Source organism: Sitodiplosis mosellana, unplaced genomic scaffold, assembly GCF_009176505.1.
Source record: "Sitodiplosis mosellana isolate CC-2019 unplaced genomic scaffold, AAFC_SMos_1.0 Smas_scaffold_6167, whole genome shotgun sequence".
Lineage (NCBI taxonomy): Eukaryota > Metazoa > Arthropoda > Insecta > Diptera > Cecidomyiidae > Sitodiplosis > Sitodiplosis mosellana.
In genome coordinates, this window is record NW_022601408.1 from 2185004 (window position 1) to 2257092 (window position 72089).

General features: G+C 35.6%; 3 protein-coding genes across 43 annotated transcripts in view; 2 read left to right on the forward strand and 1 right to left on the reverse strand.

The window, feature by feature from the left end:
• Positions 1–21389: 21389 nt before the first annotated feature.
• On the forward strand, positions 21390–56468 carry LOC129575769 (putative uncharacterized protein DDB_G0277255). 29 transcript variants are annotated; one of them, XM_055459792.1, is made up of 18 exons: positions 23436–23961; positions 36344–36624; positions 40964–41174; positions 41275–41469; positions 41582–41957; positions 42332–42769; positions 42896–43133; positions 43216–43363; positions 43431–43844; positions 43940–44378; positions 50276–50537; positions 50785–50808; positions 50956–51132; positions 51998–52150; positions 52225–52262; positions 53127–53142; positions 54997–55006; positions 55154–55292. In XM_055459792.1, exons 2-17 carry the CDS (start codon positions 36466–36468, stop codon positions 55003–55005), a joined length of 3297 nt encoding a protein of 1098 aa, XP_055315767.1. In that variant the 5' UTR covers positions 23436–23961; positions 36344–36465; the 3' UTR covers position 55006; positions 55154–55292. The 29 variants fall into 29 exon arrangements, with proteins under 29 accessions (XP_055315748.1, XP_055315771.1, XP_055315750.1 ...); XM_055459773.1 differs by lacking the exons at positions 53127–53142; positions 54997–55006 and adding an exon at positions 21390–21668 and having other exon boundaries at positions 23658–23961; positions 55154–56468; XM_055459772.1 differs by lacking the exons at positions 53127–53142; positions 54997–55006 and having other exon boundaries at positions 23436–23518; positions 23658–23961; positions 55154–56468.
• Positions 56469–65860: 9392 nt separating this feature from the next.
• Positions 65861–68072, forward strand: LOC129575791 (islet cell autoantigen 1). 2 transcript variants are annotated; one of them, XM_055459853.1, is made up of 4 exons: positions 65861–66057; positions 66131–66759; positions 66835–67086; positions 67153–68072. In XM_055459853.1, the coding sequence occupies exons 2-4, from the start codon at positions 66178–66180 to the stop codon at positions 67648–67650; spliced, it is 1332 nt and encodes a 443-aa protein (XP_055315828.1). In that variant the 5' UTR covers positions 65861–66057; positions 66131–66177; the 3' UTR covers positions 67651–68072. The 2 variants fall into 2 exon arrangements, with proteins under 2 accessions (XP_055315828.1, XP_055315827.1); XM_055459852.1 differs by having other exon boundaries at positions 65861–66037.
• Positions 68073–68388: 316 nt separating this feature from the next.
• LOC129575789 (potassium/sodium hyperpolarization-activated cyclic nucleotide-gated channel 2) overlaps positions 68389–72089 on the reverse strand; it is a 50465-nt gene continuing 46764 nt past the window's right edge. For all 12 annotated transcript variants that reach the window (XM_055459840.1, XM_055459839.1, XM_055459843.1 and 9 more), the window contains 8 exons: positions 70622–70771; positions 70382–70458; positions 70063–70204; positions 69713–69882; positions 69429–69612; positions 69090–69277; positions 68816–68941; positions 68389–68726 (listed from right to left, as the gene is read on the reverse strand). In XM_055459840.1, the coding sequence (XP_055315815.1) occupies positions 68597–68726; positions 68816–68941; positions 69090–69277; positions 69429–69612; positions 69713–69882; positions 70063–70204; positions 70382–70458; positions 70622–70771 (1167 nt within the window). In that variant the 3' untranslated portion in view covers positions 68389–68596. The remainder of the gene's footprint in view (positions 68727–68815; positions 68942–69089; positions 69278–69428; positions 69613–69712; positions 69883–70062; positions 70205–70381; positions 70459–70621; positions 70772–72089) is intronic.

The following is a 72089-nucleotide window of genomic DNA, read 5'->3' on the forward strand; positions in this document are numbered from 1 at the left end:
TATTTTCCAATGGATTGAAATAATAAAATAAAAGTTTGTTGTAAGAAGTTTTTTTCCCGGGGCTGTGCTTATCTTTGTGTGGCAAACGCACGTTTCACGACAGTTTGGTGGCCGTCTTTGCAGTTTTTTTTTTTTTTCATTTTCTTCTTCGTCTTCGTCTTTCCAATTTCGAAAAGATACAATTTCTCGTCACCTGTTATCTCTCGTAATGGTATTTAATATGTTGATGGGGTACCTCTTTTGTTCGGTTTGCTCAATATGTTTGTTCGCTCAAAACCACGCTCTCCAGATATTTTTTTTTTATTCCATCGTTGCATTCATTCAGTCATCCGTTCCGTTTGTCATCGTTGTACGTGTGTTATTTTTAATTTAATATTTCCCCGTTTTTATGGCTGACTAAAAGTTTATTTTTTCTTTTCATTGTAAAATAAACACACAAACCGTGTATATGATGTGCATATATATTGGGCCCCTTGTTCAATTTCGTTCGGTTACGTGTGTCTCGTTTTCGCTGGCTGTCTTTGGAGCTTGAAACATCACATTATGCTCTTTGAATGTCAAACATATAGAGATGTGTATGCATTTGTATCTGATGCGAACACACTGTTCCACCATTTTCTGCAAAATATTTGTATTTAATTTTCCGGTTGTGTGGTTTTTTTTTTTTTGGTTGCAGTTGATCGTTTCAGCAGGAAATCGTTTTCTATTGAAATACTGACGCATCGAATTTTTCCCCGTTGTTCCTCTTGTCATCGGGGATGAAAATATTTAAAACAAGCAATGCAATGACACTAGGAAAAAAATCGGAATAAGAGTGAGTGCATTCGAAAGGGAGAACAAAAGAAAAAAAAATGGATGAATCCTGTTCATATTTATTCAGAAATGTTGAGCATGTGTGTACGTACATTGCCTGGACGGTTGTGTTCGATGGATGTAAACATCTGTAGCCCATTCGAAAATCGCCTGGGATATCACGCGAAACTGATATCCCTCAACTCTTCCTCTGTTTCTCTATTTTTTTTTTTTCATTCATAAAATGCTGATGCATTAAGCATCGCTGTTGCGAGCAGCAGTTCCAATGCAAAGTGCATCAATAAAAACAAATCATTTCGAGGAAAATTCATAAGCACATAAAAAAGTAAATCTCGATGCACATTAGGGAAAGAGTGCGGAATGGATCAAAATGCTTTTAAATTCTTTCCATTAGGTTTCAAAACGTAGCCTTTACCGACTCCAGTAAAAATATGAAATTGCAATTGATTTAGTCTTTATTCCACCGAGATTTGGCTGGAAAATTGCCGAAATTCTAAAATAAAGAAGAAGATAAAAGCGCTCACACACATTTCTTCTAGCTCAAAAGTATAGGGCTATCAAAAACTTTGAACATCTTTTTAAACTTGAGTGTTAAATGGTCTAGAACTCAATTTGTTGATCGTTTCGAATGTTTATACGGCCGCCGCCGCTTCGCACATCGGTCGGGAGTTGTTAAAAGTTGAAATGAACATTAAATCCATTGAAGTCACTTTTATTCTTTACTTACTTACTTCCTTTTTGCTATTGGTAAATACAATTATTCTTATTTCTATTCAAGTTAAATTACTGTTTCATGACCATATTACTGAGAGTCTGATGTTTGTTATCACATAAGAGTCATCTGTGCTCTTGAACAGTTTACCAGTCCATATATGTACATTTTTAGGACCAAATTCATGCTGTTTATGTCAGTTTTACAATGTGAAATTAATGATTTCTTCGTTTTCATCTTAATTGGTATGATGTGATTTTATGTATTAGTTTTGTTTATCTTATCGTATGTTAGTTTGGTTAGTTTGTTTGGTATTGTTGTATATGCGTGCTGATTCATTATATCTCATGTGAAAAGTGGATGCTTGAATAAATGATGTATTACACGGGCACCTCTCTCTACAAATTTACCGGCATTAAAAATGTTGTAGGTAGTAGCATTACGTTAACAAAAATTTCCTGTAATGTTATAACAATTGTAATAGCTATTACCGGTAATGCCAAATGACTGGCATTACAATTGTAATAGCTATTACTTGACCCGTCTGTTACAATATTAACATGTTACCTAACATTAACGGTAAGAAAATACTGGAAGTGGGTTTTGGTGGATCCTCAGATCTGATAAACTCTGTTCACAAAAAGTGACCATCGAGACGTAAATAAAATATTCGAATGTTAAAAGGTGAATGTAATGAAATGTCGCATATGAAATGTACCCTCAAGATGTGTTTTTTGAAAACATATAACAACAAAATCTTCTAATGCTTAAGAGTGCATTCAATGGCTTCCATATGAACACACACACACACACATATATACGAACGTTTGATGGGAAACGTGCGATATTTATCTCTATAGATTGCATGGTAAGTTCTGAAGGGTAACGTTATAGCACATTTTAGTTAGTTTGCCAACAAAGAATGTGTTATAATTGATAAGGCTTTTGATTATGACAAACAGATATTTGAAGAATAAATTCGAGATTGTCATGAAGATACAAAATTGTCAATTAACTGTGAAGAGTCAGGTAAAAGGCGGCTTGAATAAATCTGATTGCATCTCAATGATGGCATTCAACGCTTCCAAACAACATTCTTTTGGTCCGGCTACCTACAATAATGTTTAAGAATCGATCGAAGTGCTGCGATAGCATTTAGTCTGACATAAAAATGTCGTTTGTATTGGGTATGCTTCTGGCTTTGCCCAACTGAACTTAAGCATCGTTCTGACAATCTGACTTTTTAGTACATAAAGTAGTGAAATCCATATTCATTCACATCAGCCCCTCACACATACGTATACATACATAGACGTGAAGAAATGCGATGCAACAGTGACGATGGCGTTTGCTTCATAAAAATGCATTTTCAATTTTCGTTTTCAACAGAATAGTCGGTGATTCCTTTGCGTTGAACAGCAGGATGGCAAACTGAAGATGCCGGAGGAGTAGGAGGCTAGAAGAATGAAAGCACGAGAACGTTGACGACACAATGGAAAAATATAAATTTTTCATACGAATATTCTATTGAATATGCTTCTGGCAACTATTTTTCATTTCACTTTCTCCATCTCTTCTTTCCATTACGTGCAGATGCAGAATGCACATCCAAACAACATTCGCCCGGATAACGAATGAAGAGTACACTAGATGCACTCTAAGCTCGTTTCAACTCATATGTATGCGGTAGATTGTGTGGCGGGCACACAATAAACAACATCAACAAAATTGCCGAATGATGATTATTTACACACAACACAAAATAAAAATGCGGATAAAAAATGATGTTGCATGGTGTACGCATATATGTCTGCATCAGATCCCGTTTCGTTCGCTTATTCACTTGTTCTCTTTCTCTTTCTCTCTCTCTCTCTCTCTCTCACTCATTCCCTCACATTCAGTTTCGTTGAGATGATGCGAACGACTTAAAATGGAAATCTCGCCACTTTTCTGCCATTCTGCTTCAGAGTCATTCGAGTTGGGTCCGTTTATTGGAATAAACGATGCACTTCATGAAATCGCTGGAACACTCTTGCATTTAATGCCATTTCCGTTGAAAGTCGACTCCATGTCGCTCTACCTCTTCCCCTCTGTCCCTATCACTTCGATACGTATGCCATGCAGATTCGGGATGTGTTTGTAATGTATGCAAAGCTTACATACAAGAAATAGTCAACTGTATGTTATGAAAAACGGCGGATATGCTTGCTGACTATAGCAAACAGCGGAAATGCAATGAAACGATAACTGATTCATTCATTCAGATTGTGTCTTTCCATGTCCAACTCTCAACTCTCATCTGTTTTCTCTCTCTCTCTCTCTCTCTCTCTCTATCTCTCTCACTCTCTCTCTTGTTTGGTTGAATGACAAAAATGTTTATATCCGATTCGCATGCATTAAAATTCAACTAATTATTTACTTGATGTGTTCAGGCATGAAACCAGTTTTCTTTTCTTTTTTGCTTTTCAACGTGAACAAAAAAAAAATCAATGTGCAATCATGATGATTCGATGGGACATTTGAAAGCCCATAAGTATAATGGTGTACTTCAGAGCCAAACAAAAAATGTACACATTTTTGACAGCGTCTATTTTTGCTACTATATTTCGAAATGTTGCATAGTTAACTCACTTACTTCTTTGCAAACAGACTCCTTTTTTTCTTCATGTAAAAAAGCACACTCTATATAAATAGTCATAACAAATAAAACATCGAAAATGAAAAACATCGAACGGATGTCAGAGACAAAATGTTCAACTAAATAGTAACATAAAATATAAAAATGAAATATCAAACAATTTGTTTATTTCAAACTGAGCACTAGTTCAACTTTACAGATATATTTTTTCATCAATTTCAAGCAAGCATTCAAAGTATCACTTTATAAATTTTATATGACTTTTACTCTGTAAACAAACTTAACATGACTTTCAGTATTTTTACAACAAACACTTTAAATATTATTTTAAAGGAATGCAAGAAATGGAAAGACGGGAAAAAATAAACGAATCACATGTTTCATACACCAATTCCAGAATATAAGTGGATAAACGGTTAACAAAATGGGCACAATTGAATACAAAAAAGGAGTGGTATGGAGCTAATTAAAGTATAGGTAAGTGAACAATTAAAAAGAAATGTTAATGAGACGGAAAACATGGGGTGCAGCAATAGTAGCAGCAAATAGGAATCGTACACAGGTTCAGTCTGCTTTCGAATGTGTCGTATAAAATCTCAACGGGATTTTAACACGTTTGTAATTTTCACAGCACAAATTACTGATGCAATTTGCGGATATCGCTTGAAAACCAATGCTATGTAATCAAGTGTTAAGAGAATTGCCAGAATGCGATTCGCCGGTTTGCATCACGGAAAATCACTTTACAATCATACTGTAACTTTATATACCCTCAGCAATTCAATTCTCTCGTGTGTCTACACCAAATATTTTGAACCTTTTACGTTTAATTACGGATGTCAATAATTGACAATTGAATCCGCAAATAAAGCGTCCATTGAAGTTCTTAAATCATTCATTTCCATTAGCATTTTTATGTTGTGATTTCAATTCTAAAATTACTATCATTTGTATCCATCTCTTTTTCGTTTCGAAACATCAAATTATATTTTCATTGCGTTCAATTTGAATAGCACACAAATTATATTGATGAAAGAAAAATGAGTTAAGAAAAAACGCAATGCCATTTTTATTTTTGTTTCTTTTAATTTCTTCGCTCTTCACAATGAAGTTGAATTATTACAGATTTTCCTAATGAAATGGGGTAATTCCCTTTATCTATCACATTTATTGAACATGCTTTGATATCCTCTTAGTTTGCTCCGATTACTCTCGTCATAGTCACTACAAAGCGGCTCTACTTCTGTTTAGTTTGGATAAATGTAGGAATAAAAAAACAAGATTCGACCCTCGAACAATATCATTCACAACATTCTGTGCTATCACTTTCCTACAAAGTGAATTAGTTAAGCTTCTTTTCTTTCGCCAGTCCTTTTACTATTTTCCTAGAATTTTTCTATCTGTACCAAGATAAAGAGGAAAATAAGTTTTCTGTTGTTGTTGTTGTTGTGCTTTGAGCTACTGAAATTTATATTGGAAATTAAGATTCTAACCCCTTTTTGGCCATCACTGCCTGCGCCTCAATGAATTTCCAGAGAAAAGGAGAATGAATTTAACATCAATGGATATCGACACTATTCAAGGATAAACCCAGAATAGGACGTTAAAGAGCACCATCGAACCGAAAGATTGTAAAATCAAAAAAATATCGAAAGTGGATCCATAACAGACCGCACAATGGAAATATACTTCAAATGGTACGTATGCGACACACAGGTAGCAGGGCAAAAAATCGAATTTGAGCTTTGTGGAAAATTGATAGTCACATTGTGAATTCCAAGACCGGAAAATTATTTCTACTTAGAATTTTCGTATCGTACGCATGTGGTTTTTCACCGTGTGCACTACCGCGCGTTTGTTGTATCGGATAAAAGAAGAATAGGAAGAAAAAAAGAAAAATAGTCACCATTGTTTCCAATTCAAGATTAAATCAACACATTTGCATTATAATGGGGATCACATTATGCGTTTACAAACAAGCTTTTATGTTGAACAAATTAGGAAATACATAGGCAGCGGATACGCGGAATAAATCGAGTTTTATGTATATTCGCGGCAGATAGGGCATGGACGATTGCATGTGCACAATACCGCAATATTGAAATGAAGTACAACTCGGAAAACAAAACATGTGATGCGACAACACAAGTTTTATACATCGTTAGGCTATCATGAACATCAGCACTCAAAGAACATTTATTACCAACATCAATCATAGAACGATCGTTCGAAGTAAACTTTGGCATTAACACTGATCCAACAAAATGATCTGAAACTGGTCCGAAATAGGGAAAAAAACACCATTATATGAGGCTGTGAGAATGAAAATGGCAATACAGGAATAAACATTCTGAAACGCATCAAGAAAAAAAAAATCGCAAAAATGAATCATGAGTTCTGAATATGCAAAAGTGAAACATGAATTTACATGGGCAGCATAGGAGGTTCATGGTTCACTTTTACGTATTCAGAACTCATGATTCACTTTTGCGAATTTTTTTTTCTTGATGCGCTTCAGAATGTTTATTCCTGTATTTCCATTTTCATTCTCACAGTCTCATATGTGAACAAAATGTTTCTCTTGTTTGCCGAGTAAGGGCATTTGTGATATATTTTTTCTTTCTATAACATATTTAGTTTGTCAGTTTCATCTTCAACTAAAAAAAACGTTTCAACATATTTTTATCACAAAAATCTAGTATGAACACTGTAGCAGTCAAAAATCATTTAATGATATTTTATTTTAAGTTTTCTTAAATTCTGATACAAAATACGTATGCTGTTAATTTACGCTAACGTTTTCGGAAACCGTGTTTCCATCATCAGGCGAGTTGAAAAACTGAACAAAATACAAAAATCTTGTCAAATTGCTACTTAATTTTTCAATTTGAAAGATACCTAAAAACAATTGACAACTAAATCAATGCTAATCATATCAGAATACACGCGTTCAGTATTTCCCGTTAAAAATGTCATCGGTCGTTAATGTTTTCGAAAATTTGTGTAGAGCCGTTTCGACCTGCTTAGTTTTGTAAATGTACAAATTTTCATATGCATCCAAAAATCTGGGGCTATTGACCTCTTTTAATAAACGGAAACCCGGAAAATCATGTCCATTTTGTAAGATATGATCGGCTGGTGTTAATTTGCCGTATGTTCGTTGATGGTATGGTTTGTAATCAATTTGGTACCGATATGTCGATGATACTTTTGTAATCATCGATAAAGATAAAGTTGACGATTTCCTCATTTATTTAAACAGAATAAATCCAAGAATACATTCACAAAAGAACATGGGCAAGAAAATTCATTGCCATTTTTGGATTTAAATGTCACTAGGGTGAATGACACACTAGATTTCGACATTTACCGCAAAAACACAAACACTGCTCGATGTATTCCATCAACATCATACCATTCACAACAAACGAAATTTTCATCATTTAATTCGTTTTGTTATCGTGCAGTAAAGGCTCTCCGAAATTTGTGCCTGAAACGTCAAAGCAATTGACATTTCAATGCTTTTAAGTCAGTAGAACGTCAATGCTGCTAATTACATTGATGTTTTAGGCAAAAGTAACATAGGCGATTTCAGAGAGCCTTTGCCTTTGAGTGATATAAATTATCAAAAGGAGGTTGATAAATTGTATGAAATAGCCGAGTCGGCTAAGCCGACGTGAATGGCTTCAGTGGAAAAATTGTCAACACACAAAGTTGAAAAAACATAAAGAAAAGAAAGAATTGAATGATTTAACAACTTTGGGAAATTCAATCAATAACGATTTATTCGATGATGATTATTATTACTCAGGGAGAATTTTCGTAGATGTCGAATTCTGCGCAATCATTCAATTATTTTGTCGCCAAATAGCACCAGTTACAAATTAAAAACCCACGTGAGTATTTTGAAAGACAAGGTTGATGATCTGAATAAATCTGGAATTTATGCAGCTTTGTGCACTGTTTGTAACGAGGCATATGTTGGACAGTGTAGTAGGCCGGTTTGTAAGCGTTACGATGAACATTACAAACCATACCATCAACGAACATACGGCAAATCCAGCCGATCATATGTTACAAAATGGACATGATTTTGCGGGTTTCCGTTTATTAAAAGAGGTCAATAGCCCCAGATTTTTGGATGCATATGAAAATTTTGTACATTTACAAAACTAAGCGCAATAACATGAACATGAACATCCAAAGAGCGCAGGTCGAAACGGCTCTAAACAAATTTTCGAAAACATTAACGACCGATGACATTTTGAACGGGAAATACTAAACGCATGTCTGATATGATTAGCATTGATTTAGTTGTCAATTGTTTTTAGGTATCTTTCAAATTGAATAATTAAGTAGCAATTTGACAAGATTTTTGTATTTTGTTCAGTTTTTCAACTCGCCTGATGATGGAAACACGGTTTCCGAAAATGTTAGCGTAAATTAACAGCATACGTATTTTGTATCAGAATTTAAGAAAAGTTAAAATAAAATATAATTAAATGATATTAATCGTTCAAGTTTTAGTTCGTTAGAAAAAAATTCGTTTCAAATGACCGACTTATTTTCCTTCCTGACAGTCATAACTATCTAATGGTATGCATACCATATATAAATGATTTTTTAGGTATTTTCAAACTCATTGTTGCTTTTGTACTTGATGAAACCATATTAAATGTATACTAACCCAAGAGAAACGACCAATATGTTTATACGCTGTCTATCCGCCGAAAATACACTACAATATATATTCACGCTTATTGGACGCCCAATTGAATATATATTCTAGTGTATATTCGGTGTATTCTTCAGCGTGAAACATATTGAATCAATGAATGCATTCATGGCCATCAGAGGGCGCCTGAATATGTTTCAATATATTTCACGCTGAAGAATACGCCTAAAATACACTAGAATATATATTGAATTCGGCGTCCAATAAGCGTGAATATATATTGTATTGTATTTTCGGCGGATAGACAGCGTATAAACATATTGGCCATTTCTCTTGGGAAATACATTTTGTTTTGGTTTTGTATAAACGATAAACAATTGGCGAGTTTAACGCGTTCATCGATTCATTGGCCAGTACACAGGTCAATGCAATATTAGCATTGTGGGAAATGAACAGAGTTGTAACACGAATGAAAAAATATATGTGTGTATATTAAAGGGTTTTATATTTATTAGGTGTGGTATGCAATTGATGCGATTTTGTTTTTGTTTCGTGGTTGCAACGATCATAGTGAATTGCTGATTGTGGTTATTGCAACTCGAATGGAAAAACCTGAAAAAAGATCCTGTGGTGATAGTACGTGTTCAGAAGCTTAACACATAAACAGAGGGAGCAGAGACAGAGAGAGAGAGAGAGAGAGAGACCGGGAACTAATTGCTTCCATTCAATATTTTCAATGCGGTAAACGTAATGAGAGCAAAACACAACTCAGTGATTGACTTGTAAATGAAATGGATTCAATTCCGTTCATTTGTGTGACGAGTGCACCAAGTTTGACAATACGTCGAGGAACACCAACGCTCAAGATTTTTCTACGAATCGAAAAGTTCAAGTGGAAAGAGCATTCACATTGCATTGTTTTCGGTGCAATATCGAAAAGTGGATGCGGAACATTTGTGAACAATAATTATGAAGGTGCTAAAATTAAGGTTATTAAACATGTACATCGTCCAAGTCGAGTAATCGAACAACATAATCACAAATAAACATGAATCCAACGCTGTGCAATTCGGCTCTTGTTGTTTCCTCTTTTATTCACTAACTTTTCGATGCATTTCAGCGGAAAATGAACCTCGGTCGAACAACGTATCTATTAAATGGCAAATAATTCTCTCCATGTGTGTGTGTGTGTGTGTGTGTGAGAGAGAGAGTATATGTCGCCGTTGCTGAACTCTCCTTCAAAAACTCATTCTTATCGTCCCATGGTTCAAGAAATGCTTGTGTGACTTACATCTTGGATTACAAGAATCACCGAATGCAAGGCAAAATGTGTTGTTGTGTGCGGCTACCATTAGCTATGAATGCAGTCTCCAGCGAGATAGTTTTCCTTTTTGCGTGCACCGTCATGGTCGGCATGTGCAATGGAACATTTCTGTGTGTGCGACGAGATACACTGCGAATATGAGAAAAGTAAAACTTTTCATCTCGTCTTACAAACGCCATTTTTTATTTTTATCCATTGCATTGCACGTTGTTGTCCTTTTTCCGTGTGCCTGCTGATTCATCTCGACTCTATCAGCTGGCACATTGGCACTGTGCACAATCTGTTCAGCTCTGTGTGTAAGTGTAAAACACCGAGTGCGGTGACGAGCGGAAAAGAGACGAAATATACAAGAGGATGGTACTTGACAAACTTTGGCGTTGGTTTTCCTTTTCCATGTTAAAATGGCATGAAATTTAATATGATTAAGGAAGTGTAATAAACTTTTAATACAATTATGTGCGATGGAGTTCCCTTTACTTTGACGAGATGCGATGCGATGCCATGTGAATTATCTATGTGTGCAATGTGAAACAGAAAAATAAAGAAAAAGAAATTCGGATGGAGGCGACACGAAAAAGACGAGAAAAACTACTGCCTGGCAAATAGATGCGGATGATACGTTTGGTTTCGAATGGATTCGTTATTGCATTTGGCTTCGTAAAAATTCGATTCTTCTCTGTTCGTTCCTCTCAATCTCACTCTCGCTCTCTCTCTCTTCCGCTGTCCTCCTCTTTTCCGCTTTGTTTCTCTCCTTCGTTCGTTCATCTAAGCAAACATCGCCACGTATTTTACATATGAATCGCATTATGCAGACATTTAATAGAATTTATGTGGATATGGATGAGAAATGCGTTTGTGCGAAAATGCCATGTTTGACTTGGGCACAGTTTCTACGCAAATATTAAAGTTTCGCACAAAATGGGCATGAAACAAAAGACACACAAATTGTAAATTCCATATGAATGAATGGCAAATGGTCGTATTGCTACTTGTTAATGATGTAAATTCAAAGTAAACTATTTAAATGACGAATTTTCGAGTAAACTGAGAAAGACAACGACATTTTCGCAATGCATATTATGGGTTTGCGATTGGGAACGCTATGCTGTAACTTTATACAACTCTGGCTCACTCACTCGACAGCCGTGCTGAAGAGTGGAAAACCTTTTCTACAGCAGTATTTCTCCGATTTTTATTTCATATCGTATTCAACAATCAACAAAAACAAAAGGGTCGTCATAAATGCATAAAGTTGAAAAGCTGTTTATTTGAGGTTTTGCATTTCCAATGATGATATTTCAACAATTTTACCATTTACGGTTGATGAACGTCTTATGCTTCGAAGTTTCGACTGATTTTTTCTCATATTCTCATTTTTATTTAACTTTTTTTCTAGATGTGCGGTTTCACTAAATTATGTAGCGTAAAAATGGGAAACGACTTCGCTTTGACGAACGAATTTGATCAAAGCAAGTATTTGAAATATAAATAAAGAGTAGCAGAGATGATTGAGTTCAGCCAATTGATTTGCGCATATTTGTGTTAATAACATCTTCATTACAAAACCTAAGGGTAGACTATAGAACGAAAATCACTAATGATGATCACTGTTTGATGATTTTTCTGACTATTTTTTTTTTTTATATCGAGAGATAAAAGAGTGAAACCGAAATTCATAACAAACAACAAGATAAAATTCACACTAACATTGTTGTCATCCTTCTTTTTTGTTATCTCCCTCTCAATTGCTCCATTTCCATGGGAAATAATTCCGAGTGCGTTGTCAAAGAGATGGAGTACATTATCAACGATAAATTTTTACATCATTCATAATTCAGCACTTTTCGCACGTTGCATTTCATGCTCGATGTTGAATAAACACAAAAAAGCAACACAAAACCTTCAACAAGCGCACACGAAAAAGATAAATTGATTCATCAAATAATATAGAGCCAGAGAGGCAGGAAAGGCGGCCGGGATGCGGACGAGTGAAACAAAATTTGAATAAATGAATAATAAATGAAATAATCAAATACCAGTTCTATAAATGCATAATTGATCGAAATTAAAGTTTTTAATGTTGTATTAATTACATCAACACAAGTTTTCAAAACAGTTTAGCGGGCATTGAATATTTATATTACAATACATGCATGTATACTTACATGCATGCATGCATGAATGTGATGGTAATGCTAAAATGTGCATGTGTTTTTCCCGCGTTTTTGTTTCATTTCATCCTTTTTAACCTTCGCCAGTGAAATTTGTAATGTGATTTGACTTTTCAACATTTCATAACACAACACAACAAATTTCGACAAATGTGCTTTTATTCACTGGTGTTTCGGAGGGGAGTGTGGTGGCAAATCACGGCAACTATGAGCTGCATGGCCATTTCAATGGTCTGACAAGAGGAAAAAGATGTGACAAAAGTCATTGGAATAAAAACAAGTTTTTCAAATTAATTACCTATTTTGTATCCGCTTGGGGATGCCTCATATACAAGCATTTAAACACACAACTATTTGGAATTTATATGAATATCTTGCATGCTTTTGACACTCGGATGGAATTTCGCACATTTGGGTCATTGAATACCCGACAGCGGCGGCACAAACAAGAACAGCGTACAAATTATTTGAAAAAAATAAAACCTCGGTGCAATTTCGAACAATTTTTTTTGTGTTACTTACGAAAGAAAAAAAATCGCTTGGGAACTAATCGACAAAAAAAAAACACACACACACACACACACGACCACACACATAGGGAGAATAAAATTGTGAACATGCACAATTTTCCTATGGTAGATAGTTCATGTGTTATCTTTGGAGATGCGGAAAATGAGCCAAGCCGTAAAGCAAGCAAAAATGTCGAAAATTTCATGGCAGGTTTCAGTGTGTGTTTTTTTTCTCCTCTATTCCTCCTACCATTGTGTGTTAGAAAAATCCCATCAGCAGCATGGTTGTGATATTTACGATTGAATTTTCGTATTCCAGCAGCAAAACACAGTAGCGACGAAATCAAAAGTATGAAAAGACATGCGAACAAAGTTATAGCGATATCAACTGGATCGAAAATAATACTTGGAACTGATATATGTATGTGCATATTTAAGCCATTCCATTTGAACTATATTACTAACACAATTCCCAAAATGTTGCCAAACAATTTCATTTTTGTCATGGCGCACAAAATTCACAAAACACACCGCAAATTTTACCTATCTTCGCCTGTGTACTAGTGACAGGAGCAACACCACATCGCACGGTGAAATTAGTGACGAGGAGGGAAAATATTGAAACTTTCAACCACAGAATTTCTTGCAAAAACCTGACATGATTATGCATGTATGAAGCGTATCTGATCACAAAGTTTTGGTTGTTTATTAATCGTATATGCATGATGAGCTTGCGCAAATGTTTTTGAGGATTCTTTTTTCTTGATTGTTCATCACAATCGATTAAAATATGTATATTGCTTTTTTCCATAATTGAACACATATTGTATAAAAAATAGATCCACTGCATTTAGTTGGTGTCGTTCAAAGCTCGCTATCAAGCATTGAATGACATTTCAAATGTTGGTTAATGATTTGATTAACATTTGTCAATGAACAATTCATAATTAATGCAGGGAACCTGAAAAAAGGTAGGACACATTTGCACAGGGAAAGCCGCGGCTATGAAATCCATACTGATGACAACATTCGACCTGCCTGGTCATACACACAACATACGTTGCGCTGTCTATATATACACACAATACATACACGCTAGCATAAGATTTAAACGGTTTGCGCTAATGGCTACTTGATTGGCCATGCATACGCTTATGTGATTGAAATCTTCAACTATCACCACAATCGTCGTGTCAGTAGAGCTTGTCTTATGTTTTCTACATTGGAGATACGTGTTATTGTTGTTGTAGCTTCATTGCCGTGGGGAAAGCTAGAAAATTATCGGAGAACTGCACTATGCTACGAAACGGTCAATTATGTTGTCATTTTAGAATCACATGGAGCAATCTAGTTGCGCAAGCGAGAAAAAAAATGTACGAAAAACAATTGAGTGGTATACAAATGAATGAATGAATGAATAATGGAGAGAAAAAAAAACCACGAAACAAATATATCAAAAGCCTTGCCGAAATGGAACTGGCAAACAAAAACGACTATATCGTTTGTTTAATGGAATGTGTGATGTACGTACTGCACACGAGGTCGTCGTTGACAAATGATGGCACGAATTCAGATTAAATAAAGATGATGTATGTGCTCATTCTTGGTTCATGAACTCGAGTTCGTTGCGCACAACCCAGTGACTATCTATATCAATGGCTCCGTACAAACAAACAACGAGGCAACGTAATAATTCGACATAGATAAAGAATCAAGATAAAGAAAAATAACTTCGCTCATGAAAGGTAAAAAGAAACGAGAGATAGAGAGAGAGAGAGAGAGAGAGAAACAAAATGAAATAGGAACACTTAGATTTGGTTTCTTTCATCGTACAAACTACACACATTTGACTTTGGCTCGCCGTTCAACACGAAACTAATTTTTCTTCCATTCTCGAAAAAGAATGGAAAATGCCTTATGTTATCCTTGGCTTTAGCGAACTTGTGTTTTTTCTTCTTGTTGTAATGCACTTCTCACACCATTTTGTCAATAGCGGAAAGGCAGAGTGAACGATAAAGAAAGAGAAAGAGATAGTGGAAGGGGATAGAGTGAGTGAGAAAAAAAGAAAGAGAAAGTGTGTACTGTAATGTACGAGCATATGCTGTGTGTGGCTCGATTTAGCACATCGTTCTATTCACATAAAAGCCAAACGCTGGAACACATTTTGTATTCGCTGCTTTTTTTTGCTGTTGTTCTTGTTGCTATAAATACTTTGGCTGCCTTCTGTCTCTCAATCCTATTATTCCGTGTTCTTTTCCACTTATGGATGAAGAAAGTTCACAGGATCTGCGATCGCCGAATACAAACAGATTCTCTGTTGTTCACGCTCAACTTTTCTATGCATAAAATCATACTGTTGCGCGCACACACACGCTACTGACGTCAAGTGTATGGAGCAAAGTAGTGAAAGAATCAAGATACTCATAAACAGCATCATCTTTACTTCTATAATACAAGACTAATAAACAGCTTTCGCAATATAATAGCGCAAAGACATATTAAACAAGATGCGCACTCACATATACCGGGCACACCACACAGCAACTGATTCTTTTTGCCGTCACGACACACACACACACACACACTTATATCCGTCCATATATTTGTTTGTTTTAAGCGAAAACAATCTGATAATAATATTTTTCTCTTGTGTCGTTGTTGTTCCTGTTTTCTTTTTCGTACTTGTTCGAATTCGATTCACGTCTTGTACCATGATTCTTCTTGTTGATCATAGCTTTTCTCATCTAGTATACCAATGCCGATTTTGTGTCTTTATGTTGCTTGCAACAGTATATAGAGACGTTATATGTGCGTATGTTGAATACATTCAACGTTTTCAGTTCGTATCATTTTATAGCCGTAGAAATTTTTTTCTTTGTGAGATAGATTTTGGTTTTTGAAGCACCTCGATTCTTTTCTCATCTTCATCGCCTTCATCGTTTAATGCTCGTCTTTCCGCATAACATATTAGTTAAACGAATACGTTTTTTTTTTTTGCCAGAGCATTCAGCGTCATTTCTATTTCGATGAGCCTTTTTATTTGCGCTACTCTTATTGTTAGTACTAGTTTTAAATATCACAGTTTGCGGCCAAATTTTGCATCTTACGTCAATATTTCAATAACAAATCAAGCGACAATATATTCGATGAAAGTAGCAAACACTTGAAACTCCTCTTTTTAACGTTCAAATGCAAGATAATATAGACTTCTATTGCGTATATGATTATTATTCGAATAGTATTGTGAAGATTAGAAGAATACGTAGCCTAGCAACAACAACGCCACAGGTAAAACACGGCATACTGTATTGCAAATCAGGTATCAACTTGTGTCGAAAAAAAAGAAACATGGAAGAAAACCATGAGCGCATCAAATCGTTTCATACGAAACGTGTAGCAAAAAGTGTGGCAAAGATGTATAAAACACCGACGCATCACATTTAAAACGAATGAAATGAAAATAAAAGAGTGGCACGAGTGGAGCGAAAATTCGATGACGATAATCAAGAAATTTCTTTCCACACTTCTTTTGCAAAGGAAAAATAAAATAAAACGCAGAGCACATGCTTCACACTGTCATTGGGAGAATATACAAGTTTCCACGTGAGTGACTGCGAAAAATGCATAAACTGAAACTACAGACTCTCATCAAAAATGTACTCCAGAACGAAAACAAAAAGATTCTTTTTCTAAGCTGTATATACTTTCTTCATGGTAAAATCATTCTTTTGGCATATGTTATATTTTTTTTTTGACGATCCCAATACCCAAGCATCATAACAACCATCAGCAGAAAGGTGTGAGAGAACACACACATGGAGACGTCTTGACAAAAAAGTATCGAACAAAATGGTAAAGATATACTCATTTGTTCGATATCATGACGCGATGACGCTCAGCGATGTGATGAAAACGAGCATGGCAAAAAGAAACTACAGCACCACCGAGAGATGGATATTGTTCATCGAACTCAACAACCGAAATCCCGGTGTGTATATGCTCCAGAAGCCTGTATATTTTTGTTATCCGTATCAATCTAAGTAGACAAGTACGTAGTTCAATGGCTTTAATCTTGGTTGGCTAGAAGGTCCGCTGTTGTTTCACTTCTTTTTGAGACGCAAGGAATTTTCAATCGGTTCGTGGCTTGTTTATAATCTTCAGACAGTGTTTAAATGATGTTGTCGTTACGTTTCTTCCAGTTAATTTACTTACACATTGTAAAAGCCATAAAAATATCACCGAATGATAGAGCTATTGCGGCATACAGCACATGGGAACGTTACGTAGAACAAAAGAAATCTTTGAAATAGTTGAGGCGAAATTGCTTCACTCGCTTGTGTTTTAATACTTCGAGTTGGCTTTGAATTTTTTTTGACGGTTCGCGTGTTTCTATGCTTGTGTATGCGACAGTTAAATCTCTCCCTCTGTCTCTCTTTTCGATCGAAAATCTGACGGTGTCTGTAGAACGAGAATGAGTAATTTAAAAATGAAATGAGATGCGACGCTAGTTTTCATCTTGTTTTTATATTAAAACCTATTCAATATGCCGTTTATGATTTTGTAACAGATTTTCATTAGCGGTTTTGTCATCACAAACAAATTGCTTTGCTTCCAAACCGAAATAAAAACACACGCAACCAAAACAATTTGAATAGCCACAGTTTTTACAGGGGCGGAGTCTTGAAACTCAAACACTCATATCACTAAATTCACTTCGTTGGACATTTAAAATTCAATTATTGCGGATTTCTCTACGATTTTTTTTTTCTTGCCTTTCATTACACATTTTTTTTTATCGCTATGTCAACGTCGTCGTTGTTGATGGTTCCATTTTGGTATACTTATTTTTCTCTCTCTAGCCTGACATCGGAATCGATCGCATTTCTGTCGTTCCACCCATTTGCAATAATGATATCAAGTTTAATTAACGATTGGTTGTTTATTTACCGGTACATAATAAGATAACGTTAGTAAACTCTCAAGGAGAACACGCAATACACACAACTCACAATGTAGTTTTAAAATGAATCTCAAACCAACACCGACAACCGACACAGTTCAAATCGGCTGCAGTATAAATGGTTTAAATTGAACATGCTTCATGTACGAAAAAGTGGCTTCGCCCGCATGGAACGAGATTTCACCAATTTGGCTGAACTGTTAGCTGAAAAAGAAGAAAATGACGACGAAGCTGAAGCATTCTGAGATGCAATTCCCTGGAACAAGAGGTAAAGAACGCCATGGAAAAAAAAAAGAATACACAGAGAGAAAACGGAAGAGAGGGTGATGTGCTTGCTGGTGCAAGTTCAAACAAGGTACTTACATCCGACTCAAAATTACATTTTCAATAAGACTTTTTGAGATTTTAATTAATATTGTACTTTTAAAAGACCAATATTTAAGCAGAAAAGACTTTTGATTGGAAGAATTTGCTAAAGCCGAAAACTCTATCTATCTCTCCCGAATGCTGGGTGTGCGTGGCGGTGGTGGTTTGTAAATTGCGAAAAACATTGACTGCATGGCAAAGACTTGAAATTGAATAAACATAAACACAAGACAACAAATATCGAAACAAAATGCTTTCACAGTCAAACAGTTGAAAAATTACCAAGTGGAATAATGAATAAATGAGAAAACTCGAATGTTAGAAAGTCGTTGATTTACCGTTGCATCTTCCGTTCTCAATTCTACTTTCTCCCAATTACTAACAACAAGCTATCGACCGACCGACCGACCGACCGCCCCGCTCAATGCTACCTAACTGAATGCGAAAATTAAATGCAAACACACAACTTTGATTAAGACACTTTTGGAAAATTCTAAAACGCAACACTGAGAACCGAAATGCCGTTAATGCGTTTGCGTGCGCACTTGCCAATGGAATAGCATGACTCGAACCATGAATTAAGTGAATGATTGCCTTTAATTTGAGGAAATTCATAAATAATCTTCACTTTGAACCACTCCACGAATGTTCTTAGTCGAATGAATATTCTCAAATGTATTTCAACATCAACAACGAAACATGGAAGAAGCAAAGAAAAGACGCCAACTATTCAAAATAGTTGTGTGTGTGTGTGAGAGAGAGAGAGAGAGAATGATATAGAGAAAAAGAAACATAGCAAGTTTGTTGATCCGAACATGCAAAATGTGCAATGACAGAGTCACAATCAGCGTCGAAGTGTTGACCGAATTTCGGTTCGAAAATTAGCACTCGAATGAAAATTATGACAAATTTATTAAAATCTTAAGCAATAAACTTTGACATCGTTTAGTCCGTTTCATCTTCTTCGTTCACCGCATCGCACTCAACAGTGTTGCATTTTTCCCACTTATGCGCCATATTCTTATCACAAATAGTTTTTTTTCTCCGAGCTTTTAGCTGAAATGTGCAAACAAGAAGAATGTTGACGTTTATTTGTTTGGCATTCAGATGCGCGATGTTTGTTTTGGCAAATCGTTCCGATAGAAGATAACAGAAAATGCAAATTATGATATTAAATATCAAACTGAATAATGATTCGTTGAATGGAACGGGCATAATTGACTTTCTCCTGAATTCATTAATTTATTTGAATGCAGCAACAATAACCAGAACAACAATGCGACCGAATCGATGTCGGCCAAAGTGAAAGTATGCGGAGAAAAATCGAGAAGTTTGGAAACAATTTATGGAGCAACACGCAAAATAGATCTCGTGCACAAAACACAGAACACAAAATAATACAATAATTTATCAAGTTTTGATGAGCACAACCGAATCAATGGACAGATTCACATACACCATAACAGTTGGAGCGAGTGAAAGAAAGAAAGAAAGAGAGAGAGAGAGAGAGAGAGAGAGAGAGCAGACAAGAGAAGCATTTGGTTTGGTTTGGTTTGCGACCGAAAACGGTACCCAAACACCAACAATAAACGTCCGGATATCTATTATTATATATTTAATTTGCATACAACAGTTGTGAACACTAAATTGCTATAGCCAGACTCCCCCGTTATTGCAACGTTCGGTGCGGTCAGAACGAACGAGTGAGTAAGCGAATGGATGAGTGACTGCCAGTGAATCGGTAACGATAAGAAAATGTGCTAAGAATGTGAATGCCAGCAGAAAGTATTTTTAATTTGATGCTCTCATTGTGGCTGGTGCTAATGAAACATATATATACCAAGACAAAGAGGCTCAATGCAAGATAAGAGTTTGGTCGACGACCCACACTCGCACTTACACACATACACACACATGCAACAAACTGCGTGCAAATCACTTCGAAACGAGCGATGTGAAAAGTTTTAAGTCTACATCGACCACAAACGAAGATGCGCTTGAAACCCATTCACATTTATTTCGAATGTTGTTACTATTGGTGCTGCTGCCACTACAATTTAATTGTAAATCACGCATGCAATCTTAACGTCAACATTCACTTCACTGATAAAATCACATAATAATTCTTTGTGAGACTTTTTTTTCCCCCTTTACATGCTCTATCTCCCAGTCGGTGAATCGGAATTTCGAGAGTGCTTACGATAAATGCGATGCAAAATTACAATGCAAATGTGAATATTCGTCATTTTTGTTTCAATTGGAAAATGTATATAACAATGTAAAAGTGGAAAAACGCACACGAAACAAATGATACAAGTTATGCAAATCCAAACCAAAACAAATGAGAGAATGAGCAGAAAAAAACCGTTGCATTTAAAAACAAAGAAATCTCATCCAAATTGAAACAACTTTGTTGCAAGTTGCAAATAATAATTACTCGAATTTGTGTTCGTCTACCATCATACTATAACCATTCTTTGGCCGTTTCATGCAGTAAAACTACATCGTTTTGGCGCCGTAATTATAACACTGATCGCGGAAAATGTGCGAAAACTTGACAGAAAACTTGAAGTTTCAGCCAAAGATAAAAAGAATGAAAGAAAGAAAATAATGAAACAGAATATCGAAAGAAGATCTAAACTGTGTACATCAACCGAAAACATCCAATGGCAATTATCAATTTGCATAACAAGTGTTTCATTGGCATTTCATTCCATCCATATGTTCACGATGCAAATCGTCTTTGTCTTCTGTCGCACTCTACCATTTTTCTTTGTGTTTTTTTTTTTCACTCAGACATTTAATGCAGCCACCGTATTATTGAAATTTTTGGAAAACTACAGGATTTTCGCTGAATGAATGTTAGATTGTGTGCGATGCATGTATAGATTTGACACACAATGCATTGGCATTACAATGATGCTCGGAGTGCATTTTGATAACTGTGTAAGTAAAATGCATTTCGAAAGAACTTCCACTCTCGGCATTTGCATAATTTTCTCTCTGTTATATTCGTCCGTTTCCAAAATCATTCGAATACACTGGCGCTATCACATCTTCACTGAATAGAAAGCGTACGTTGCACGCAATCCGAAACCTATCGAAATGTTTTTTTCTTCTATTGCACATTCGCTGTACGGTGCTGCGTCTGTGTATGAATTGGCTTGAACAAAATTCGTTCATCGGTCGCTCACACGTTTCGCTGTGCAAGCATTAAGTTTGAGTTGGCCTTGTGCAGTGCGTGAATGTGCATTGCTGGCAATTAATCAATGTATAATTTTTTCGTGGGTCTGAAGCTTATATTTCGATAGCGAAATTTTCGACAAGTAATGTCGCGACGGGCGTCTTTCAACCTTTTGATGTGAATAAATGTAGCGCATATGAACTAGAAAGATCATGCGATACACCAGCCAAGAATCATCATAAAGTACTTAGACATGGTCGTCGGGTTTATTTTTTTGCCCGTGTGAGTGGTTCATCAATTGCACGCGATAAAATCGGTACGCATTTGCATTTGCGATGATTTGGTACGTGGCCATGCGTGGGAGCCACCGATCTAAAATGGTTTTTATGTGTGTGTGTGGTGCGAGTGAAATCAACAATTCTAAGCTGAGTGTGGCTCGTATTTGTTCACAATTTGTTGGTGAATTCGTTCACAAAATAACCATTTATAATGGCATGCCATTTCTTCTTTCTTCCATTGCCGAACTAGTGAGTGTGCGTGAGAGAGAGAGAGAGAGAGAGAGAGAGAGCGTGCAGAAGCCGCCGTCGCCAAATGTAAAAAACAACGAAGTGAAAGAGACGCAAGGCGCGTACAAATAAAAACAATATTATTGAAGGTATGCAGTAAGCTATTTCGTCGTATGAAGTAGTCAGTGATTTCACATTTGTAATATAAAGCAGTTATTCGAAATGATTCGGATGGAATTGCTTAAAGGACCACTGATGCGAATGTGCAGCGCATAAATATTTCAACTGTTTCACCCATTTTCACAGCGACGGCGACGACGACGACGACAACGCTGTTCGGTTTTTTTTTTCTTTTGCTTTTTTCGTTCGCTGCCAAAGAATCAAATCAAATCACATTACATATGCTTTTATGTACCTATTTCGTGTGATTTCATGGTGCGCATTTCTCTCTCAGAGAGAGAGAGAGCAAGAGAGAGAGAGAAAGAGAGAGAGAGAGAGAGAGAGAGAGAAATAGAAATTAAATGCACCTTTTGCATGTTTCAGTCGTTGTGATATTTTTGATGTTCCCATGGCCATGCCATAACAACCGGTGGCAAAAGTATGTACAAGTACATGCCTCATGCTTATTACATATTATTCACCGGCATTAAATTCTTCTATCGAACCTGTGTAATTGGTTTCGTATACGAGAACCAAGTGAAAACAATAAAAACACCAAACGGCGACGAATCGCTGTGTGTTATATCATCACAGCGTTTGCGGCAAAGTGAGTTGAAGACCGAAAATAAAAGAGAGAGAAGAAGAGCGAAAGAGCGACAAATACACACACACACCGCATAAACAAAAGAGTGGCGAAGAAAAGAAACATACGCGTATGCGAAGTGTTCTGAGACAGAGTAGAGAAGAACACAGCATAAACTATGCACGAATTTTACACACAGTTCAGCGCGCTTCATTCTATTGTGCATCATTCGGTACTTTTCCTTCTTCTTTTTTTCTCATCTCATCATCAATATTACAATCCATTTCGCTTCTTGTACTCATCACCAGATAAAATAGATCGGATGTATTGCCCTTGTCGTTTTCGTTTGTGTGCTCCGCTCCGTTTCGAGCTCCGCACAGCACCGCACCATTCCGTTCGCTCAAATCGTTCTCTTTCATCTCTGTTTCGCCTGTACTCACATCGCCTATTTATCATTTTATTATTTATTTCGCTGTTGTTACTCTCTGACAAGAATAAAATAATATCTCATAAAATGGTATTGACACACACTCTCTTTCTATCTATCGCAATACACAAATCTACTATTCTTCATACACACATCTTAAGCAGGTACACATAAACGCTAATAGACGACAAGCAAATTCTTTTGCTTTCGTTTCAGTGTTTTGTGGCCGTTGACGTTCGCCGTATATTTCACTACACTCCCTCTCTCCCTCTCTCCCTCTCTCCCTCTCTCTTGCGCTCGTCTCTCATTCTCTTCTTCTCTGGCTGTGTTTTGTTGTGCGGGACCATTGTTTTGTTGTTGCAGCGCCTGATTCTGCGAAGGCAACAACGTGAAAGATTTCACAGTGTCAGTATTATCGTGGTTTTCTGGTGTGAGAGATGCAAAACTATTCCGCACATTAATTGGCGTTTATTTTGATTTCCTTCGATTCGGTTTCTTTGCACTTTTTATTTCTGAAATTTTAATTTCGTTTTTTTTCTTTTTTTTTTAAATCGGTTTGGTTTTGGCCGATGAATTTAAGTGAAAATTGCTTCTTCTTCTTATTTTTTTTTTTTTCAATGTGGTGACAAGTGATTTTGAAGCAGCAGTTTCTATTTCGAGTGTGCCACCGGTTGATTGAATGACATTTCGTAAATGCATATTGACACATGAATCATTATTTGCGGCATTTCATTAACAATTGATTCCATGAACTAGAAGTGGCAAATATTTCGACAACAAAAGATTCTGGGTTCTTTCATGCCAGACACAAAAAGTGAATTGGAAAAAACAACAACAGCCGAATGTGCGTGTGTGTTTGTTGTTATTGACAATTTGAAAGTCAATTCTGGACGCATGTACTGGAATATAGAGGAGCATCATAGGCGATAGAACGGTAAGTAAATCGAAACGGATAAAATTCGTTTTTATTAATTCGCGGCCGGTGTGGACAACGTCATTATTATGTCAAATGACATTTTCAAAATGCATTATGAAAATGATTATTGAAATTTTTTTGGTCGATGCCAATAATGTGAATGGTAATTAGAAGTCAAATATCGAAAGGAAGAGAAAACAAAATGGTGAAAATGACCGCACCAGTTGGAAAAAATGAATTCAAATGAATAGCATGTGCATTCTGCAATGTACTTAGTGTTCAATTCGGCTGAACAATGCGAGTAATGGAAATGATATAGTATTTCCGTTAGTTATCGAATGCAAACGAGCAGATGAAAAAAAGAACAGCCACACAGCATTTTTTGAGCAGTATAATAATATGTGGTTGTGCTCACACATTACCTTCAGAACTATACTCCCGGCAGCAACGATGGTGGCGGCGTTGTCGGCGATACATAATGAAAGAGTTTTTTTTTTGTTCAATGGTCGGTGATGTAGGATCATTGCTTTATGTTTATTTGCGTACAGAAAGCAAGAGTACTTTGAATTACTGTATTGCAGAGGGATAAATTCTAGGCATCAGGCGACATGCACACCACGTTAATTGGAGCCCAAAGTTGGGAAAAATGTTCACATTATCAGATTCATGTGCTATTTTCCGTATCCATTCATTACATGCACGATACTCCAATAAAAATCTAAATTTATGGCTTTATTTGCAGCCTGTGAGTTACATGCACTCTCTCATTTCGAAATATGTTCGCCTCGATTTCGAATGCCGATTATACTTTTGGATGTATATGTATAGTACTTCTTATTTTCTCCCGCTCTCTCTGTCCCTCTCTCTCATGCTGACTTTTTACTTGATTTATTGAAGATTTATTCGTGTACGGAGCCGAACCGTATCATAATGAACGAAAGCCAAACACACACACACACACACAGCACCGATAATTTTGATGAATTTTTGCTAGGCGAATCTAAGACTCTTGAGCCAACTGTTGCTGTTTTTTGCCATTTTTTTTTTTTTTTGCTTTTCACCCGAAAGAGAAAGAGATGTTTGCTTTTGTTTAAATAAAAATCACGATCGGTACAGCTGTTTGTATTTGCATTCACCTGTTGTGAATCGTGTTTCATGTTCTACTTGCTGACGAATTCATTAGGGAGAATCCAAAATAAAGAGAAAAAAAAATGTACCGAAATAAATACAAACCAGAAAACTAACACTGAATGTAATCCGTGGAAAGAAAGCAATAACACCCATGCAGAGGAATCACAGTGAATAACGCGGCAATATTATTCACTTTAATTTGAACTTGGCTGTATGGCATATTCATTTTGTAAATTGGTTGAGAAAATAAAATGGCAACAACCACCGCAGCAACAGAAACAGCACAACGCCAAAACAGCGCGCATCCAGTTTGGCTACGAGCAGTAACACGAATAGAAGCAGAAATAGACAATTATATGAAACAAACCAAGCGATCGAAAAGCCAAGAACCAATTCAACACATTTTGTGTGCTGTGCTGGTGCCGTTGTTGTTGCAAACGAGTTTTTGAATGAACCTGTACATTGTTGACACGACCATGCATTTTTCCTATGTGCTTTGTGTAATGTGCAGTTACGAATCCATCCATCCAGCCATGCATTCCAGCATCTCTCTGAATCACATAATCATTGAGGAAAAAAAAAAACAAAACAACAACAACAATAATAATAAAAAAAAAGAACATGGCAACAAGAATAACAAAAAAAATCATTGTGCCGCATTCAACGTGCACTAAAAGTCAATTTATTTTAGATGTAAACAGTATTGTTTTTCACATTTTGTTTCAACCAATATTTCCTTGTGCACTAAACTACAAATCCGTCTATAGATTGGATAGAGCAATACCATTCACACTATCTAATATGGTTGGTATGCATGTTTGTTTATGTATATATACAAATATCTATAGTATGTATCTGGAGTATGTATATCTCCCAGATATGCCGCATTGAACATAAACTCCATAATAATTCGGACCGATATTTTGAATGCAGCTAACGGAATCGTACAGCAATAAGTAAATTGCCTTTTTTTGTTATCCCGGCGCACACAAAAAGAACCAACTCACACAAAGAGAAGGAAGCGAACAGCTTGGGAGAAAAAGATCGGATTTTGTTATCACTATTTCTTGTGCATACGAATAAAAGTAGCATCGACAAGAGAAAAAAAGAAGTCGGTTTTTCTTTCTCTCTCTTTCGCTCGCCCTCTTTATCTGCCATGGCTCCGAATGCATGCAGAATCAATGAGTAAATCTCTTCTAATGCCTTCATTGGGGAATTAATAGCGTTCGCTTTGTTATTGGCTCCAGTGTCTTCTGCTGCACAGGAAACAGACATTCAATCCAAGCGCAATAAGGCACATATCGAAGAGCAAAACCGTTAAATAGTTGAATTCATTCCAAACGATAGGCCATTAAAGTGAGCAAAGAATGGATTATGCTGCGATTTCGTTTCATTGGGCACGAATTGAAAATTAAATGGCCTCGTCATTTTATGTTTGCTATTGAACTGACCGATAAATGCTTCGACATCGGTATTGATTGGATTCACGATTGGCGAACGAGATGGAATGGCATCGGCGTCAGTATCAATATATCGGCATGATGTGTCTCAATTCAATGGTTTGCGGCAAAAAATATCATCGCTACATTCCATAATTAAAGAGCAATCAGAGCAGCATTTTGAAAGATCGATTTGCATGCATTATTTATTACGGATAATTCAATGCCAATCGTAGCACATCCCACAGACATTGGGCACCAAAATGGTCATTTGCCATTCGCTTCGCTTCAATTTGTATGGCTAATGTTTTTTTCCTCTTCGTTGTTTGTATCAATTTTCTATGGTGATGCAAGATAAAAAAACAGAAACCTCTCGATAAAAATCGGAACTAATGTCTCCAAACCATTCGAAAATAACACAAATCGTGTCAAAAAAAAAATAGTGAATATCATTATGAATTTTACTAATGTAAACAGAACGCATGTGGAACTTTCTAAAAAAAAAAAACGAAATAAGACTCAATCACGGTCGAGCCCATATATTCATACAATGTCTCACAACGGCGCTGAAAAATGGTCAAAATCATAAGCCCATTGTTTTCACTTACACTTTTTCAACTGACCACAATCACACACATACGACCAATCTGACGGTTTGAACCTTTCAATTTGTGCGCGCTTTGACCAATCGAATCGGTTTAATTATTTTAACTCGCATAGAATATATTCCGACCGAATAAATCGGCTTTGATTAAGCTGACATTCGAACGGTTCCGGCATCTATTATAAATGATGTTGTTGTTTGTCTTTTTGTGTTGCGGTGTTTGAAGAAAGAAAAAAAATTCGAATGCATATAATTCATCGTTTTGGTATGACCTTCTCCCTCTTCTTCGCAGCACGATTGAAAATTTCGAGCTCGTAAACTCTGTTGCGCTCTCATTGCGAAAGGAAATAAAAAACATGGTGGTTATTTCAACGAATGCCCACAGAATCGACGCACAGCAATGTTTTTGTCTTTCGATTTTGATGAGCGAATGTAACTGTTTGACCGAACATTAATGCAAAGGCTGACAAAAATCATAACTGTTTATCAATTCGATTAACGAATTTGGTCCATAAGCGAAAACTTTATCGGCATGATTTCAACATAACAAATCTTCGTACGAAATGAATCTCTCTGTCTAGCGCCATTTGCGTTCAATCAAAAATAAAATCAAACTTACGAACCGAAAACAAACGACGTTAAAGATTCCGCATATTTATTGTCTGTTTATCGGGCTGTGTTTGGTCTCTTCAATCTGCATACGCAAATAGTAATTACAATTTGCAAGTATTTATATCAGCCAAAGAAACAAAGTTGCGCAAGATTTCCAAGCATTTCCGCTTTTTCAAAATAATAATACCAAACATAAACAGAAAAACTTGTACTTTTGCCTAAATCAATAAATTAGCAATTAAGCGAATGATGATGATTTCGGCAAGTGAGCGGCACTCGGGTTTTGACTTTGGCATTGGCTCAAACACAAACTTATACTAATGCATAAAAGTTGCAAACGCTTTTTCAGCTTTCCCGCAATTGGTCCAGTTTGTGCTATGAAAAGACAACGTCCACGTTATCATCGCGTGCCAAATTCGCGGGTTTAAACCGCAAATTGTTTCAATTCGGGACGAAGTTTATTCGTATAATCAGAAATAATGTAATTCTCTTTCTTCTTCTTCTTCATTTTCTTCAAAAGAAGAATATTGCATTCCATAAATTCGCTTGATTTGTGAAAACGGTAATTTATTTTCCAGTACTTGTTCAGTTGTTTAGAGCCCGTTCTTAATTAATCTCAATGTTATTTAGCGAAGCCAAGCGTCTAGACTGTGGTAGCACTTGTAAGTGTTCGATGGCCGCTCCTATCCCGTTGAGCCAACATTGATTTGGAAAATTCGGATTCGGAGCAGCAAGTTATTCGAATATTTCCAAATGAAACTTTCTAATCAACATCTTTTATTCTCCCTCTTTTAAAGAATCTCTAAAGTTTTCAGTACAACGAAACGTCTCATGTTTACTTGAATTTATATAACAATGCGAATTTATCAAAAAAAAAAAAATTGGCTGTTGTTTGAAATTCACTTAAATTTTTTCGCGACTCCCGTTCCGATGCAATTCGTTCATACAGACTTTGTTACAAATTCTCGGACGAAAGCAATATGCTTCAAGATTTTAGAATTAATTCAACGTGAAATAGACAATCATAGTGAAATGGTGGACGGTTTAGAAATAACGGCTGAAATATACGTTCTGGCAAAATGATGCCAAGCTCAATGGATTTGACATAATATTAAATTATTTCGTGACGACAGTTCGTATTTGCTCATAGCTAAATGTTCAGAATGCCCAATGAACTGAACGTTTTGCAATTCAGAATTCAATTTTTTTCCCTTTTTCTCCTCTGTGCCTTTACGCAGACCATTTTCTTTCTCTCTCTCTCTCTCTCACTCTCCAAATGTCATTTTTGCAATCGTGAGGTTATTTCAAATTCTAAGGTCATTTTTGTGTAAATTATTTTAGAAAATTCAAGTGGCATCGAGTTATTTCTACTACTTTCATCTAAACAATGGAATAATTAATTGTTGCGCGTTGAATTAATCATAATTTATGACGGCTTAAGCGAACAGAGCACATTGGCGTATTATCATAAAGAAGATAAGGCTGACAATGTGCTTAGATGAGAGCAAATGGACATTTATTAAATTCAGTTTCCGTTGCCTTGTCCTCATTTTCGAAATGCGTGCTCCATAAAAAAAAACACGATTGGACAACATGGCTCATTGTTTGCTGTTTTTCTACGCATAATTTCCTCTGTGTGTGTATATTTACCGATACTATTGGGTGGGTTGGGTACCCTATTTTATGGGCCAGACTTTTGTCTCCTTTTCATAATTGGACGAGAGCTTTTACAAGGGCGCGCTTTGAAAATTGTCGCTGTTGTATAATGCCCACTTTTACGGCCATTTGCGAATACGGGGAAACAATCTTGATGATTCTTACCTTTTTCATCGTTCATTTTGTGAAAGATCGCTCCCCCATTCATTCCCGTTCGTATTCATCTGCATAAACAATTAGATGAAGTTGTTGAATTTGCCCTCGCTAGAATCCATTGTTAAAATATTTTTCAAGTGAATTGATTATTGTCACGTTCGCATTCATCGCAACAAAATAACCAATTTCGAGTGGCTATTTTCCAAAAGATAGATCCAGTGTGTGTGTGTGTGTGTGTGTGTATATATAAAAGAGAGTAAGGAGTCTCAACAATAAAAGGTCATTGCAATTAATAAAAGAGAACAAATTGAGCTCTGATAGCCACTCGAATTTCTTTATTCATATTTTCCTCTCTCGAATTGATTTTCTTTCTTTAATTTTCCACAGCAATTTGAATGTCTTCATTAAATTAACGTTCTTTTTTTCTCGGTCGGATCCTCTGACTGTTCGCCCGCCAAACAAAAGCTCATAATCGATAAATACCTTTTCGTATATAATTGCCTCAAATTGTCGACGCACTTGAGAATCTGATTCAAAAATATATTTAACAATTTTGGACAGAAGAAGAAAATGGAAAAACGAAATATACACAAATTTTCTCTCTTTCATAATTCAAAGTTGAAAAATAAACGAAACTGACAATGCGTCAAGCATCAGGCACTAAGGCAATTATTCATCATGAGTCATAGCCATGTCTCAAATGTCCTCTCTTACTCTCTTCCCTTTGTATGTGTAATTGTGAGCGATGAACCAGTTCTGGCTGCGTTTAACATTAAAGATAAACTCTCATTGACGGAGTTTCTAATTAACTCAACAACAAACGATAGAAATGTGACGAAAATAATATAAATTATATCACAAAAATGTGCCTCGATTTTTATGAAGCTCATTTGCTGCTTCATTGTAGATGAATGGAATTTCGTTCTATGCCGTAAGCCGTATTCTAACGTGTCCTTTGAATCAATTTCATAACGCACGCTATGTGTCTCTCTCTTTCTCTATAAGTTTGGTGTTGTTGTTGTTGTTTTTTTCTCGTCAACCCTAAGCGCACATCCATAACTCTGTCATTTGTCCACCGTGACAGAGATGAAATGTTCCAATGTTCGCTAAAGTTGATGCAACACCAACAATAACATCAAAAAAATATGTACGAAAAAAAATAAATAAATATATGGCGAAAAGATAAATTAATGATGATGAATATGTTATTCCAGAAAGAATATGTTACCCATATGGGTATCCGGTGAGTGTGTGTGTGTATGTGTGTGTGTGTGTGTGTGTGTGTGTGTGTGTGTGTGTCTGGGAAAAAGTGTGTAATGATTAGACGGCGAATGTATAATGTGTGTACATTTTCATTTCTCAACCACGATATTTCGCCATCAATTTCAGTTTTAATTATTAATTATGACATATTTAATATTTGTTTGACGTGTTTTCACCAATGACAGATTGATTATTATTCAGAATAAAAGGAGAGAGAAAATATAAACACGACGAACAAATGAATTTACGCATACTTAACCGGCGAAAATCCCTTCGAAAAATGCACCAACATCACGTTAAAAATCACAATGCTCAGCAAATTCATCTCATCAGCCATCAGCCATCAGCAAGCAGCAACACAATTACTCGACACTGTTTTTGCCACCATAATTATTCATTTCAAAAACAGAAATACTCGTCCAAATTACAATTTCCTACTTTTTGTTTTACGAAGCCATAACACGAATCTATAACAGTGATGTTATGCAGAGTTCATCATCATTCGATGCAAGAGTTTTAATTAAATTCCAAGTGATATAGAATTCAGAAATTCGGACCGAAGCCAAATAGAGTGAAACTAATAAATAGATCTTCTCTATTACTGCCAAAGACTACTCAACACAAACAAGTCGAATAATCGATGGAATCGAATGAAACAATTTACTTGAAATATTTTTAGGATGTTTAATTGATTGACTGTCCCTCGCTCTCTCTCTCTCTCTCTCTCTCTCTCTCTCTCTCTCACTCTCTCTCTCTTCCTCTACCTATTGACATTTCGACCGAATTTATGCACCGAAACGCAAATACCATGAATTGCTTTTAGGTACACACTTTCAGTGACCAGTTTAATTGAAACCATTCAATTACAGGATTGTGAAGGAAAATGGGAATATTTTTTTTAAAATTCATCATGACATTTCCTCTTCATCCATGTTCATACAATTTTTTTTTTTTTTCAATTGAAAATTCAGCGAAGCATTCATACACCTGAAATGGCCGAGAAAATCAATTTTCGATTTAGATTCCTATGAAAGTCATGACTGTAGTTCAAATGATGTTTCATAAATAAATGTTGGTTGGATTTTCTCTATGATGGTTAACAGATGCCTTCAATTTTCGTCTCGATCATTTACAGATTTACATTTTGCCGTAACACTTTAATATTGTAACGAAGAGCCAAAGTAATGCTATTACAATTGTAATGCCAAAATTTAGCATTACCGGTAATGTGTAACAGTTGTAATAGCTATTACTTGACCCGTCCGTTACAATATTAACATGTTACCTAACATTAACGGTAATATAATTCTGGAAGTGGGTTTTGGTGGATCCTCAGGATCGTTCAAAACTGCTCCCGGTTCTGGATGTGAGTTTTGGTGGATCTTCAGGATGGATCAGACTGGGTTTGACAATGCCCTGGTCCATCCTGAGGATCCACCAAAACCCACTTCCAGAATTTTCTTACCGTTAATGTTAGGTAACATGTTAATATTGTAACAGACGGGTCAAGTAATAGCTATTTTAATTGTAATTCCAAAATTTAGCATTACCGATAATGTGTTACAATTGTAATGCCAGTCATTTGGCATTACCGGTAATAGCTATTACAATTGTAATAACATTACAGGACATTTTTGTTAACGTAATGCTACTACCTACTACATTTTTAATGCCGGTAAATCTGTACGATCATTTGTATTGAATGCAACACAAAATCGATTGGTTGTCATTTATGAAATGAGCCACATTCGGGCTAATGAATGGAAATGCCAATTATGGAGCGCAACGAATACTATATCTTATTGCAAATCTAAAATGTTATGCTCATACATTTTATTTGTTCTGTCGCACTCCCTCGTTGGCTAAAAGTTTTCCATTGTACGCTTGGTTAACCGTGATTACGAGGCGACGTTGAGAACGGAATAATAAATGTATGCACATTGTGGAATGTACCGATGTGCATATTATTTTTTTCACTTCACACTGTGTGAGCGTACCCTGTGTGTGCTCTTGTTCCTTGTGTGTTCAGTTCAAGCGATATCGATAACATATATATCGTCATGCGGTACGGCAAACAATGGTAAAGTTAGCATATTTGCAAGTCTCCGAATGTGCTCAGTCGCGTGCGTGGGCGCGCTTATGCTTTCTCACTCTGTCATTCGCTCGCCTGCTCTCGCACACACACACACACAAACACCGGAAAAACGGTTAAAACCAATAAACTGGTTATCGGTATTATGGTAATTCAATTAATTTCGTTTCGAGTGTGCGTCTCTGATCGAAGGGAATGAGAAATGTGAAAACGTTTGTTCGATTACACGCTGAGCAGCACAGGAAAACGGAATGAGTAAGCGAATGAGATGGAGGAGGAGAAGGAGAAGTAGATTGAAATGCTAGCATATATCGCGTAACTTGGCTTATAAAAACCCATTCAGAATGAAATAACAAATGAAAACAATGCGAAGCATGCACTCGAAATATCTCCACTTCGGGCAATCAGTTAATCGGTTTTGCTGGGATGTTGTTATGCTCATGTTAATTTTGTTGTTGGTTTTTTTATATTGTTGTTGTTGTATTGCAACAGCAATAAATTGAAGTTCGAGAAAAGTTTTCGATGCTTAGTCGTTGCGTTCACATGTGATGGCCAAATTAGAACAAACATCGTTCCACGGCAGCTTCATCATGATGTTCTAATAATTCATGCAAGTTTCTACAACGTTTTTGCTCTTTTTTCCCTTCTTTTTCTGCACTAGACGAAATCGAAGAAAAAAAAAACAGAGGAGCATCGAAAATCTGCATTTCCTTTGGTATATTCGCTGAGCACAATTTTCAAGAATCCGTTTGTTCATGAAAGATAAGCACGGTGATGTTGATTAGTCATGTCGGTAGAATAGATACGATTTGCTCTCGCTCTCTCTCTCTCTCTCTCTCTCTCTCTCTCTATCTATCTATTTACCCATCTCACTTTCTCTGTTTTACTGGGCGACTGATTGAACATTATTGAATTAATTACAGGCACACGATGCGAATGAATAATCTTCAACGAGTTTTCACATAATTTAAAATGCCATCCGAAACCTTGATTGCAAATTTGATACTCTACAAATATTGGAATAAATATACGCTCGAATGCCTAGCTCTGTGCAAATCGTAGCCAATGCCTGGGATTATTATTGAATGCAAACCAGAGGTTGGTTGCAGATAAATTTATTTATATAAATTTCAAATATCAAATAAATTTATCCGATATTTTTCATGCGTTGTGTTGTTCTGAGTCAGAACTTCTGACGCATTCGTAGTACATAAACGAAACATCGGCTGTTGTATTTGCAGCCAGCTATTCATCGCAGGAATGAGATTTTTGTTTTGTTAATTTACCGATATTTGTGAACAAGTCTGCCACTGTGTCACTACATAGTATATATATAGTCCATAAGAAATGTGCAGAGACAAAATGTTCGCCATTTAGTTTTACATTGCCAATACATTAGTTATGGAGATTTTTGTATTTTTTGTTGTTTGTAAACAAATCTACATATCTTTTTGCATTGTCTCTACACACTTCTTATGGACTATATATACTATGTAGTGACACAGTGGCAGAATTGTTGACAAATAACGGTAAATGAACAAGACGGAAATCTCATTCCAGCAATAAATAGCTGGCAAATGCGTTAGAACAACACGACGCATGAAAAATATCGGATAAATTTATTTGATATTTGAAATTTATATAAATAAATTTATGTGCAACCAACCTCTGATGCAAACAGTAAAATATGGATTATAATTTCTCTCATTTTTCTTGCTGTTGCTGCTGTTCTCTTTGCCATCTAATCCAAACTAATTATAATGGTAAGCGGCAGAGAAACAGATCAATACCATGCACTAAAATGCCATATCAACACACATCTATTCCAAATGTGGTGAACGAAGCGAGCATACACAACGACAAACGGCAATACTTTTTTTTTCTCTCCTGATTTAATTGATTTCATCTTACCAACGAATCATATTTATATTCATCCCAAGAACTAATTAAATCATGTTCGATCTTCAGTCTTTTTGTTTTCTCGGATATTTCTTCTGCTGAATGAGCAAGCATTTTCGCTTGTTCTCGATTTGGATGCCATGAAAGTAATTTCAGTAAAAAAAAAACGATGATATTTTCCAGATATAGTTACAAATGGTTTACTTTCCATTTCTGATTGAACCAATTGAATATGTGGTGGAATTGACTTCATTCCAATCTCGAAATATCAAATTTATCCGAAATGGAAATATCAAAATCAAACGTTTCATTTCCGGTCGATTCGAGTTTTTAAACAATTTAATCACCAATACAAAAGAAGCTCGATGTTCGAAATTTATGTGCATTTGCATCACGAAAATTTATTTGTAATTTCCCATCGATAAATTTCAATTACAATGATCATAAAATTTAGCACCGCCCGTTTCAAGTCATAACCATAAATAAATCCGTGTTTTGTAATGAAAACTCCAACCAATTTTATGACATAGAAATTAATCTCGACTTTAAATTCCGCCCAAATTATGTCCGTCATGCCGTCAACGAACATACTGAGCCAGTCGAGCTACATATCTCTCAGTCAGTAATATTAATTACACGGTGTACATTCTCTCCCTCGCTATAATTGAAACTTGATTGGACCCATGAGTCAAAGTGTTTCATAAATTTTTACTTTGTTACCCATCGATGCGACAGTTTCGTTGATCTTGTTGTTGTTCCTGTTTTGATTTTTTTTTTTTTTTTTTTTTGGAAACGTAATTGAATTCTGTGTATGCAGCTTACAAATATATTTGATTATCCATCTTTAAGCTTAAATCAAGCCATTTTTATCCATTTCTTTAATATAATCATAGTCTCATTTAAAAAAAATCAAATTTAATTAGTCACTTCAATGCTTGCGTTCGGTGCTTTTTCTTTTGGTTCATGACACATAAATGAAAAAAAAAAAAATTTTTAACATCAACCGGGCGCATACTGAAACACGATGAAAACATTTTTATATTTAATAAACGAAGAAACACGTTTTGCATAATGCTTTAATTCTGCATTATTCAACGATAAAATTGATGCTGTTAAATGAAATTGTAACCGATGGGATTTTCGTGGAATTAAAAGTTCGACGTTATTATTTTTTATTACGAAGCTGCTATATGGGTCGGGTAATGGGAAGGGAGGTGGTAATGTATGTATGTGAAGCCCCCAATGAACTGATATTATGTCTACAATGTTGTTTACTGTCGGAATTGAATGCGGTAATTTGTTTGACCACAGTTGCAAAATAATCTCCGGAAAGGAAGAGTGTATGTAGTATATATTTGCCTTATCAACCGTCCCCTTCCTTCAAAATAACACAAGAATAACATAAATACATCTCGCAACAATGGAAAAATGAAGGAACATAGGAAAGCTAAAAGTTTACTAATTAAAAAAATTAATCTCTCGCAATATAATTGCGGTTTTCTGTCGTAATTGGTAATTTTTCTTTCATGTTTTGTTTTATTTCTACAGACATCAATTGGTTTTTCAGATGTGAGAAACGTACCCGTTCAACACACACATACTCACACTGCCATCAAAGACATATAACAATCGATCAATAGCCGTTTTGCCAATTCGGAGACTGTACGTTCATGGGAAAGTGTGCATCAAAACAGCAACTGCATCATCGGGAGCTTTTGCATCAGCAAAAATATAATTGGAACGATAAGAGTAATGGACGAACGGTCAATGGAAAAAACACTAGATCATCGATATCCGAACAAAGCATTTTTCTGTTGATTGAAAATGAGGTAATTCAATTTTATCCAGTTGTTTCATATTGCTCAATTGCATTTGTTTATTTGTTCTTAACTGTGTCTGTGTATGTGTGCGTGCGATTGAGCGAGTGGACAAAGTATCAGCACGGAAAGTTCATTTTTCAGTGAGTGAAACCATGCAAGAAGCGTGCTTGTCCTGTCGTCAATGTGCTTGCATTCGATCAGTTTAGTTGTCTGCAATCTCGTTCTAATCACCGAAATGTCGAAACCGAATTGATGCTCATCGATAAATGAAATTTCTTTCTCTCTTTCTTTCGTTATTTCGTTTTTTTTTTTCGTTTAAATAAGTGGATTGGATGTATGCACCGTTGAGCACAAGCACAAGCACAACCTTAATTCATTACATTACCAATTAAACAGCGCATTTAAACGATGAAAAAGAATCGTTTCTCTATTCTCAGAATTCAAAGGAGGCAAATTAAAAAAACATATAGTGTAAAACATCAAATTATCCACTGTTTTTTGCCATTGTAGGCAAAATGTCAGTTTACCTCCACTGTATGAAAATTGTCGGCAAAATGTCATTTTACCTACATTTTTGGTGGAACGGTGTTTCAATGTATTAACAATGTAGGTGAAATGACATTTTGCCTACAATGGCAAAAGACAGTGGGTAATTTGATGTTTTACACTATATGTTTTTTAGTTTGCCTCCTTTGAATTCTGAAAGTATGTATCTCCTCTATCTTTCTCTCTCTCTTTGTTCGTTGGTTACGAATTTGAATGAATAGTCTGCATTTCCAGTAGCAAAATTGATTGAGGATAGCTAATGCTTATCCAGGATGAACATGACTCATTTTCTGAAATTAATTTCGATTTCAAAATGCGATTAGCATTGGATGGAAAAAAATAAAAAAGTAACGACAATCACAACACGGGAATATTAATGCCTTTTCACTGGTTCCACATAGTATTTGGTTTCATGTGTCAATAGAAAAGCAAACAAGCACACTTAAACACATACACACCGCCCGTTTCTACTAGAAACCACAAATGAAATTAATTATTTTCGTATTTAGTTGATTTATTGACATTAACAATTCTGTACGATGCGATTTGTGTGCTGTTGTTTTTCCCTTTTTCACACGCTTGCCTCTGTGTGCGTGTATCTGGGTCTTTTTTTATGTCTTTCCCTCTCTCCCTCTCTGAGTATGTGTCTGAGTGTGTGCATCGAAAATCCGGGAAATCAGGCTTACAGCTCATTCAAACCAATATAAAATTTTCGTATTCAAAATGAATTATGTAGCACTTGATATAAAATATAATGCGGAATTTTCATTGAGCCTATTCATAGCCGAATAATTGGGGATTATGGCATTAATCGATGGCATCGCATATACAACATCATCAGCGCAATGTTTACGCACACGATAACACATTAAAACGTCAAACAAAACACTCATTCTCTCTCAACAAACACACACACACATTTCGATTTCACTTTCATAAAGGACACGAGCATACAAGGCGCCGTCGTTGTCAACAAAAATAGCAGCCTACATAAAATGAGCATTTCGAACAAAATGATTAACTTTAACATACTCGTTAAGAAGCAAAGACGAATTCAATGCGAATGTTCAAATTTAATTCGCCTTTTGTCATTCTCTCTCTCTCTCTCTCTCTCTCTCTCTCTCTCTCTTTTTCTCTCTCTCTCTCGCAATGAGAGAAACCAACAATCGATTTACAAAAGCATAATACACATGTTGAAGAGAAAAGTGCACACATGCACAGATCAACGAGCCAGACAAAACGAAACAAGCACATTAAATTATCATTTAACGCGTTTTCATTAAGTCAGTTTTGATGATTATAATGTTTCTATGCAATTCTTTTCATTCGAAATCCTATGGTTTACAGTGTGAGAAACAGAGATAGATAGGTGCAGAAGAGAGAACTAAAATACAACACCGACATCTCTCACCATCATCTATTTTATCTGTTTGAATAGTATTTAATTCAGTTGCTATGACGGTGATAAATACAAAATATATTCCATGAAAACATTGCAATGAACCTAAGCTCCGTAAATTGGACTTCCCACGACACGAATTACTACGACAAGAAGAATACACAAAAGACACATTCACAGCCAACAACAAGAAATGAAAAATTTTCTCTAATTATAATTCTCTAATTGTAATTACAACCGAAAAAACCATAATAACAAACCTCATGTACGTTATACATATGTTAAGCATGTTTGGATGCCTACTTGTTATGATATGAAAATCACCAAATGAAAGCATAAAACAAAACGGAGGCGGTGAACGATAAAAAATTATATTAACATGATCCTCACTGATGCACGATACAAATCACGAGACATTCATTCAATATTTTTCAAGCAATAAACCAAATTCCCATCGTCTGTTTCAATTCACTGAACCAATTTACATGTCACACGTAAATATGTTTTCATATTTCGGTTTCGGTAAAAAAAAGGTCAAAGGTCAACAAGTGACAATATCTCGATTTAAATCAAGTTAATTTCTTTATTTTCCCTCCTTTTCCGTTCTTATTATTTAAAATATCGCCAATTATGGCAACATACTGCGTTGGCCATTTCTCCGGTTTGACGTCAAAGTGCCAACACATTTATTAGTTTAAGTCAAAACTGATATAACGCAAAAAAAAAGAAATTGAGTTCTCAGGAGGATTCAATTACTGCATCGAAATTTTATTTAATGGAAACAAAACACAAATAGAACCCATGTTGTAATCAATAAAAATCTTTTGATGTTTTTTGTGTGTGTGTGGTGAATTCGATCAAGATAAAGGTGTGTATTGATTATTCGATTGTATTCCTAAGACTTATTTTTGTACTCGGTATACCAAATAGATCGTCGAAATGCGTGGGGACATTTTTACACATCATAGGACTGAAACGAGTACGGCGCGATTGAAGGTCCCATTATGTGTACCATTTTATTGCCTTTTTTTCATTCTGACTCCCCAAATGGCGTGTTAGAAAGAGATGGAGAATCCTTCTTCAGTTTCGGAAACCCAGGCAGGCAGTATATCCCAGACAAAATAATACTGGTGGAGCAGAAATCGCGCCGCGTGAAATTCTACCGTTGAAAATGTGCGCTTCACACGCAATCCATTCAGCGTTCATTTTACTCGAATGCCATACTTCAGTCGGTTATCAATAGATGGAATTGTGTGCTTATTCGGCAAGCTCAAAGCTAAAAGTTGGAAAAATCTAAAGCGCGAACAACGGAATAAAACTTCGAGAAAAATCAAATGGAAAACCACAATGAAAGCTTATTGTTATCATTTGTGCTGCAGATGGCATGCGAGTTGAATTATCGATCCAATGAATAACTACCCCTCGTCAGTGCACTTGCGCCGTACAGCCCTGACAACACGCTCACCGTGTTACGAACAGCGGCGTACTCACCCAATCCTTGTACTCACCACTCCGAATCCAAGTGTAGGGAGCATTTTGGTCGTGTCGAATGTTTCCCTCTAGTTTCATTTAATTGCGCGGTGACCCGGTGAATTGCGACTCTGTTCAAAATTTTCCCCTGGAACAAACACGACATGCCACTACATCGGAACGATGAGCGTAGTTTTCCAGTCAAACATAAACTCGAAAAGACTTTATCATCGTTTCACTTCAAAAGATGTAGAAACACTTGAGATTTCAAACAATAAAAAAGCAAACCATCCAAAAATATTTCGAAAGACAATAAACCATTTCCAAACTAAACGAAATTGGAAAAGAATTCAAGTGTGACATTGAAAAATCGTGGCAAGTGAATTGTTTCTTTGGAAACCTTTTGCGCAAATTGCGTTTCAATAATCGTTGACAAGTAACAACAACAACAATAAATCTCACTGAACTACAGAGGAAAACGGAACAACCACAACTACGAAAAAAAAAAACCCGAGGAAATGTGTTCCCAATGTGTGGTTCAGCAATAACTGGGCCGAATCCCAAAATTGTCGAAAATTCGTTAGTGACGTGAATTTTATTTCGGCCGTCGATTTGGCAAATCCAATATGGATGAATGCCACAATGTTGTAATTAATCTTGGTGAATTTGATACAATTAATGTTGATGACGCAACTGGATGTAAAATGGTGAATACATTTCATTAATCGACATTTTTTTATGTTCACACGGCAAAATTATCGATTTTTTTTTTTTCATTCGAATTGTATTTTGATAATGAGTTCATGTTTGAAATGGCTATTCCAATATTTGTGTATTTAATTTTGGTTTTTTTTTTCAGTATATACATCAAAAGTGGTTCTACGTTGCAATTTTAACTAATATCATTTTCATTGTGTTTTTTTTCTGTTACAGGGTCAAACAGAAAGTAAAAAACGTTCCCGGTCCGTTGAGACCAGGGGTACGGCAATGTCATTCGGATTTAAGAAGAAATTACCGTCGCAAAAACGGAGCACATTAACTGCTGATGGTGCTCAATTAAAGGACAATAGTTTGAATTCGACAAATAATTTGAAAACGGACAATGCATGCTGCATTGGCAACAATGATAATAATGGAAATTCGGGTGAGTGTTTGCGCCTTTGATGGGATCTTTTATGCTCGCGTGGGTGTGGATGCAAGCAACACAACAAAAATTACATTAAAATTACTTATATGACTTTCAGTGGAGTCAATTGAATCGTTGAGTGATACGGGTCGTTCAACGCCACGGCTGTCGCCACCAAAGAAAGAAGCAGCAGGCGCTCCATATCGAAGCACACGCTTTGGATTCCGCCTTAATAGGCCAGCGTCAACGGTGCCGAAAAATTCGAGCTGCGAAAATGTTGTGAACAATAATCATTCAGAGGCTAAACTTAATGGTAAATATGTGATAAGAGAACATACAAACTGCAGATATTTCGAAATTTATCGTTGATTTAAATGTTTCATTTGTGGACTATTCTTTGGCATGTGTCCCAACATTTATTACAGCTAAGCCACGTTCGAAGAGTGCGTGCGGCTCACGTCGTTCGATTGCATCGTCGGTTACAAGCAATGAATCGCATCAAAGACATCCAACCGTTCACTTTCAGCTGCCACCATCGCCGATATCATCGCCACGTAAACAGTCCGAATCATCACAGTCAAAGAGGAGCACCGATCCGAAAATAGATAACGATTCGATGATTGCGACAGCCGTCAATAGTAACAACAATAACTATGAAAACAGTCGACACAACACACAAATGCAACGGAAGATGTTTTTCATGCAATCCAATCCCATTCAAAACACTTTCAATCAGAATAAGCCACCAAGCGGAAAACGTTCGTACACGATCATCAACACCGAGTTGCACACAAACGAAATGTGAGTTCGTTTTTTTTTTCTTCTCTACTTAAATACTCAAAATCCCGAATCATTAAAATAACAACAACAGAATAACAAAAAAAATCCAAACCACACACAAATACAAACACGTACATTTTCACGATGAAAGACAGTAAAACCATTCCAATGGTTTCTATAAATATACGGGCCATCGTTGAAAAGGGAACACTTTAGCATTTGCATGCGAGAGTTTGAGCGGGCACTTTTGCTCGGTTTGTCAGTTTTAGAAATGTTGTTTGCGCTCTGCATCGATAATTTTGAACATTGAGACATCTTCCGTTCATTTTTTCTTTTCGTTTCTCTCCTGTGTGTCTCTTATTCTACTATTATTTTGCTGTTGTGTTGTATTTCAGTCATCGTCCGACGCCACAAGCGGCAACGACAATCGTCTCGAAATTCACATTGCACACATCTAGTTTACCGCAGCCACAGTACCCAGTTCCATTCAGAGTGCCAGTTAGCTTAGCACCACGCTATTCAATGGACGTGAAAAATGCCAAACAAGCAGCAAATACCACAAAGAAAGGCTTTCAGGCATCGCAACGTGAAATATCGGCTGATTCGGGCATCGGAAGCCTAAGCAGCCACAGCAGTGGCGCTATTGATGTAAAAAAATCGCCACAGCGACAAAGAAGTCGACCGAGAAACCTTGAAATGGTTTTCAGTGGACGAAATAAATTTCATGTACGCGATTTGGCCGAAGATTCACTTTCCGATGATAGTATACAACCGTTGGCATTGCCACAACTTCCCACTGTGTACAGCTCAAAAACTCAACCTGCTAATTTGAGGTGGGGATATTCTTTTTTTCGTTTGGTTTTGTTTTGGATTTGGTTTTGGTTTTTGTTTTGCAAATGCACACTTGCATATTATTTCGCAAGCAGAATAAGAATTAAATTTACATGTATTTTTTGTAGTGGTTTGGTTCGAGCAACAAATAACCACGGCAACAGAGCTTCGATCAATTCCATCGACAGCATCAACAAACGCATTGAGTTGAGCAATCGACAAATGTCGTTCAATTCATTGGGTGGTGAAACGGTTGAAGAGGAAAAACTACAACGGGATAATTCGGTCACAGAAAAGGGGAACAATCGAATGATGGTGGCGCCTGCATATCTCAGCAAAAGCCCATCGGCATCCAATTCTATAACCGTGAGTAACCTTTGAAATGAGGTCATTGGCATTTTCGAATTTAATCGATTGATTTTAACAATTCAATCTTGAATTTTATCAGGGAATGAGCATCGGCGAGGTGATGGCTATAAAAGATGGTTTTAGCATAAGCAGCAGTGATTCGAGCAAACGGAATAACAATCAAATGGAATATGATGACGATATCAGTACGATAACATCAACAACTGACAACAAATTTAATTCGATCTGTGAGTTTTTAATTTTATTTCCTGGTCTTGGATTCGACAATTCTAATTTTAATTGATTTTTGTGCAGCCTCAACAACAATGCCTCAATCACAATTTGATACACCGTCAGCACCAAATACGAACGATGTGGTGAAAGATCGAAAGTTCGCAGCGCTAACTGCTTCTTTGAATGACATCCTAATTGATGACGAAACATCACCATCAGACAGTCTAATCAGTAGTACAGCATCGGATGACCTAAGCTCCAAGAATAACAACAATAACAATAATAAAAAGAAAATCGCTGAGGCGATCAAAGATGCCGATGAAAAAGATATAAATGACGTGTCACCGATTTTCGAAGTGGCTAGCCCGATATCGCATGGAACGCCAACACATGCAACGAATTCGTTCTCATTTTCGGACGGTGATGGTGGCCGAGATTTTTTGATTGATGACGAAATAGCCGATCAACCAGTGCTATGTTTTGGCGATAATCAGGGTATAACCCAAATGACTCATTTGCATAGTTCTATCAAACGAAATTGCATTGAAAATTCTCAACACCATTCGTTTTTTTCTTCTTTGATTTTCTAGCATCAAGTACACAATTGCATTCGATGATTGATACACCCACGCTAAAAGAAACATCATCGGCAAAATCGTCAATAAAACGAAAGCCTACATCAAACAATAACAGTGCCACCAATTCGTATGCACCGCAGGCAAAACCACGGCAATCAGTCATTTCAAGAGCCGAATCGCTTGACACTCTATCACCATGTGAATCTATTTGCTCGGACGATTTAATGATGGATTTCGAGTGCAACAGCAGCATCGATTCCATTGATCGAGTGTCCAGATCGAATCCAAGTGCGGTGGGGGATGCGAACAGCATTAATGGCAGCACAACAAAAGTCAATCGACTTGATGAAGCTCAACTGTGGAACGAATTCGAACAGAACGGTGGTGGACATTTCAGGGATTGGAGCTATTTATTAAAAACGTCGCGAAATAAATGCCAAGACATTTCTGTGTAAGTAGATTTCGTTTAAATACTTTTTTTCTTCTATGATGAAGCGAGCCCATTTAGCACTTGAACAATCACAAAGGTAAAATGTGACTGTATAAATTGAATTGCCTTTTACGGTCAAATAAAACAAAGGAATGCGATCGATATTTTAGGCTTGGAAAACGCTAAACCAAACGAGAAAAAAAATTCATCGCTTTTTTCGCATCTATTTTTACCACATTTAACTGTCGCAGCAATGAATTCACTTTGCTTCAGTCATAAAATAGAAACGCCGCTGAATTATCATTAGGATATATGCCACCGGTTAGCATGCAATTTCAAATGAAATTCACTTAGCGAACGAGACAAAAAAAGACCATTCATAAAGTAAATCAACGGAAATAAATGTTGCGGTAAAATATATGCCTAACTGCAGGAGTTTTTCAAGATTCATGCGGCAAATCAGCGTAGAAAGACTTTTCATGGTTAAACTATTTAGCGGCTTTGCATAAAACAAGTTTAAAATTAGAAAAAAAAAATCCCATCGCTGAAGATATGTGTTTCATTATCTTCGAACAAAATTCATGGTATGTACCCTTCTGTGTGATGCAGAAGAATGGTGAAAATATCATTCTTTGAAGAACAAAGTTGTTCCATAGCTGCAGAAGAATGTAAAAGTTCAACTAGTGAAAATTGAATTTCCTCCATTTTCTTCCAAAATAAATGAAGAAAAAAACTAGCTCAAGGTATGCATTTAAAAGAGACTTGCATTGCGCAAAGTAAACAATTTTTTTCTGCACTTTTTTCCTGAATCAGTTGTAAAATGAAAAAAAAAATTGATTTGACAGAATTGTCTGTTTTCCATTCGAAACCATACTCAATAACTCATTTCAATGTTGTTTTTTTTTTGTTGTAAAAAACAAAACGTTCCATTTTGCACCCATTAACCAGAACAATGTAGAAAAAAAAATATGCAAAATCGTTTAAAACTTAAAGCCGTAATATTTCATGTTAATTGCCATTTAAAGTGACTTTTTGTTGAAACCGAGAGAGACACATACAACTATTTTACATTACATCAACACATTTTAATAATAGCATGTGTTTTCCGTTATCGTTTCATTTGCGGGTAAATTGTGTTTTGTTTTATTTTCCTCTCCAATTCGTGCTATTATTGAATTGCATGTGGCAGGCACTTTCCGTGAAGTTTATTACGTGAGTGAGAGCAAAGAAACTGCAGCCCATCGGCAAGAAGTATACAAATTAAAGAAGAATAACCAATTTCTATATGCTCACGGAATTAACAAGAGCAAAATAAAACCGAGAAGAAAGGAAAAACAAAATAAGTTGAAGAAACCGTAATTCAATTGTAAAATAGCTGGTGTCAATAACTTAGGCAATATCTCAAACGGTGTTATAGCGCTGTAGTATTTAATGGTGTATCATCGTTTCGCAATTATTTCACTTCAAAACATATGTACATATATTTTGGTTTGTTGCACAAAACTGTAATGGATATCTGGTTGGGAATTGGGCGAACAAGGTTTTGATACGGTTTTGATGTGTGTGATGTTCTTGAATTTCTTGAACAAGTTCAGTCAACGACCAAACGACCTATGCAAAGCCAAGTTACTAAATTGGAACAGTCACTAAGTCAAAGTTATATCACGCGGTAATAGTATAGTTTAATGCGTGCAAAGTCGATGTCATTTGCGAAAGGCCACAGCTAAATAGACGTGAGTCAAGCCGCACTAGTTTTACTAATCCAAATCCATGTCAGACGGCTTTTGGTTCTTTTTTGTTTCTTCTACTTCTTCTCGTTTCGATTCGTTCATGCTCAAGTTCTTTGGTGATGTCGATACGCGAATGTATTCATGAGCAAAACAACAATGAGACCAACCAGCACACATTCTCACACACTGGCGCATTGTATTTTATTACGCTAAAAACAGCCGCAACCACTGAATAAAAGTAATAAAAACTGTCGAGAGAAAAAAAAAACGAAACATTTGTTGTACTGTGACGATTGCTCGGTGTCTGACGTGTACTGCACGTACGCATATCTCATACGCATCTACGTGCGAGCGCCGTGAGTGAGCACAATGGCATAGCCGTCATTAGAAGAAAGTCAAATCAAAACGCTAAATGTCCATCAACAAACATTCCTCTTCTCTCACACACACACACATAGAGAACGCGACAATGTGTCTGTTTCTGTTTCTGTTGTTGTTGTTGTTTTACTTTAGTTCAAGTGAATATTGCTGGACGCTCGGATGTCTGTGTTGTGTTTGGTGCTGCACATGAAAATAATATGTTGTACGGTGATTGTGTGTAGCTCGAATAACATTTTCTTACCATTTCTTCTCATGTATTGTTCAGCTCAGCTGCTTTGGCAGTTCAACGATGCGCGAACACTTCAATCTGAATGCGTTCACTCGAACCAACATCAGCCCAACATTTTGATCTATTCGAATCGTGGCTGACAGTAGAACAATAAAAAGGTTCTCCGCTTGCTTCCGAACAGTTTGTGTTGTTTTGTGCATTTATTGTTTATTACCATTTATTTCGCTGTGTTTGTGTGTTTGTGATGCTTGAATCGAACGATGAAAAATATTTTCTGTGCATTTATTGTTCATTATTACAAATAAAATGAGTGATCCGAAGGCGTGGACCAAAGAAATGTAGCGATGTGAATGTTTTTGTGCATAAATCTGAATAAATTGAAGGCCTCATTTGACACATGAACGAGTACAAATGCATGCCAGTGATTTTTGTTTGCATTTAACCATAAAATATCGAATAGCATCCAGCCAAGTGGTCACCATATTCAACGTTGCTATTTTTTTTGTTGTGAAAGATCTCTGCCAATTTAATAAGATCACTTCAATCGCATTTCACCATTTTTAAGCGATGCTCCCATATGAATTCCATTCCCTCGATCGTATCATGTCTTACCTGCGATGGAATATATTCACCTCTCGTTCACCTCGCTATTTGGCCTGATTTAATTCTTCAATTTGTCGACGAAAGAATATACGAACACGAGAAAATCGCATTTCATGTATATGTCGATCTGTAAATTGGCTTACATATTTTGAACTCTGTGATCTACTAACGAACATTGGTTTTGAGTATGGAATTCAAAACGATAACCAAAGAAACGTCTGTGACCGTCATGGAATCAAACCGACCAATAACAAATAATCACATCATCATTAGGTAAATTTTATTTTCATTTCATTTCAACAAACGAATCTATGATTATTTAGCGTCCCAAATGAAAATTTTAGCTCGTCATACATTCATGGATGTTCACCCAAAAAAAAAAAAAGTCTGAACAAACAAAGCGCTGTGTGAAATTCCAATATGAAGAACGTTCCAAATTACTTGGTTGATTTGCTATAACATGGAAGAGAGAAACAAAAACACAACGCTAAATCCCCCAGCATATTAATGCTATTTATGGTCAGCATATTGAATAATTCTCTCCTTTCGCCAAAGTGTACAAGAACGTTTCAGTTTTGAAAAAGGTTTTTGTTGCTGGCACACGATGCCAGTGTGTATTTGTTTTTTCCTTTTCTTTTCTTCTGCAGTTGAAGAAATGATTTGAATAAATTGTTGTAGCGCACTCGATGAAAATCGCGTTAACATCCATACCGTCACACACTCACACACTTGTTTGGCTTGAGTATTTTGTCGCGTCTTTCGTGACAAATTCCCATAAAATGCCTTTCCCTCTCTCTCCTTCTCGCTCTTTATGCAAGGTTCTTAAGCGTTTGCCGATTTCTTTAGTTTATTTTTCACAATCCATAAATAGAAAAGCAAAACAAAAATCAATGAACAAATTTGAATATCGTGACAGAAGACAGACACAATACTCGCAACATTGTTTGTCTCGCACAACCGCCGAATATTATTTAAATTATTTTTATTTTTCTCTTGTTTTCTTCTTCCAACTACTGAAGAGATATATGAATGGAGAAGTGTTACCGTTGCACTGAAAGTTATAAATTGTTGTCGGCCCCAAAGTTGCTACCGCATTGAAGATCCCAAAAAAACCAACAACGTTGTTTATTACGATTTGTTGAATGGCTTTCGGAAACTAGTTACAAGAAGCAAAAAAATCGTCAAACAATGCGCTATGCGTTCACTTTCACCTGCCGCACGAAATCACACCGTGCATTTGGAAGCACACACTCGAAACAAGCAAACGAAACGAAAAAAAAAAAAAGAAATTATATAAATTATTCTAGCGATGAGCCAAACCGAACGGTTGCAATGCTCTTCATTTTTTGTTGTTGCATTATTATGTTTTGCTGCACTTGCATAAATACAACAAACACATTCACAATCGCCTAGGTGGTGTGTACGGGCTCGCGCTCTGTATGCCGCCACTTGTATAGATAGAGTTATTGGAATCTATTTCTTTTTTGTTCGTTTTTTTTTCGTATTTTTTCACTTCACTGCATTCGCTAGCCGCAATGTTTGCTTTTAACTGAGCTACCAAGAGCTAATTTAGATTACTTACAATTCGATTTTGTTTGTTGGCGAGGTTTTGCGCGTTTTTCAGTTTTACCGTCGATGCGCTGACCATTTTTATTTGTTATTTGTTTTAATTTAAATTCCCCTGAAGTGAATTGATCGTTTTCCGTTTCCCAAAAAAAAAAAAAAAAAACAAAGAAAAACCAGTCAATTTTCAAGATCTTCATTGCCTCCGGCTGAGTTGTGTTTATTTCACGTCGTTGATGATTGACCTGTGGTCTCTATCTTTCGTGCTGTCTTTTGCAACGGTGAATGAAAATGATGTGAATGACTGTGGTTTTGAATATTTAGTGGGAGCTATACAGCGTTTTGACTGTAATTGTTGGAAAGTCAATATCACATCAAAACACGAATTCGTGGAGCAGAACGACGCGTGAACGTGATATGACAAAGAATATTTGTCATAGTTTTTTTTTTTTTAAATATACGTGCATAATTGAAACTAATTGCATTTTAATGTAATTTTGAGTGTCGTATTATATAATTTTTTCTGTTGATGGTTTCGATATGTCGAGAGTGTTTATCTCGGTTGAAAGTATGATCAGTAGGCAATCGAAAATTACTTTGCTCGATGAAATGGTTACGGGAATTTTATCGTGACATTGAATACCGTACCATAGTTGCCGACGACTCGGTGTTTATATGAAATTATTGCGATTCGTACGCGTATGAGATACAGAATTTATTTACACCGTTTCGCAATATTTCCCAGTGAATGACGATTGCCTAAATTTTGTTTGGGCTGATTTTTGTTTATCTTCATTTTCGTTGTTTTTGTTCGTGCGTTCGCTGAGAAAATCGCAAACAATTGCGTACTATTTTGCAAAGAAAAACATTTATTTGTGTAATGACAGTTTAGAATCGAAATGGCATGATTAGTGTGTGTTCTTCGATCCAGACGTTCGAACGAAACGTTTGAACCACAGAAGAAAAAAAAATTTGCGGGTCGCGTACGTTGTTCGTCTATCACACGTCATTCAGTGCGAATGATTCATGCTACCGTGGCACGATTGTGTGTCTTATAGCTTATACCGTTGTCTTTTTTGTATTATTTTTTTTTTTTTTTTTTTTTTGCAAAACAAAATTATATATTCTTCGTAGTGAACTTAAATGTGTGCGTGCAGAAAAAAAAAAACTAATTAACTATCGTTGAAAGTACATAATGAATGTGTTTTCGCCGCTTGGTGCAAGGCGAATAAAAACTGACCTAAGGCCGTCCGATGCATTTATTGTTCCAAAGACTGATCCAAAGCCAATTATGTGCGTAAATAAATCGGTGATTGATTCAACAAGTGGCTCGATTTAGTTAAATTTTTTCGTTCATCCAATATCAGCATCAATGTTTTAATTTTGAATGTTCGATTGTATTTCGTAAACAGTTCTCAGCTTCCAGCTCGATCAACGCGACTTTTGAATCGGTCTCGTCTGCATCATACCAATCTCAATGGCACAGAGAGTCCACGTTCAATTGAAAATTTGAATTTAATCCATAAAACAGTATCGCAATTTGGACGCGACTCTGCCAATGGTTCTCCGGATGAGCAACTCTTTATGCTGGATAAAACCCTGCGAAATTCTATGATCCAAGATGTACAATACTGTAAACAACAGTTGCTGCAGTTGCGTAGCATTTTGCAGGAAGTAAGTGTTGGCATTTAACTAACGTCAAAATTGATTGTATGTTGCATGTTACGTGTACGTCTTGTACTCGACCTGTATTCAATTTCAATTAATTATTGTTTAATTTTCAAGCTAATTTATGTTTGTCGCATGTTTATATGATGTGATTGTTTCATTGGATTTTATTTTATCTTTTTTTTTATAATATGATTTATGTTTTTTGCGTGTTGATCGTTTGTTTTTGTTTATAACATTGTTGTTGAACCAGAACGAGGAATATTTGATGACGAGGGTATGTTTCAGTTTGTCTTATCAATTTATTGTCCAAAATTTGATTTGTTTTGTGTTGTATTCGTTTGGTTGATTGTTCTGAAGTTTTGGTTTATCCATCGAACTAATTTTGATTTGATTTGATTTTTTTTTTCTTTGTGCACTGTAGACGGCTTCTCTCAACTCATTTGAAAATAATAATGGGAAATTCTTCGATGCATCCGGTGGATATGACGGTACATTGACCAATGTGGACTGTAAAGAACGTGATAATTATTCACCATCTTTGTCTGACGATCCGAAGCATGATTTGGTTGACCTCAAACGTCAGGTGGTTTATCTTCAGGTACTAAGCACGCGTTCCCTGTTCTTCATTTCGCTTTTTTTCTGTATCCATTATAATTTCGATTTATCATTTTTCAACAATTGTGTTTCTCAATCTTACGTACAACAACGATTTGTTTTCCGTTTTTTATTGAGCCTATGCTAAAAACCGAGAGAAAAAAAGAACAAACGATCTGAAATGATCAAATACAAAATAAAAATAAAGAGAAAAAAACACGTTATGGTCATGGATAATACGGGCACGAATTTTCATTCCAATTACTAAATCAATATCTAAAAAAAGAGTAAAAAATAATGAAAAACATGAGAGATAAAAACTCGATTCCAAACACACACACAATGCCTCAGCTCGTGAATGACGATAGAATATCGATAAGATGTCACTCGCTTCGTTTCGGTTTGCTACAATAAATAAACATCTCTTTTATGTTTCATTCAATACTTACCTTCTGAATTTGTGTCATATTTTTAATTTATAACCAAAAAAAAAACATGACATTTTCTATTTATTTCTTTGTTTTTCCATTCAAATTTGAATTCTATGTAATTTATTCATACGGTTCTTTAACCAAACAATAACTGTACAGTCATCATAGTTGTCGAATGCAGCATGTCATTCTCCATAGCGAAATTATTCAATTATTTTATTTCCATGTAAAACCAAAAATATTTAATATTTACTAAGTAAGCGGATTGATTTGCTGACCATCTTCTGTTCCTTTTTTCATGTATTATTACCGCATCATTCTCTTGAATAATAGTAAAATATCATTGATTGTCTTTAGTCGGCATGCATCACAAATTAAAATATTTCTAATCGATTTTTTATGTTTTGTTTTTGATGTCGTTTTGGTGGCGCCAAACAGAGTCAACTCGATGATAAGGATCGAACTATTCGAATTCAGCAAAATTTGATAAGCAAGCTTGAAGCAGAAATGGATCAAGTGAATAACGGTAAAAATGACATACAATCCGAACAAATGATTGATACCGTAAACACCGCAACGCAGACTGATCGAGTAAGTTATCACATTTGATTCGACTACTTTGTTCGAATTTGAATTTTGATTAAATGGCTTTTATTTTGCTTCAGGTGCGACCAATTTCAATGAATTTTGACGGATCGAATAGGTAAGAATCGAATAATTTCCGTTCACTCAATTTACCATTAAGTTTCTACATTCACATTTACACACACACACACACACACACATGCACCAACACCACCCAACAGTCTCCACAAAAAAAAACAGACTCCAATCCCAACTGAATTTTAATTTTATTTTTAATTTCAAGTAGTAATGTGTTTGGCATTTTTCTCTTCCAGAAATTTGTCAACCGCTATTTTTTTCACATTAAACAATTTTTGGTTATTTGATCGCAAAAACATTTCTCAAACATTTCGTTCGTATGTGCAACGTATTCTACGAGCCGTACCGCATACAGCCGATTATTACCGTTCAATTTTGCCAACAACAACATCGTTTCATTCGCTTGCCATGGGCACACATAATTTACTGCCATTGTCATTCATCGAACACCACGGCACCATTTTCCGTTCATTTGCATTCAGAAAATTGATAGAATCGCTTAGCTTTTTATCGATTGCATTCTCATTTCACTATCATATCTATGAGCGTCCATTATCAAATCAATCATATCTATTGAACAATGTATTTTTTGCCATTCAATTGATATTTACATCGACCAACTGTAACAATATTCTTTAGCAATAAATTCGAATAGTCTCTGAAATTTTGAAGCAAGATACAAAACAAAACGGCATATTTTTTTCTTCTCTCTCTCTCTCTCTCTCGCTCTCTCTCTCTCTCTTTCATTCTTTTCACGCTGCATTCTATGTGTGTGGCCTGGTTATCCTAACAACACTACATATAAACAAAAACGAATATCAATCTGCGGATGACTATGTGGGTATTCTATGTTCATTTTTTTATTTCATTCATTTAACACAACCAAAATGATGATATGCAATAGAAATGACGCGGGCCAGGTACTATTTTGTGATTGTATTTTATCAATTGTATTGCTATGTTCGATTAATATCATTTGCTTTGTGTACTTATGCCTAACATGTGCCAGTTCAAGGCATTACAAAGACTGTTAAATTCGCACAAAGTTCACACACCCACATACTCTCCACTCAAAAGACAATCGACAAGCAAACTGAGAGAATTCATGTACATTTTTTTCTAAAGAAAAATCCATTTACACTCCATACACACCTAGGGGCATTTAACTCGAGAAAAATTCGTTTTATGCGAAGAATATGCGCTTCAACTCATAGTATGTGGCGATTTGTTCGTACTATGCGTATTATGCGGTGCCTATTCGTTAGAAGTGCACACATTCGATGTCCGAATACTGCACATAGACCATTCATACTGCGAATAATTTCGCATGAATTCTACTAAAATGTTTCCTTCTCTGATTGGTCACACGCCACAATATCGACTATTTTGAATTCAAAGTGCAACGACTTTTTTCATGTAAAAATTCAAGAAATACTTGACTGCAAGTGTTTGATTTGTACTTATTTCGGCTCACATTTTTTGCTGATCATTTTTGTTAACTTCATATGGATTTTTTTTTATTTATAATCCAGATGCTATTTCCAAGTATAATGAATCGTCGCACTTATTTTTTCAACGATTTTTATATCTACCAAAACTATCGGCGATTTTACTTCAATATTTGTATAATATAACATTTTGATTTTCGTTTTCATTCTTATTCTTTGCTATTATATTTTAATTTTGTGTTATATTTAAATTCAATTTTCATCAATTAAGAACAATCTCATTAGCAAGAGATTTGATAAATATTAAAGACAGAAATTGTTGATGTCAAATATTGTTTGAACGAAACTTAACGATACAACAGAATGTTGACATTGTGTTGATGCGTCTTAAATCGCATCGTAGCGTCATTATATGCACGCGTATTCGCTTCTATGCGTAATATTCGTGACTATGTGCAAAATTCGACACACTTCACTGTGGCACACAATCTATGCGCGTTTATCCGTACAAATCGCATATATGAAAAAGAGTAAAAAGCCCCTAGATACACACACACACACAATTGTCACACTTAAATTCATTAAAACTGTCTTTTTGATCTTCGGAATCACTATTCTCTCAGTTTATGGCTTCGTATGACCCAACCCAATAAAAATACGTATACATTATACTCTGTGCAAATCGGTTGACATTGATACGAGACCGAGGTTCATAAAATCAAAACACCTCTGTGGTAACTTATATGCATATACATATTTAACAATTTTAACTCAATTGTTGGAATAAATCATGTTATTTTCATTGAGGAAAGGAAATTTGATTTTTTCAGCCAATTTCTCAAAATTCAATGATCAATCAAACAAATTAGAGCCTTAACATTGTAAGAGTGCCATAAAATGAATAATAATTTTGAAGAAAAAAAATCTAAATTTACCGAGAAAAGTGTTTTAGAACTGAATCAAAAGACTATTTTATCGTGATTTTTTCAACAATTCAAATGATCCGCTACCAAAAGACTCGAATTTATGTGCATTGTGAGCTTATGTCAGTTGAAATGTGCTATTTTGAATAACCCAACTAATAAAATTGTTGCGATAGAACCAACAATTTATATCCTATATAGAAATGAGCGTGTATGGCTAAGCATTTGCGATCAATAACATGGATTGCATTTTTATTAATAAATCAATTGAACTACTATCAATTTGACGTTTTGTTGTTTGTCAACGTTTTCATTTAGTTATCATTCGATTTGATAAATCTCTCGAAATAATGAATGTATCGATTTGTTTTTCGTTTCTTTCATGCTGCTCCAACTTATTTAGTGTCAGTAAGGTAAAATTCAATGCTAACAAAATGTTGTTCCTATAACCATTCTTTTTTGTGGTTCACTTAGGCTGAAATAAATGAAAAAAAAAAGCCTGGGAATAAATTCATTCACTTGATTAATTTTTTTCTTTTCTTTTTTGATCTTTTATCTAGTAATCGGATTGAAGATGAAGATGTATCATTGCTGCGAGTGTCAACGGCATCGAGTGTATCATCATCTTCATCGTCTCTATCGTCCACATCGAAGTCACCAAAAAGAAACTTATCGAATACTGTGATTGGTAAAAAGATTTTATTTGAAAATAATTTTCAAAAATCGACGGCGGAAAAAACATTAGCCAGCAAAAGTATCCAGACGACACCAACACTTGGCCGGGTAACGAACGGTGAATGGCCGCCAACATCCGTAGCGAATGATTCAACACAACGGGCTGAGAGTAAATATTTTCGAAACATTGTTGGAAATACGGCGGACAAAGCCAAAATGCTCTCTCAACACAACGACCTGAATGTACAAATAAATCGAACTTTACCGATCAAATCAGTCAAATTGCTGAATAACTTAAATGCATTAAAGTTAAAATAATCGGTAGTTGGTACACATCGCTCCAGAAACCACATTTTGGAATCTATAACCATTGGTTACTAACCAATCACTATCACAAAATTATTATGTTTTATTTTATATTATTTATTTATTTCTCTTTTTCACTGAGACACCTCAAAAATCATTTAACTGTATTATACTTGAATTGCTATTTAAACTGGCTGATCTCTTAGCATCACCTTATTATGAAAATCATTAAATGTAAAAGATGAAAAAGAAAAAAAAAAAAAAATCCTGAAGTGAAATAGTGGATGAGGTTTTCTTTGAATGAGTATTTTACCGGAGACATGCAATATTAATTAACATGGATTATTACGCAGTTGACAGAAATTATATGAATGTATCAATAGACAATTTGCATACAAATATTATACAAACAAAATATTTTATAGTAATTCCAAATCAATGCATTTTCAAACTGAAGTAAAACGAAACAATATCAAACATTGAATGAGAAAAAAATACTAAGGAAAATTACACCATTTTCAAAAAATAAACCATTCAACATCATCGAAGATTCATTTAACCAACATTATTATGCTCTGAATTTGTTTCCCCATCAAGTTGAACATTATTTTGACTTTTGTTTTAAAGGTGTAAATATTTATTGGAATTACTTTTTACAAATACCATTTGCTTCAGCGATTTAGTGCAATTTTGTATATAAACAAATGAGTTTTTTTTTAGAGACATTCCAAGAATTAGGTTTTCCTTTTCTTTTTCATTATTTCACAATTACATTACATTTTTCACCGACAATTTCTTTTTCGACTTTGTCATTAAATTTAAGGCTATTTTTTGAATTGTATGTAAGATGTATACAAATAAAATAATTGCATTTAAATTTGAAGTATAGCGAAATTTACACCGTTGTTTTAGTTGTGCCTTAAAAACATGCAATAATAAATAATTAAAGTGTATTAACACACATACACACACACTCCATCCCTCTCTTTCGCTCTTACTACCCTACATACATACATTTATTTATTACTTTTCCGCACACGAAGTGTGAAGGAAAGTATAGCGATCGTCGTGAAAATTTTAAATTTTCGTTGTATACACGATAACTTACAAAATAGTAGAGCGATTTTGCCTAGGGGCATTTCTCACACAAAAAATTTGAGCAAATGTGCAAAAATGTCTATTATTTCTTCTTTTTTATTGAAATTGTAAGAAAATGTACTGAAATGACGATATTACTTGAATAAAAGTGTTCTGGAAGTGGGTTTTGGTGGATCCTCAGGATGGACCAGATCGGGTTTGACAATGCCCTGGCCCATCCTGAAGATCCACTTCCAGAACCGGGAGCAGTTCTGAACGATCCTTGAGATCCACCAAAACCCACTTCCAGAACACAAGTTCAGTGTAAATGAACATTTATTTACACGAATAGATAAAAATTGATCGAATCGGACCGAACGGAAGAAATTTTTCAAAATTTATAAGAATTCATTCATTCTTTTCGTGAGAAATTCCCCTAGATTTTGCTTAAATTTGGCCAGGAGGTAGCTTACGTAAATATCTTGGATGTATCAGAAGTTGGACCAAATTGAGCCAGTCCATCTGGTACTTTTGCTACATCATAGATTTTCATCAAAGGGTCCCCCTTGGATTTTTTCGGGAAAAAATTTCTTTTTTCACCACAAAAAAAAAAATGCATTTTTTGGTTATTTAAACCAAATTTTGGCTTAGTCTTCCTCGCGATTTTTTCGTGGTAAACCGTGTTAAACGATGTTTTACCAAGGTGGCCGACCATGATGGTCTGTTTTTAATTACTTTTTTCGCTTCAAAATGCATTTTCTGGCTATTGCTGGCTGTTTTTTATATGTTAGCCGTGTTAAATGGTGTTCTCACCACGATGGACGATTTTGATGTCCTTTTTACTGTTTCGAAAAACCCACGAAAATTCCTTGTATACACGATAACTTTCGAATCTCTTGAGCGATTTTGTTTAAATATGGTGTCTTATATAAATATCTTGAATGTATCAGAAGTTGGACCGAATTGGACCAGTCTATCTGGTACTTTTGGTATATCATGGAATTTCACCCTTGGATTTTTCGATCAAAAAAAAATTCTATAATTTTTTTTTTTACTGTTTTTACACGATTTTCCCATGGTAAGTGATGTTAAATGGTGTTATAACACGATGGTCGACCACGATGGACTTCATACCATTTTTACATAGTATGGTCAATATGGGTATCATATGAAAGGTCTTTGAACGGAGATGAACATAAATACCATCCGGGTCCTTCATGGTTATGGTAACATCACTTAACAATTGTAACATTCCATCCAAGTGATCTATATTTTACATTCCACCGGAAATGTGCGGAAAAGTTCGTTTTACATGGTAAAACATTTTATTTATTTTTTTTTTTTTATCAAACACCGCCAAGCTCTGGCTGAATATAATGTGGGTTTTGATTGAGGTTTGGCAGGAAAAGAGCGCAAGACTGTTACATATTTAAAATAATAAACAATTAGTAGCAATAGGTTTCGATAACTATCAGTTCTCACCTCGTTAAAAACCTGGCTCTTTTCGTAAATTATGCGGTAATCACAATAGTAGGAACATGAAAACGAAAACAGTCATGCAACCAAGATGGAAATGCCTGATATAAGTCTATGGCAAACGGTCCAAGATAACCTTTGGTAAACGTATCCAAGGGACAGAGGCTATGTGAAGCGTTTAATTACGCGTTAATTTGAGACTCTAGGACAGCAAAAGTCGTCGCTCAATTTATACCGGTAGATAAATTGACGAGAAGTTTTACGTCTGTAAAGGCAGATCCATGTTGATTGCAGAGTGCATTGAGTTGACATGGACTATGATTTGAAACGTAACTAGAGCATTTGATGCTATTTGATAAATAATTCAAATTTGATTTCAATGATAAGAATATTAAGTCGCCAATTCGTGGATGGCTTTAACAAAGAACAAAATGAATTTACAATAAATAAGTGTTAGACCTCATCGATGTGTTTGGCAAAAGATAGCTTTCTGTCAATTAGAACACCCAAGTCCTTATGTTCAGTCACTTTGTCGAAGGTGTGGTCGAAATAGGTGTAGCTTTTATCCAAATGCTCACGTTTCTTGAAGATAGATAGTACTGCACATTTTTTGAGGTTAAGGCGCAGCCGATTCACGTCACACCAATGTTTAAGTTTGTCGATGGCTTGTTGCAATATCTCCGAATCTTGCTGAGATTTGATGATTTTGGCAATTTTGATATCGTAGCAAACAATAATATCATGATATCTTGGGGCATTTGATCCACGATGTCGTTGATGAACAGCAGAAACAGTGTTGGACTGAGGTGGCTCCCCTGTGGGACACCCGACGACGATGTAAAGTCGACCGACTCACTTGCTCCATGTTTGACAAATTGGGTACGATTTTCCAGATATGACTTAAACCATGCCAGCAAGTTTTGAGGTAGATTGAATGTTTCCAACTTCTGGATCAAAATGCTGTGATCAACTCGATCGAAGGCTTTCGTAAAGTCCGTGTACAGGACATCAACTTGAGCTCCAATGTTCAAGCCACTCTGGGCGTAGTACACAAACTCGGTAAGGTTTTATGCTGTAGATCATCCTTTCATAAAGCCATGTTGGTTAGGCATCTTAAGCAGGTCCACACAAACACACAGGCGACGTTGGTGTTATATTTCGATGCCGTTCTATTTCACTGGATGCATGTACTGGAATACAGAGGAGCATCATAGGTAATAAAACGGTAGGTAAATCGAAACGGACAAAATTCGTTTTTATTAATTCGCGGCCGGTGCGGTCAAAGTCATTATTATGTCAAATTGCATTTCCATAATGCATTATGAAAATGATTATTGTAATTTTTTGGTCGATGCCAATGATGTGAATGGTAATTGGGAGTCAAATATCGAGATGAAAAAAAAATTGTGAATATGACCCCTCCGGCCCAGTGAAGATCATGTTCGGTACAGCTGTCTGTAGTACGAATAAAAACAGAAAGAGGCAATAATTTGGAACAAACTACGCGATCGAAAGGCAAGATCCAATTCAACAAACTTTTAAAATCAATCAGAGTAGGATTTCAAAATGATCAATTTGCATGCGTTATTTGTTGCAGATAATTCAATTTTGGGCGCATTTGTCACAATATGGACATTTGTTAATCAGTTTGATCGATGCAAATAAAATTGCAGTCTCAATAAACAAAAGTAAAACGCTTGAATAATTGAAAGTACCTAAAGTACGCGATATAAATTCGAATCGGTAAATTAAACAAATCCAATACAATATATGTAATAATGAGTCTATTCAAGTGAATCAGCTGTAAATACAAGTAGATTAGAGTGACCGGTATATGCGGCTACTATTGTAGTACAAAGTTCAATCGTAATTTGTTTTCTGTGTCTACTTTATTTACTTTGAAAGAAACAAAGTTTTCTGATCAGACGCGATCAGACGTGATCAGACGCAAGGCAAGGCAAAATCTTAATTTTATTTACTCTTGTGTGCTCACTCTGGTAGAGAATCCAAATTTTAACTGCCCGACAACAATGGCCTCCAGTTCCAAAGTGAGTTGACTTTTTTGAATTTAAATTATTTCCTTTTTCATGAAAATCGCAACCGAATGGACAAACAAATTTGCTGAATAAAATCAATAGAAAAACGGTTTAATCCCTTGTACATTATTTCATGAATGGCCTTGAGAGTTCTTTCGCATCAGAAAATGCGCAATAGAGTGATAAATCATAAAAACTCTTTAGCCAGCCCATTTTCAAGCATTTTTTATGCAGTTCTTTGCATCGGCTTTCGAATGAATTTTAAGTTTTGAATAAATTGTATGCCAAGAGAGTCTTAAAATCAAGTGCAATACACAGCCGAATAAAGGATAACAAATAACTGGTTTGAAGAAGTAACATACTGAACATTGCTATGATAATAAGTTCAATGAATGAAAGCGGTAATCAGAACAAATACCGAAAAGTGAATCTTGTGGAGAAGGTGGATCCAGCCTGGTCCATTGTGTTCTAGGAGTGAAGAACTCCAGTACGCATCCCTTTGGGATGCTAAATCGCATAATTTTTTCCGAATTCCGCTCGGACAGCAAATGACTTGGCAAATCTGGAGGGGAATATGAATTTTTTTACTGCTGACATCAACTCAACACGCTCTGTATTTGAATAATAACTAATAGAAAGGAAAATCATCGTTAAATATTCTTGGAAACATTTGTTTTTTTTTTTTGTAGTTCGTCTAGATAGTGCAGTTCAAAATAACAAGCAGATAAAAGGCAAAAGTTCGTCTTTCTCCGTAACTCCGAACTTTTCGTCGGCTCTAATCTAACCGGTAGACTATTGATTGACATTTGGTCATAGGTTTTATACGAATGCGACGATTAACGATAATAATATTTTTCCCACTCGATTCAAAGACTGACATATATTGATTCTTTGTTTTAATTGTATAAATATCATCTGTCAGAATGTTGAAGAGCTGATGATCGCAGAAGCGAGCGACGACGACGACGAAAAAGAAGATACTGAAGATTGTTCAAATACCCGCTACGCGACGCACTCTGAAACCTCCGACTTCAAAATATCCGACTCGGAGCCGGAGAGGTACGTTCCACCGCCACGCTACGCGTATACTTCGCGGGTAGGTAGAGATAGAATACGTTTTGAAAAAGATGAAGTAAGAAAATGAGAAACTGTAAAGGAAATAAATGGACAGACCGAGTATTATTATTACAGGCTAGTCACTTATAATTCTCATTATTCAATTGCTCGATTCGAATCGATTCCTATTCATCTTTCCACTTCTTGCTGAGTCTTCAAAGGATATCACAATATTTCGGATATTTTCCATCAAACACAGCTGAATCACACGGCCGGAAATATTGAGCAAAAAACACACGTCTTCTCGGGACACACATTTTTCAATTGAACCGTCACTTTTTTTTTTCTCGTGACACAATTTTTTACATTTCTTCAAACTAAAAATGAATTCATTTAGACGATTTTTATATTATTATTGGCCATTTTAAAAATCTTCTTCGGTTGCCTTTCAAATTGACCTACTAATAACGGAATTTCCACTTCCATTTAACGGAAAATCCCTCGTTTTGCTCAGGTTTTTTGCTTCAACCTTCTCACGTGCCGTATCAAGGTGTACCATACTGATATGCATGTTTATTGTTTTCATCATTTAGATGAAATTTAGCGTTATAAGCAAAATGTAATTTCGTAAACAATTCTTCACCGCTCACATTTTCTTGAAGAGTTTTCGTGTAAAACTTATCATAATGTCGTTGGAACACAAATTTTATTGTTGTGAGCGTAATTCACTCTTTGCTTTCGATTCTTTTTTTTTTTAATTCATGGTTTTACTAGATGTTTACATAAACAAATGTGATTAAAAAAAAGTCTCGATCAATATTTTCAAGTCGTCCAAAAACGATCCATTTGAAAATCGTTTTGCTGGTAAAATAAGGAGAGTGTGAATTAAGTTTTTCAACATTTTTTGTTGATGTGAACCTCTTAAAAGCGAAAACTATAACTCTAAATGGATTTAAAACTTCTCTTTAGCGAAAAATCTGCTCAACGGAAACCTCTAGATAATGGAAAATAATTTGGAACCATGCGATTTGGGAGGTTTTATTGTAAAAGTTTTAGACATCTTCCCAATGAGACTATTTTTAACAGCAGAACAACCGTTCGCAAAAGCACAAAAATCGCCCACAACAGCGCAACCACATCGTCGCCCCCTTCGTCCAGCACCCGTTCTGATGCCAATTGATTTTGGACAACAGCAACAACCGATGGAAGAAGATGAAGATGGTAATGATGAACAGCAACAACAGCACCATCACCGGAAATAAAACCATCGCTTGACTCTTGATATTTGTTTGTTTTATTTTTTATTTAACACCGCCAAGCTCTGGCTGGCGTAATATATTATAATAGATTGTGGGCGGAAAAGAGTGCAAGACTGTTACATCAATTAGTATATACTTACAATGATTAATAATAACAATAACTATCAGTTCTCGCCTCGTTAAAAACCTCTCTCTTTTCGTAAACTTTTTGCATTTACACAAGTAGGACATGAAAACAAAAACACAGTCATACAACCAAGATGGAAATTCTTGATATTAGTCCGATAGCAAACGGTCCAAAATAACCTTTGGTAAACGTTTCCAAAGGGACAAAGGCTATGTGAAGCGTTAACTGTTACGCGTTTAATTTGAGACTTTGAGACTGCAAAAGTCGTCACTCAATTTATACAGTAGATAAATTGACGAGAAGTTTTACGTCCGTTTGGCAGACATATATTCAAACAAATTACTTTTTCGCGCACTACATGAAATTTGTCTGTCGAAATAAGTTTGCGGTGATATATCATTGTGTGTGTGTATAATTTTTTGTGTAAATGAGTTCTTTAAATAATAGTGCAGATTAAAACCACAACACAAATAAAAATATATTTTTGCAAGTAGTAACAAAGAAACAGAAAATCTTTTTGAAAATATGGATACAAAAATGAATTAATCTACATTCTTGAAAAGTGGCCCTTAGAAAAGACAAATTCATTCGTTCGTTTGAACATTCACCATATTCAATGCCGACAGAGCTGCAAATTTTTTCTCTTCTTGTTCATCTCGGAATCAGTACAATGGATAGAAAGTCAAAAGCAATGAAAAACTGAAGACTAAAAAAATAAAGAGAACAAGAAAATGAATTTTGGTGTTTAATTTCTGTTTGAGTTCATTGAATTATTCACCAAAATAATGCATTAATGGCTTTTCGTGATTTATTCTAGGTAATAACGCCATAAATCCAGAGTACGTGGTTCCAGCCAAGGGTAAATTCATGCTTTTCCGATTGACGTGCAAGAATATCGAAACAAGATGTTCGTTCGCAAACAAAATGAGTTCTTTTTATTTAAATATTCCAAATCAGTGGAAAAATTTGCATTTTTTTTCGTCCAAAAAAAAGCAATCATTCGACGGAATTGCTTTAGTAGGAAATATTCAACAAATAAATGAACATGGTGAGTGCGGTCATTCACGAAAAGTTTGATTAAGTATACGTGAACAATTGTGTTGACCACAGTTGATGAATTTTTAGCAGGTGAGATTTGAAGTAAAGGAGTTGAAAATTGAACTATAAAAATTATCCAACACGCATACGTGTTTTAAATAAAAAAGAAACAATTCTTTGCTTGAGATTTTCACCGAATACTCAATCGGAATACTCAATAACGGAAATGGACTTTCTCAACTAGCAAAGAAAAGTAAATGTATGCTCATTACCTTAAATTGTACATTTCATTGCTCTATAGTGATGTATCGCTTGATAATGATCACTTCCAATATGCTGTATAATTCATTGCATTTAAACTGACTGGATGTAGCATAGCCGCTAATCAAACTGTCAGCTATGCCGACATCTTGCCAATTCGATACAATAATTGTTTGAAGAGAAGAAGTGTGCAGGTTAAATCCGAAATCACCACCGAATCACTAATTGAACTGAGCATTTTATTAACAATTTCTAAATCTTACATTGATTATTAGAAACGACTGATGATTACAATTATTCTTTTTCAAAAGAAATGAAACACAACATTAAAAATTTGGTTCTTAATAAAAAAATCTGAGAACTTATCGGTAGAACGGCTACGATCGTACTGAAATAAAGAAAGTCAAGAACAAAAAAGATCAATTTGGTTGCTCAAGTGAATCGTCGGCGTTGGCCGTTGGTTGAAGTGCAAAGAATGGTGACAAGGAGAGAAAGAAGAAGGAAGGAAAAGCATTTACAATCAAGTCTTTCTACTTTTTCTTCTTTATTCGTGGTATGATGTGTGTATGTTCGCTATTGAGCCACCAAAATCAGTGTGTGAATACAGTTAGAAGTCGGCATAAATCGTGTTTAAAATCTAAAACGACACAAGGCCCAAGCACCGCGCCGATAAATAGATGGGTATAGACAATTTTTGGTGCCATTGTATTTTTCGGGCTGTTTTATTATGTACCTGACTGCAAACCATAAGTACACTATGAATATACCCGAACATGTGAGAGAAAGAAAATATGATGATGTGAATGATATACTACCTACTCCGCCCTTCGTTGACTTTGTCAATCCATTCATTTCGGTATTGGGATTCATTTAGTTTGGCAGCACAAGTAATATTCATTACGTATGCAAAGCATGCATTTTGAATATAATAAAAATTATTCGTCTTCTTCTTTTCGTTACTATTGCTGTTGTTTTGCTTCGTTTTTTGTGTGTGTATGTGTGTGTGTTACTGTCGTTGGTCTGTGGTTCGACGCTCTGAATGAGACGATATTTTCTGTAATGTGCTTCTGAACGGCGAATAAATTTGGACATCAAAACTTAAACAGAAATTATAATATTTTTGTATCTACTACGATCCAAAGTGATATTGTTTCTGCCATCATGTGGAATGGAAGAAAATGAATTGCCGCAAAGTGCCAGTCGGCTCTCGAACGGAAGGAATACCCATCTATGGTTTGATTTGCTTTCAATCGATGTTTAGCATATTTAAAGAAGAATGAAAAAAAGAAAAGAAATACACGCATACAAAATGTGTGCACATGATATTCCAAGAAATTCAAACACACTCATCGTCAACCGAATAATTTTTCGTTGACCGGGAATCGATTGCAACGTGTTGAAAATAACAAATTAGCACGAAAAACATAGCGGACAAAATAAATGCCGAGTGAATAACAACAAATGGTTGTTCTTTTTAATTATGTTACAAGCTGTTGATAAAATCAAGCAAAGAAACTGTCATGGAGAAAACAACTTTGATTCAGAGTCAGTCAATGCTGGTTTCCGTTGTTACTGAAATCATGAATAATAATAATACTGTGTACTATAAATGGAATTCCGAATTTTTCTCAATGGTAAGTTCATAGTGCATTCATATCCAGCGGGAAAACAACGACAGTTTCATGAAATATTAACCATTTTTGTGTGAGTTTTTGAACAAAAATCCATTCATTGATGAATGGTCGTCTGGTTGATGACGGCCGACGACGCGTTTTGTGCGTACCAACTCACAGGGATGTGAATATGTTCATTCATAGTCAATGCATTTGAAATATGCGCGGTTGTGTGTGTATGCACGGTAGCAAACATGAACACATAGTCGTTACGTAGTAATCGCTGGATGGTTGCACGTAACCAACAAATCCGGTGAATATGCGCATGTGCAGTACTATCGCAAATGTCATGTATAAACTGCAAAAAGAAAAACATATCCAAATTGATTCCATAGATAAAAACCCTCAAGTTGAATCAGAAAAAAAAAACAATCGATCGATTTTAGCAGCTTTGTTGTTTTCTTCCTATATTAAATCGCATTAGAAGTGTATATAGAATTGATTTTTATTCATTTTTTCGGTATGTTTTAGTGAATTCAGGTAAACAGATTCATTGCATATTTGAAATTAGTGAACATTCGCATAAATTTCTTTTCTTTAACAATCGAATTAGAATCGTTGTTTTATCAGTGCAAATATTGGTTCTGGATTGTTACTGAAATGTTGAAGCCTGATCTACAGCACCAGTTTTGGGTGACAAAGAAAGCCGTTCAACGCAAATTGGGAACGAAAGAAGATGAATGTATTGTATCGTCGGACGCTGAACTAGACTCGAAAATTGATTTACTCAAGTCAATTGGCGACAGTTGTTCACATCTCAAGCGTATCCTCGACAATTATCAAGAGAAAATTTGCATTCTAGCACAAGAAGAGAATGCATTGGGCGTTTTCCTCAAAGAATCAAGTAAACATAGCACAACTACAAGCAAAGCCATGAGCTGTGCCGGAAAATCGATTTCGTTTTGTGGACAACAACACATGAAAATCCGAACACCATTGGTGCGATTGCATCATGAGGTCGAAACATTCAATGGCCAAGCGATAAAAGATACTTACAACACGGTACAGGCAATGGAACGGGAACGCACCGAGTATCGAGCCGCATTGGGTTGGATGAAAGCGGCCAGCGCACAATTGGATCCAGATAAAGGCAGAGGTCTTGATAAATTCCGTAATGCTCAAATGTATGTGAGAACGGCCAAAACTAAATTTGACACAATGACATTGGATTGCTTGCAGAAGGTTGGTACAATTTATACAAATAAAACGAGACATAAATTAGCCGCTTAAATTCGGATTAAATTGATTCAATTTCAGATTGATCTATTAGCCGCAGCTCGTTGCAATATGTTTTCACACGTTTTGGCCGCATATCAAACAGCTTTAATCGACTTCGCAACAAAAACGTCGTACACATTTCAAGCGGCCTTAAAAATTCTCGAAGAAAAACCACAGTATAATTTCACCATTTTAAAAGATTTAACACAAGTTCCAGTAGTATGCGATACCAATCAAACTGAATCAAAAGAAATTACCCCAATCGATTTCGATCAAATGCTATTCTTCAAAGTATTTTACTCACCTAGTTTCTAGTTATTAAAAATGTGTTAATTTTTTGCTTGAATCAAATTGCAGGAAGATTTCGAGGACGAAGTCAAATCATCAGAAAAAGATAGTTCAGCCGAAAAGCCTGTAAAGAAAACGGCCGAAGAGCCGACAACATCAAAAAGTGAAGCCAGTATAAGCGCAACAAGTGAAATGAAACCCACTGTAGATGATTCGACCATTTTCGATTTGCTCGATTTATCAACGACCGAACCAACTGAAACCGATTGTTTGCTAGACATTTTCAATAGTGCGGCAAATAGTTGCAAACCAACTCCAGCCACCGCACAATCATCATCGAATATTTTAATGTTTGACTTTCTAAAAAAAATACCAGGTTCAACGTCGGCGACATCGGCGACGATGGAAGCAAATAGTAGTAAAAAGGGTGCGATCAGTAAACCAAAGATGAACGATAAGAAAACATCGGCATGGATGGATTTGTTTGCTGATCTTGATCCGTTGGCCAATCCTACGAATATGGAAAAAAAGATCGCCGGATTGAATCAGAATTGCTTAGACGCGTAGACAAGAAAGCAAACAAACAAACATATAGAAGCGATGAAAAACGTAAACATCGACAACCGATCTCCGTTCATATTGAGTTTATCTCGGAGTTTGTGTCTGTTTGAAAGCATACAACCAACACGGAATTAACATATTCAGTTTGTAATTTTTTTTCTTCTCTTCTATATTTTTTTTTTCTCTCAAACAAAATAGATACGTTTTCATGACGCTAATTCAGTGTGTCTTGAATATTGAATAATTTGCTGTGTGTGTGTATCAACTTCTGGAATCTAATGTAACAGATCTCATATTGTTTTTTTTTTTTTAATTTTTTTAAATTAGATTTTAATCCAGACATGTGTTGTAACTAAATATGTTCATTCTTGAATTTGTCATCATTCTCTTGATTTTTTTAAAAATAAAAACTATGAAGATCAAGCAAATTTGTATTGAGTGTGTGAATCGGTCATTTCTAGTGGTTGATTGAATACTTTGTTTTTTTTTTAGCAAAAAAACCGAATCAAATCAGTATTTGGAGTAGTATCATTTATTTTTCTTTTTTTTTCTCTTTTTATTTTAATTGATTTACAAACTGTTGTTCTGTTTTTTTTTTTTTGATTTCACTTTGTGTATAATTGTTTTTGTTTTCTTTCATTTTTAAGATGTTAAAATTTTTTTAAACTCTTTCTTTGTTTCTATGATTTTCATTCGGTTCGCTCAATCAGCTCTTTTCTATTATCATTCATTGCAATGTCTAGGTTTATATATATATTTTTTGCATTTTATTTTCTTTTATTTTTCATCTGGTTAATGTTTATTGGTTTTCTATACATTATAGTAATGATCCTCTTTTTTGTTTTGGTTGTTTTAATTTTTAAATAATTTTTTTTCTGTTTCGCCTAAGTCATGTTAACTGTATTAGTGTCTATCACTAACTGCTGTGACGTCAACTGCTGTCATTTCGACGTCATGGGGTGTTTCCTTCAAACAATGCTCGAAATTCTCCGCTTTTTGGACGTGGCAAGTTCCGTTTTAAATGCTCCTTCATGTGCGTAAGACATTGCTCAGATGTTCTTAAATCCGTGATGCTTTCATCTCTGCATTTGTGGAAGTACAAAATGGATTAAATTCAGTTATCACCTCTGACTATATCATCATATTATTGCAATTGACTATTTATACTCACTTTTCTTCCTTTGATTCAACGGCTGCCAATGCATTCACCACTGCATTTAAAGCCGACTCATCGGGATTACTGATCTCATCATCTTTTTGCGACATCAGATTGGGATTTTTACCGATTTTATTCAATCTGAAACACGAATTCGAAATGCATTTTGAATTATTGGCTTTTCTTTTCTCTTGGTTTTTTGTTTTGACAAAAGTTGAATTTGAAATATATCTTAACAGTGAACATATGTACACAAAACTAATGTTTTGAATGAAAATAGAAGTCTAACCTTTCAGCAGCTACAGTTTCCATGGTTTTACGCATAAGTGGATATTGATCTAAAACGGCATTAAAGTGATCAACGCTTAAACTAAACAGGTTGCAGTATGTTTCGGCTCGTACGCTAGCCACTCTACGTGCATTGGTCAATAAGCAAATTTCGCCAAAATATGAGCCATCCGACAGTGAAGTTGCCACCTGGAATTTAGAAAAAAAAAACAAAAAAAATCGTAAATTACACATGATAATTAGAAAGTGTCATTGCTAGTGACAGACACCAGAAGACAGAGAAAGAGAGAGAGAGAGAGAGAGAGAGAGAGAGAGAAATTAATCCGAATAACCAAATTACCTCTCCGTTGGCCATTACGATATCGACAACGCCTTCTTGAATAAAATACATTTTTGTACCGATTGTGCCCTCTTTGATAATAATGTCGCTCGGTTGAAATACTTCATATTTTAATTTCGTTACAACGTCAGACACGAAATTCTGATCTGCGTTAGCAAAAAAAGGCACCGATGCTACAAGAGACCTACAAATTGCACATTGTTAATGATGTTTTTCCCCCGTCATTTTGCTTGCATGAAACATGATGTCGGTTGAATCGGTTTCGCTTGAAATTTTACACTTACCTGCAATTGTAATTGATAACGTCCTCTCGCAATTTTTCGCTTAATTCGCCTAATATACAATCTTCGTCGAAGAATTTTCCCTGGTATCTGTGTTCGAAATACTCCGTAATTCTTTGCCTCATGTCACGTGGTAATTTCCTGTAGGCCATGTATTCTTCGACTTGTTTCACCTGTATGAACACACAGATGGATATGATGCAAGATAGATTGAATTAGTTAGTTAGTTCGATAAAGGACATGAAAACGAGAAAAAAAAACAGTGGCTGGCGAGTGTGCCACTGAGTGGCATCATGTAATTAATGGGATTTTTTGAGTGTGTGTGTGTGTTTTTTTTTCTTCGATTAACATACCCGTTCACGATACTGCCGTCGGCTCGAATCTAAACTTTGAATTAAATTTGTCGCATGACCTAGAAAAAGTGCATAGCACGTAGCACCTGATATCATAGACAACATCGTAAGCCACATGTCAGTTAATGATTGTGGTGGAAATCTGTGGAATATTCGCCGAGAAAAGAGAGCGAATAAAGTCGATAGAATAGGGTGATGAATGTACCGTTAATCGCTTTCGAATTTGTTCGGCTTGTACTTTGATCATTAAATACGTGTTAATCAAGGTGCCGAAGCAAAAATCGCCGATAAATAGATAGAATTCTAGCTGAATACAAACCTTCCATAGCCAATACATAACATGTGTGACATCGCTTTGAACAAGGCCCAAGAGTACTGCTCCAGCCAATACGTTTCCTATGATGGCGAACCGATGAAGAAAAAAACATAACAAAATAATAATAAATAGATCGAAACACAAATTCGATTTATATCTTATGACATGGATAGGATACGAGCGCTAGTGATGATGGCGCCGCTAGTGTTCTTGTTGTTGTATATAATTCTTATTTGGTTTTACCTGTAGCTCATTGATGGCAACCCAAGAGTTCGATGGAAAGCCTTGTAACATCGGAACCAGAAACTGCAAACATCCACTCCAATGACCAATTAACAGCATCATACAAATTAAATTAAATATCCGCATAAACACCGATGCCATATTCAAAAACTGCATCAGAGGGAGAAAAAGAAACAGAGAGAGAGAGAGAGAAAGAGAGAGAAAGAGAAAGGAAAAAATAGAGAATAAAAACAAAAACAAAAATACAGAAAAAATGAGAAAACATTTCAAATCATCGCTGTTTTTTTTTTTCATAACAAGAATGTGTGCATGAAAATTAATTTATTTTGTCAATATTTCGCGTGTATTTGTGAGAGCGATAGATATTCAATATCCTTCACATATTTTTGTCGGTATATATAGCAACAAAATAGTAGTACAAAAAACAAAAATGCAACATCTTTTAAACGCTCTTATGGACAAACACACGGATACATTAGTTTTACCATATTGTATAACACTAAATCAATCCTATGTTAGCAAATCAGAGATAAAAATGTTTAAAAACGAAAAATGAAATTTGGCTAGCATTTTTTATTTAGTGAAAATGGATCCAAAAAGCAATTCCAAGCACCAAAGAGACAGAGAGAAGAGATTATGCTATATTCTTGTAATACAATGGTTTTGGCTGCGTTTTGGAAAGGAAAATTCGACGCAGAGCTGCTCCATTTCTTCCGTCTACATTTGGTGTTTCGAATTGGTTCATTTATCCAATATTCCCTTAATTATGCCAGTTTGAGTGGCTAAACTATGAAAATCCCATCGAGAGTCCGAATAATCGTCATAATAATTATAATTGAATTATTGATCAATGTCGGCTTTTAATTCGGATCCGAAAAATTGTCCTTCATATATTATTGTTTCGGTTTTGTTTTGGTATTTTTTTTGTTTTGAAAAGATACAGATAGTGAAATAGATAGACCAGATCGGATGCTCGATGCTATCCCGAAACGACTAAAATCGTTAATTATGCAGATGTAATTCAATTTCACCAGATTGCTGTCAAGTGTATTTTCCTTGGTCAATTATTCAGGATGAGCATTTTTACACTCACCCCAAACACATATTGGATCCAATGGCCAATTTAATCTAACGAAAAAGCCACACAACTCGTAAAATCGTGACAATTTGACATGCAACCATTAATTTGTGTTTTGATTTTTATTTGTTTAAATCCGTAATAAAGAGCTAGGATTTGGGATAGATTTCAGTCGCTATAACCGACAGTAAAAATCATCCGTATTTCACAAAAGTATATTTCGATTGCATTCAAATATCAAATTAAGAATCGATCAAGAAATAGAGTGACATGACATTCTAAAAGAGGGTTTAAATAGGTGTTCTCCTTTCAAAATTCTTTAACATTTGTGAACTATGTTTGTTTGGTGTTTTTTTCTTCTGTGGTTCAATATTTTTGTGCTGATTTAGT

Bases quoted from the DNA above. Each gene is read 5' to 3' on its own strand.
- LOC129575769 (XM_055459773.1), top strand. From the start codon at position 36,466: ATGGGAAAGTGTGCATCAAAACAGCAACTGCATCATCGGGAGCTTTTG. The intron at 51,133-51,997 runs GTACTAAGCACG...GGCGCCAAACAG, and splicing joins GTCAGGTGGTTTATCTTCAG to AGTCAACTCGATGATAAGGA. The intron at 52,151-52,224 runs GTAAGTTATCAC...ATTTTGCTTCAG, and splicing joins CCGCAACGCAGACTGATCGA to GTGCGACCAATTTCAATGAA.
- LOC129575791 (XM_055459853.1), top strand. From the start codon at position 66,178: ATGTTGAAGCCTGATCTACAGCACCAGTTTTGGGTGACAAAGAAAGCC. The intron at 66,760-66,834 runs GTTGGTACAATT...ATTCAATTTCAG, and splicing joins CATTGGATTGCTTGCAGAAG to ATTGATCTATTAGCCGCAGC. The intron at 67,087-67,152 runs GTATTTTACTCA...ATCAAATTGCAG, and splicing joins ATCAAATGCTATTCTTCAAA to GAAGATTTCGAGGACGAAGT.